Source organism: Panicum virgatum, chromosome 2N (genome assembly GCF_016808335.1).
Source record: "Panicum virgatum strain AP13 chromosome 2N, P.virgatum_v5, whole genome shotgun sequence".
NCBI classification, from domain to species: Eukaryota; Viridiplantae; Streptophyta; class Magnoliopsida; order Poales; family Poaceae; genus Panicum; species Panicum virgatum.
Genome location: NC_053146.1, coordinates 2811228 through 2881617, shown reverse-complemented (window position 1 = coordinate 2881617; position 70390 = coordinate 2811228). Strand labels below are relative to the sequence as shown.

The 70390-nt window shown below is 45.3% G+C and overlaps 5 protein-coding genes, 1 long non-coding RNA gene and 1 pseudogene across 10 annotated transcripts in view; 3 read left to right on the top strand and 4 right to left on the bottom strand.

Moving 5' to 3' along the window:
* LOC120659127 (BTB and MATH domain-containing protein 43-like) overlaps positions 1–119 on the bottom strand; it is a 690-nt gene extending 571 nt beyond the window's left edge. Inside the window, exon 1 of the mRNA XM_039937182.1 lies at positions 1–119. This exon is cut by the window's left edge and continues 571 nt beyond it. Coding sequence (XP_039793116.1) covers positions 1–119 — 119 coding nt within the window.
* Positions 120–2465: 2346 nt separating this feature from the next.
* Positions 2466–3609, top strand: LOC120659126 (BTB/POZ and MATH domain-containing protein 2-like). Its single transcript, XM_039937181.1, has 2 exons — positions 2466–2852; positions 3004–3609. Exons 1-2 carry the CDS (start codon positions 2466–2468, stop codon positions 3607–3609), a joined length of 993 nt encoding a protein of 330 aa, XP_039793115.1.
* Positions 3610–5465: 1856 nt separating this feature from the next.
* On the top strand, positions 5466–6940 carry LOC120659125 (BTB/POZ and MATH domain-containing protein 2-like). Its single transcript, XM_039937180.1, has 2 exons — positions 5466–5834; positions 6848–6940. Exons 1-2 carry the CDS (start codon positions 5466–5468, stop codon positions 6938–6940), a joined length of 462 nt encoding a protein of 153 aa, XP_039793114.1.
* A 929-nt stretch (positions 6941–7869) lies between these two features.
* LOC120663039 (60S ribosomal protein L5, mitochondrial-like) lies at positions 7870–9180 on the bottom strand. Of its 4 annotated transcripts, none has more exons than XM_039942066.1 (2): positions 8268–9180; positions 7870–8176 (listed from the first exon to the last, which is right to left on the bottom strand). In XM_039942066.1, exon 1 carries the CDS (start codon positions 8902–8904, stop codon positions 8269–8271), a length of 636 nt encoding a protein of 211 aa, XP_039798000.1. In that variant the 5' UTR covers positions 8905–9180; the 3' UTR covers positions 7870–8176; position 8268. The 4 variants fall into 4 exon arrangements, with proteins under 4 accessions (XP_039798000.1, XP_039798001.1, XP_039798002.1 ...); XM_039942067.1 differs by having other exon boundaries at positions 8064–8191; positions 8268–8859; XM_039942068.1 differs by having other exon boundaries at positions 8064–8191; positions 8273–8859.
* Positions 9181–32657: 23477 nt separating this feature from the next.
* On the top strand, positions 32658–33556 carry LOC120663038. Its single transcript, XM_039942064.1, has 3 exons — positions 32658–32935; positions 33021–33101; positions 33183–33556. The coding sequence occupies exons 1-3, from the start codon at positions 32866–32868 to the stop codon at positions 33500–33502; spliced, it is 471 nt and encodes a 156-aa protein (XP_039797998.1). The 5' UTR covers positions 32658–32865; the 3' UTR covers positions 33503–33556.
* A 6662-nt stretch (positions 33557–40218) lies between these two features.
* On the bottom strand, positions 40219–43745 carry LOC120663037. Of its 2 annotated transcripts, none has more exons than XR_005670271.1 (2): positions 40758–43745; positions 40219–40613 (listed from the first exon to the last, which is right to left on the bottom strand). It is a non-coding gene; the product is annotated as an uncharacterized LOC120663037 (long non-coding RNA). The 2 variants fall into 2 exon arrangements; XR_005670270.1 differs by having other exon boundaries at positions 40867–43745.
* A 2593-nt stretch (positions 43746–46338) lies between these two features.
* Positions 46339–56740, bottom strand: LOC120663020 (annotated as a pseudogene).
* Between the last annotated feature and the right edge of the window lie 13650 nt (positions 56741–70390).

Here is a 70390-nt window from a genome sequence, read left to right as displayed (position 1 = left end):
TGCCCGGTGCCGACCGCCCTCACGACGACGCTGGACACGGTCACCTCCTCCGGGAGCAACGTGCGGATCAGGTCGTCGTCCTCGGCACCGGCAGCTAGGGGCGCGTACAACGGGGACATCGCCGCCGAATAATCGTCGTCGTCAGTGGGAACTAGCTAAACTAGAGGTGATACTGGGCAAGTGCGAGTAGTATTAGAGGTGATAATGGATCATGACTCTATACTTTTATCGCAATCCAATTTGATCTTCATATATACTCTATTTTTAGCTCAAAATTCTATAAAACAAAATTTCGGCTCTTTTTAAGTTGTACCCTAGATTATATCTAGATTAAATTATTTTAGTCTCCTTACCACCTAAGTACTATACGACTACGACATGGCCTATCCCGACCACGTACGGAATTATAGCCTTATATATACCATGAAAAAACAAGCTTATACATACCAATATATAAATTATATCCTACAAGTATATATTAAATATTGTACGGAAACCGAAATGAACGCTTCGATATTTATCCCTCAAAAAACAGAAATAGGTAGGTGATGCGATGGGCATCGATCATGCGCGATAAAATCCTCGCGTCAATCTCGTGAACTCCTATCGTTCCTATCGCCGGCCCTAGGAAACTAAGCTTGCGCGCGCCCGCGTCTCTTTGCGCTCGATCTGCCATGCCAGCGTCGGCGGCCATGCCGCCTCCACCGTGCGACCAGGAGGTGCTCACGATGACCGTCTGCTCCTACTCGGAGGCCACGAAGCTGGCCAACGGCAGTTGCGTCAAGTCTGCCCTGGTCCACGTTGGCGGCCACTCCTGGCGCGTCGTCTTCTACTGAAAGCGATCGGGTGCTCTAGTCTAAGAGGGGGAGGGGGTGAATTTGGCACAATTAAAATCTTAACCTCTGGCTCCAACTAGTTTGCACAAAACTTAAACTAAAATAAGCTATCTAGATGTGCAACTATGGTTCACCTTAGTGTGAAACCCTCATCCCAAAAGAATTTTGCAACCTATAGCCAATCCTAGCAAGATACTACACTAAGAAAGTAAAGGCACACAAGTTGCAATATGAAATGCGGAAGCTTAAAGGGAGGGATGAGAGGAAGCGAACTCTCGACACGAGGATTTATCCCGTGGTTCGGTTTGCCACAAAGACGCTCCTACATCCACGTTGTTGAAGCACTCACTAAGAGTATCGCTTCCTGGCAATCAAGTCTCTTCCGTGAACACAATCACGGTCACCTTAATCCCGATCTTCACTAAGGGAGATTGCCCACGAAGGAGGGGTCTCCGTCCCCCGCACAATGTCGTCGACGCCGCTCCACACCAAGCCGGAGTATCGTTGACTTGCCGGCAAGCCACCAATTGCTTCAAGGGGCCGGCGCACCGTAATACAAGTGTGGTTCACTCTAAAACCAGCCACAAGGATCTCAACATTGCTTGTTCACTCACTCAAGAGCTAATCTAGCACTTACACTTTACAAAGCTAGTGCTAAAACCTAAGGATATGATCAATGAGCTCTTGTATGGCTTGGAGGTGTTATTGGGTGTGTATGAGATGTCTTGGGACTCCAGCATACTCAAAATGGCCGGGGTGAGGCGTATATATAGGCCACCAACTCAAGAGAGTCGTTACTAGCCGTTGGCCAGTATTCTGCGTAGGCATCGGAACTTCCGGTGCATAGGGCATCAGTTCTTCCGGTCACTCTGCGCTCTGAAGTTGCCGTTGGCCTCTCTGACACTGCTGCAGCAACTTCAGGGACCACCGGATGAACCGATACTATAGCGTCGGAACTTCCGGTGACATTTGATCTTCATATAGCCGTTACACCTTGCTGACGTCATTGCACCGACGCATTGCTCCGATGGCCATCGGTTCATCCGGTGCTGAAGGCTTGGCTGTTGCACGCTTGACATCGTCTCTGGAATATGGTACATCGATTGCACCGATGCCTCTGAATGGACCGTCGGTTCAACCGGTGCTGCACTCTTTCTTCAGTTGATCTTCCCTTGATTTCCAGAGGCGCTCAGACTTGCACCGATGACAGGGCGTCGGATCTTCCGACAACAATGGGATGCCCGATGCTCAGGCATCGGTTAAACCGGTGCCTCTGTTTTCTGCCAAACTAGTCCAATGCATCGCAGCGATCAATTGAATCCTTCAGATTTATTCTATCTTTGGATTTCCACTATGCTTTGACATCTCTACGGCGGATTAGACTTGTCATCTTGATGGTGGATTGGACTTGCATCTCGACGATAGATTGGACATTGCGTTTTGACGATGAATTAAACATGTTGACTCATATCCATGGGACCTAAAAACTCCTATAAGTATGATCTCACAAACTTATTAGTCTCATTGATTATGTTGTCACTCAATCACCAAAATCACAAACAATGACCTAAATGGGACCATATTCCTTACATCTACCCCAACGGGAGGCTCGCCGGCACCACCGGGTTCATGTCCCTCTACCTCCTAATGGACGAAGATGAAGGAGGCGGCGGGGCAGCCGCCGCCGCCGCAGCCGGGGACGACGTCCACGTGGTGTTCATTTTGATGATGTGCGACGTGGGAGGCGGGGCGCGGTATCTCACGTCCGGCAAGGTCGCCGCCGCCATCGGCCGGAAGGGGGACGCGTGCAGCTACGAGCGCTTCGTCTCGCGCGAGCACTTCGTGGAGTTTTTCAAGAGCGGCGATCGCTTCGCGATCCGATGCGAATGCGACCTCACCGTTTTTCCGGCGGGCAGTCGGCCAGAGCTCGGAGCTAGCCGCCGAGGTGTTGTCGTCATGCTCTCTAGCCACTCGAGTCCATCCGGCGAGAAGGCGCCGCCGCCAACGCCTGCCCCGGTGAATCCATCCGTCGGGAGGCTAGCACCACCGCCGTCATCTGATGGGCCAAGGGGACAGCCGCCGCTGGAACCGCCCGTCCTGAGGGCCAGGGCGCCGCCGCTGTCCGGGCTGCACGCGGATAGATCTAGGCCGCCTCCTGGCGACGAAGGAAGGGGCAGACGTGGAGTTCGAGGTCGGCGGCAAGATTTTCGCCGCGCACAAGTCCGTGCTCGCCGCCCGGTCGGCAGTTTTCAAGGAGGAGTTCTTCGGCCCGACAAAGGAGAAGGACACCAGCTACGTGCGCATCAGCGACATGCACCCGGAGTCGTTCGAGGCCCTCCTGCATTTCATGTACACCGACTCGTTGCCGGAGATGACCATGAATTCACTAAAAGATGGGCCCGTGCTCGCCGAGGATCTCCTCATCGCCGCCGGCCGGTACAACCTGAAGGATCTCAAGTCACTGACGGAGAACAAGCTGTGCAGCCATGTCGGCGTGAGCACGGTCCTGCTGATGCTGGCAATAGCGGAGCAATACCAGTGCTGCAAGCTTAAGAAGATGTGCCTAGGGTTCATCGGTTCTAGAGCCAATGCGTGGGCGATCATGGCGACGAACGACATTGAGAATCTGGCAAGAAGCAGTCCCTCCGCCGTGAAGGATGTGATCGTTGAGATTTTGAACACAAGGATGGCGAGGAGCAAGCGTCTCATCAAAGCTTTCATTTTTGCTTGCTGTTTCCAGATGCTCCTTTTGGTGTTTATTTGGTATTCTTAAAAAACATTAGAGATGCAGATTCTTCTAGAGAAACACTACGGCAAGCTTAACACTGGCTTGTATTGACGAAGTTATTTTAGTTTCAGCATACGTCGTAATCGTGTGGTACTTGGTCATTTTTCAAGAAATGTTGTGAGCTTTAGGTTTCCCTGTAGGAAAAAGTTTGGTTTAATATACACCCTTAAACTATCACAAAAGTCCAATTTTCAACCATCAACTATGAAATCGGATAACAGAGACCATCCAACTGTTGAAACTAGACAAATTTAGCCCCTTATTATAGGTGGTTTTCTATTTTATGAGAAATAAAAAATTCAAATTTCAACTAAGAATTCATAAGTAATTCATTTTAAGTTAAAAAATCATGAAATAAGGATCAAAATTTTTCTAAATATGTAACTATCTTTTGGCACAATACTTGTAAGTTATTTGGATCTAATTCTTTTTAATAACTAGGATTCAAATAGAGCAATAATAGATATGTTCATATTTTTAGAAAATTTTTAGTACTAATTTCATATTTTTCTAATTTAAAATGAATTAGTTTTGATTTTTTTAGATCTAACGAGAATTTTTTTAAAAATATAAAACTACATTCGAAACCACCCTAAGAGCCAATTTGTCCGGTTTCAATAGTTGAATGGCCTCTGTTGTCCGACTTTACAGTTGAAAGGTTTAAAATGGACTTTTACGATAGTTGGAGGCCATAAATCATACTTTTTTCTTTCCTATATGCGCGTCTTTTTGCGCATTTAGAGCATCACATTCACCTTAATTATGTGCTTTCTGTGATTTTGAAGAGGAGCATCCATTGTGCACCTGTACTGGAGCAGCTGTGCCATGGACGATAGTGGTGTTCTTCCGGAGTTCCAATGACCACTACCGGAAACCGCCTCTTTGCCGAGTGCCAAGTGGTTCGCCGAGTGCCAGAACACGGACACTCGGCAAAGAGGACGTTTGCTGAGTGCCGACGGTGCAGCACTCGGCAAACACACGGCACACGGTGACCATAGAGGGCCTCCAGGAAACCCTCTTTGCCGAGTGCTAAAGCCCAAGCACTCGGCAAAGATTTGAAGTTTGCCGAGTGTTAGAAGATGGGCACTCGGCAAATATTCAAACTTTGCCGAGTGCTAGAAGCCCGGTACTCGGCAAAGTTTCGAATCTTTGCCGAGTGCCGTACCGTTAGGCACTTGGCAAAGTCACGGTTTGGCTCTCGGCAAAATCTTTGCCGAGTGCTCGAAAAAAAGCACTCGGCAAAGTCCGTTTTGCTGTCACAGGGTTTGGTCTTTGCCGAGTGTTTACCTTGATCCGGTAGTGGACGATTCAAGATGCTTGGGATCATTGTGCTCTTGTACGCAGTAATTTACAAAAGTGATTTCTTGCCGCATAATTGGGCAAAAATTGATAACTAGTACAATCAGGGTGTGCATATAATCAACAACCAATAAATCTGGTAGTTCGTTTGGAAGATCACGCGAAGGCGTGATTTGCAGGTCTACAACTGACGACGTGATCGCCAGAGAGAGAACGGCCGCGCGCCTCTAGCGTTCTGCCATGCCGGCGCCAATACCAAAGCCGCCGCCGCAACCATCAGCCCAGCAGGCAGCGACGCCGGCGGGAGCATCAAGCAGAGCGCCTCCACCGGCCGTGAGGGCGCTGCGCTCCTCCATCTCCATGTCCAGCCTGCCCGCGGATCTCGGCCGCCTCCTCGAGACCAAGCAGGGGCGCGGACGTGGACTTCGAGGTGTGCGGCAAGGTGTTCGCCGCGCACAAGATCGTGCTCGCCGCCCGGTCGCCAGTCTTCATGGCGGATTTCTTCGGCCCGGCCAAGGAGAAGGCCACCGTCGCTGCATTACATGTACACCGACTCGCTGCCGGCGACGGTGAGGAACGCGAGGGAAGAGGCCGCCGTGATAGCCCAGGATCTGATCGTGGCGGCTGACCGGTACAATCTCAAGGACCTGAAGCCGGTCACTGAGAACAAGCTGTGCAAGCACAGCTTCAGCGCAAGCACGGTGCTGCCGATGCTGCTGGTAGCCGAGCACCACCAGTGCTGGAAGCTCAAGGACAAGTGCCTGGTGTTCATCGCTGCTGGGAGGAACACGAGAGCGATCATGGCGACGGATGACGTCGAGCATCTGGCGAGGCGTTGCCCCTCTGTTGTCAAGGAAGTGCTCACCAAGATTCTGGACTCAAGGGAGGCGACGCCAAGCAACCCTCTGATGGTCAGCGTAGATGCCTCCTTCTACATTTATGCCTTGATTTTCATGGTGCCCTTGGGCTTATGTGTTCTTCTTCATGTGTTATTCCGTTAAAATTGGTGATCTAGTTGTCGATCAAACTCGAATGGATCGGAGCTTGTGTGGCTGATCTTTACACATAATGCTCTTTTTTACACTCTTTTTCAAGAATCGGTTCAGTTCCATTTGAATAGATAATGAAAAGAAAAATCCAGTACGCATGCATTTTGGCAGTCTTATGTCCTTGTTTTTTGTCTGGTTCGTTCTAGCTTGCCTGCATGTGTATGTATATTCAAAGTTTATGAATTCTGTTGTGATTCAGAAGAAAGGGAAAAAGAATCTCTGAACTATGTGAGAACATCACTGCCGTGCCATGCCAACCTTATGTTATGAAGGGTGAATTTTAGTAAGGAGCCTGCGGGCAGTAGTAAATTTGGCGTTAACTAGCTGTTCACCAGTCACAAAAAGGTTATGAGTTCAGCATCTACGTTTGAAGCGGCACGATGCATTTTGAGTTTCACTTACGATGAGATAGAAGAAGGGGATGCAACAACAGCTTAGGAACATGCATGTTGTGTGGTGTATGTGACACTGTCTTTGCAAGTTTCTTGAGAATGTGCAAGTAAAATCCTATTCACACAGAGTACAGACCTACAGTGGCATGTAAAATCCTACCTACACGTACAACTCAAAATTTCAGCGACGGAACAAGATGGTCAGCTCGGCTCGGCTCAGCTAGTTGCCAATCTTGTGCAGCGTTGATCTCTCTTCCTGTAGCATATGCCTGGAAGAAGTACCAGTAAGCTTCTTGGTTTAAGAGATTGTGTGCCGTTCTGAAACTCAATCTTGGTCAACCATGATACGATTTTATTAACAGAAGAACATCTATCATCATTTATCAACATCTAGATCAATACACCTACTTCATCTAAGGTGCCGATGCTTGATTACACCATCGCTTACAAGAACCATTACGCTGTAGTGATTGTGTGGCGCAGCGGCCTGATTTAATCGTCCCCGCCGGCAAGGCTCGTCTCCTGAATCCTGATGCAATGCCATTGCTAGCCATCAGCACTAGACGTCTGCTTTAGCTGCGGTCTGAGCAGAAGCTCTCGGCTGCGTTCTTGCTACGTAGACATCCCTATTCAGAAAGAGAGATACGAGAGAAACAATACCATGGGTTAGTCCATGATCCTTGTTGCCAATGCCTTGGCCTAATACAAACTGAAACTTATCTGTAACTGCAAAGGTAGGTAACAAAGTTCTTCAGAGAAAAAAAATGCAAAGGTAGGGACTGAAGAGTATGTTGATTGGATTGGATGTCTCTGCTTTTGCACGAAGTTAATTCAGAATCAGGTAGCAATCAGGGAACAAATTGCAAGTTTCTTCATAATCAGGTGGCAGCAGCAGAAGAAGAAAAAACAAGGGAACAGAAGAACAGGAAGCAAGTCATCCCTTGCGTCAGAGTTACCCACTGCGTCAGGTAACAACCGTCTTATCTTTGCTAGATAAGTATATATCCTTTCTTGTTCTGCTCCTATGTTTGAAAGTTTCATCGTAATGCACGAGTGGCAGCCTTCTGCAGTTTCCACCAACAGACAAATTGTACACCGTACTGTTGAAAAAAAGGGAAATTGAATCGTTGGCTCGGAGCTGAACTGGATAGCTTTCTTTTTTTTTTTTTTTTTTTTTTGAAGCGGCAACTGGATAGAGAAGCTTATTTTATTTTTCATTTTTTTGGGGCATCAGACTGGGGCATAATCACTCCATTTCAAAAGTTAAATCAGCTCATCACCACTGTACTAAATATGGTTTGACCCTGCTGAATCAACTGTGCCCCCATTGTCATCCTTGGTCAGAACTCATAAGAACACCATTGTTGTATTGCTAGCAAGTGAAAAAAAAATGATCTGGAACACAAGGAAATATGCCCTCTTACAATGATTTGGGGAAACACGCAAACTTTCCATGTCAGTATAGGAGGAGAAAGAGACAGGCAAAATGGAATTCGTTGCGAAGATTTCATGTACTGAAGATGAGCTTCGTTGCGTTGCCCTCTCTTGCAATGGTTTTGACAAACAGCAACGAACATTCCATGCTACTACTACTACAGCATGACCCACAGAAATAAGCAAAAAGTTACCTATTGAAGCCTACATTATTAAGTCCATATAGTATCAAATGTAGCAATTAAACATGAGCTCCATACATCGCTACACATAACAATCATGCAAGCTTCATTCATTCAGTCTACAAAACTGATGGATGCTGCATTGTACTGAGCAATAACCACCACCCATTTTGAGAGAAGTGACCACCTTCAGCCCCTGCCAAACAGTCAACTGAAGGTTCAGTTCAAGGAGGGCAGCAAGTACAATGTCAGGGACATTAAGCGGAAATAAAGATAGGAACTATTACCTTACTTGGTTTCCCCCTCATCATTTAGCATGAAGCCACTCCACAGTAGCGAGGTCTCATCTTTTGTGTCGGCCGAAGTGACGATAGTCACGTTGAATCCTCGGATATGCTCGAAGATCTCAAAGTGATCTTCCAGTTCCGGGGAGAACTCACAGAACTCCGTCTCCATGAAGAACTTTATGGTGTTTTCCCGAATTTCGGCCCGAGAATGTAACATGGACATCACTGTCAACATTCTGACCAAGAAATTGTACGTTGCATGCCCTCGGAGAACACTCTGTCGTGCAAAGGCATTGCCACTGTCTTTGCCAGCCCCAATGAATGGATTGGTTCGAGCAGACTTTCTTGCTTTAGAAAAAGGGTCACTTTGTACCTCTTTGAATCTCTGGCCACTCAAAATCTCCATTGCCAATTTTCCAATTGGAACCCTCAAATCAGAACCTGCTTTTGGTGCTAATCTGATTCCATACAATCCAGGAACTTGCATGATATTGGCATGGTTCTGTTTCAGCAACAGATCCTGACGTAGTACATCTTTGTAATGGAAATGTAGTGGAAGCATCATGGCTGTTCCACTTTTCTTTGCAATACGTGATCGATTACGCTTTGGTTTGGGTGCATCCAATTCCAAGCTCATCTCTAAGTTCCCCACTGCTTCACTGGATGGTGCTGCATAATGACGAAGGCCATGTGTGGAAATTTGTAATTAGCTAAGTGAAAACATTGCCTTCATATAGATGCATAAAAAAATTAAAGAAAATGTTGAATTACATGTAGGGTGATGGAACCAAAACGAAACAGAAAAAGGAGATGGAGCAAGGACAATTCTTAACTTAATTTGTTTGTCTAATATGATAGTATTGGACCAAGGAAAAGTTATCTATGTCATTGGGCTGTGACCAGTAGGGGGGCATATATATTTCCCAAAAGCGTGCAGTGGCAGTCATAGTTTTATCATTAGTGATATTTGAAAATGTAAGATGACTGCATTTTTAATTGGCACACTTGTGAGATCACTTGTGTTATTCATTCAAGCAGCTACACACAAAACTGAATATGGTTCTGAGTTGTTGCCTTGTTGGAAATGTAGGCTGTCTGATTTGATCAAGATAGGTTTGTTTAAGCAGTAACAGAAATCATCAAAAAATGTGAGTGATAAAATTATTTTCGAAAGCCACAAGAAAGGATTTTGGGCAAGAATAAATTCTCCTGGGTCCCACACTACAGCAAGGTAAACTACCCATCAAGCCAATTAGCTAACATAAACATCAGTGATAAACTACTTTTTTGTTACACAGTGAGAAAATTTAGAAATGAAACTTTCATTGACTTCTAGTCGAGAGGAAAAAAGATGTGATTGAGAATGTGGAACAAAACAAACAGAGCATATATTCAGGGATCATGTTTCTGTGAGCATTGAGCCTTAAAAATTGCAACAATGCAAACAACCCCATAAGTTTGTTCTGTACCCTAAGTTCAACCAAGGTCATAAGGTGGTTCAGTTCCTTGCTTGCAATGGTTCTCACGCTCATCTAGAGTTAAGAAAAAAATGTGAGAGTATCAGTATTATTGGCGAAGTTCCAACATGCAGATGCAGTTGCCCATGTCAAATGTTTGAAGATATTCTACCATGGAGAAGCTGATCGATTGGTCATTGGTAAAATTCCATCACAGGTTTGAGGTCACTTTGCTAATGCTGAAGGAAATGCTACCATGGAGACTTTATGGTTTTATGTTTAGGCATGGAGACGGATAGTTTCACAGGCTGAAGTTGGTGCCGATGACCACGAAAATGAAAATCATAATCTTTTACACGAGACAGGAGGGTCAGTTCTTTGGATGCTACTTGTCTTGATGATTTACACAAGTGAGATGGAGAAAATAGAAATCAGTCAATCAGTCAACCAGTATGACTTGCATTTTCTTGCCTAAGTTTTTACCTCTATTTCTACAATTATACTAACACATAATGAAATTTGACATGCACATTTGTGAATGATGAAGGGAAAGTGATGGAGAGATTTCTTGGACTTCAACATGTTGAGAGTTGTACATCTATTGCATTGAAAGAAGCTTTGGTCCGTATGCTTTCAAGTCATAATTTGTCAATCTCTAATATCAACACATCTTATCGATTGATTTATCGTCTCTAACCTTGATACTACCAGTGGCAACAGCTCCAGTTGAGAGGATATTTTCAGTCATGTCCATTATAAAGACATATTTGCGTAGTAAAATGGGTGATGAATGGCTTAATAACTTAAAGATATGCTATAATGAGAAGGAGATATTTAGAAAGATTGGTAATGAAAAGATCAAAAGGAGGTTTGAAGAGAATTGAAAAAATGCCGTATGTTATCGACCAACTGCGCAGGTCGATGATTTGATGACAAGTAGTATCGACCGATCGATCAATCGATCCAGATGGAAGACGGGGAGGGAGTGCACGCGCACGCAACCTGATAGGAGCCGGAGGTGAGAGGTCGAGACGCGCCCGTCGGCGGCGACACGCAGGGGGGCGAAGCCCACCAGAGAGCGGGGATGCCGACCTTCCTGGCCAGGTAGCGCAGGGTCTGGTGGAGGACGACGGCGCAGGGTAGGAGACATGCGCGTGGCTAGGGTTTGGTTTCGCTCTTCTAGTGAGGGGAGGGAATTTTCCTCTTGTGCGGAGCGGGGGAATTTAGAGCCTGCTTGGTCTCGATCTCGGTGGTCTCGTACGTGACCAACGTGATTTCTGGGTCATCTAGTTTGAGGCCCCGCATTGAACATGTTTGCAGTTCATGCTCATGCATGCTCCTCCGATCCCTAGTGTATTTTAATTCCTTTTCTTCTGCTACTAGCAGTGCAACACAAGAATTTGTAAACGAGCCTTGAAAATTTGTCTGTTATATAGAGGAAAAGTGGTTCAACAGGTAAGATCAACTTTCCTACGGTGTGTATACGAGTCCGAGGCTAAAATGCAAATGCACCCACTCTGCAGTTGCAACCGAGAGATTACATCGATCCCGGGCCTGGCCCTGAATAAAAATCAGGACAAAAACTGTCCCCAGTGGATCCCAAAGTCCGTCGAGGGCCCGTGGGGATTATATGGCAGCAACAAATAGTCACACGTATATCTCAACACAAAGCACGTAAATCATCTCAATTTGCTCCGATCCAAGAGTTTATTAATCAAAAAACAATTGGGCGAATTGGGCCGCAGGTGGATCGTAGCCCTCAAATGTTGGATGTATCTTAGCAGGTTCTTGCCATGCATGACCATATTTGCAGTTCCAAGTGCCTCTGGTTCCTACATATATATATATATATATATATATATATATATATATATATATATATATATATATGTTCATTAACGGCTCGTCCATCAATTCCTTTTCTTCTACTCAGGTTACTAGTACGTGGAACAAAAGGAATACTGAAACGAGGCTTGGAAGGTTGGTCGTACTCCTAATTTTCTTAGGCTGTAAGAGTAGTGTAGGATAAAGATAAAGTTGGAGGAAGAGAGTGACTAGACATAAGTTTAATTTGGAAATGAAACGTTTGAGATGTCGTGCAAACACAGTAGGGCAATATGGTCTCTATTCAGGTGCCAAATACATGAAGAAATACTAGAAAACAGAGGAAATAAACACAATGGCAAGAAAACCAAGTGTCACATGTATGCTTGGAGGTCCATTTTTGCCAAGTTAATGTTAGGGGTGACAATGTGCCTGAACCTTGAATAGGAGCTTTGGATAGGAGCGCTTGGAGACTAGCTATCAATGTGCCTGAACCTTGAACTTATTTCTTTCGGGTTTCATTTCTAGCCTACCCCAAATTACTTGGGAAAAAAGGCTATGTTGTTGTTGTTGTTGTTGATGATGTTAGGGGTGACAAAACTGCGATTCTCTCTATAGGCTACCCAACAATGGCTGTCTGCCTCTTCTTTCCTCCCGATGCCTCCAACTAATAATATTTTTAGGTTGTAAAGAGTAGTGTAGCATAAAAGCTTAAAATAAAATTGGAGGAAGAGAGTGACTAGACATAAGTTTTGGAATCTACGTCCTGTGAATTGCTATCCAAGCATGCATAGTACTGTGGCAGCTTTCATGCTCCACTGCGGCCGTTCTGATTTTTATGTAGAGCTCAACCAACGCCTATGGGAGTATTCTGGCCATGTGCCACTATTTATGGCATTTCTTGTTTCAGCTTTATGGCATTTCTTGCTGTGCTGAAAAAAACAAGGTCCAAAAACTCAGATATTATTTCGTTTCAGAATCTCCTTGCCGCTGCTTCTGTGCTCTTCCTCTTCCTCCATAGACCCCTTATAAATTGATCCCTTCATGGGTTGATTTGCACTTCCAATTGCAATTGCTCACTCATACGAAGAGCACACATGGCAGACATGGGTGAGGAGGCGGGGGACTTGTGCAAGGTAAGCTAGAGATCTTCTGGGCGGCGGCATGGATGATTGGATGAACGGACGAGTAAGTTGGAGACGGGCCTCCCGAACGCCGCCATGCTAGCTCTATCCCAGCAGCTGGTCGCCGTGCAGCTCGGCGGACTGCGCTCGCCACCGCATGGCTCACCTCTTACGGCCCAGAGAAGAGAGGAAAAGCAGAGAAAGGAGGGGGTGAAGGACTGCAACAGCTCACCGCTCACAAAGAAGAGGTAACGCCACCCAAGAGTACAGCGAAACCAAACACAACAATATCAAACCAGGCTCCATAGATGCAAGCAACCAAACATGAGCAAATATACTAGTGAAGCCAGGCTTAGACTGACCTGGCTCCAAATCCTAACCAGGCTAGAATAAGCCAATGAACCAAACAGACCCTATGGTTTTACGTTTAGGCATGGAGACCGATAGTTTCACAGGCTGAAGTTGGTGCCGATGACCACGAAAATGAAAATCATCATCTTTTACACGAGACGGAAGGGTCAGTTCTTTGGATGCTACTTGTCTTGATGATTTACACAAGTGAGATGGAGAAAATAAGAATCAGTCAATCAGTGCATTCAATTTATGATCCCTCATAGCAGAGAGGTCTGCTCATTACTCTGTTTGCTTGTGTTCATAGATCGATGGAAAGCTGGATTGTCTTAAAGAATGGATCACCAGTTTTGAACGAAAAAAAAGAAACATTTGACAGTGCAACTGCAGGAAGTGAAAATCAATCTATGGCAATGACAACGAGAACCTGTAAAGTAGAACGCAGGGTACATTTCGAAATGCTCTCTCGCTTGACTCCATGAAGTAAAAAAATGAAAACCGATACCCCCAAACTCGCTCGCCTTGCCGCGCGAGTGAACTATGGGAACGCCGACGAGATCCTCGCCTCCCAGCTAGCCACTCACCGCGGTGCGGCAACGGGGCGTCACGCGCACGGAGCTAGGGTTAGCGCAGGAAGCTGAGCAAGGGGGGTCGGATGAGGAGCGGACAGACCTGAGTGGCGGGGACGGTGCCTCGGCTTCCAGGACCGGCAAACGCGCCGCAGGGGTCGGGGACGCGGTGGCCGCGCGCCGACCGGGCCGCAGTGGATGCCACATCGCGCAGGAGTCGCGCCGCCATGCCGCCGCTGCCGCTCTTCTTCTTCCCCCTTTGGTTGTTCCAGCAGAGGAGGCTCCTTGAGCGGCCTCACTGAGCCATGTTTGGGCTACAGCGGGCCGCCATCTGTGTGCGAAGGCCCATTTAAAATTCACTCAGAGGAGTTTTTTTATTTTTATATTTTTTTCGATTTATCAAAAAATATATGTCGTGATTTTTTTTCCAAAAATGACACCCAGCCGCCAGTTCATCAGGCGGAAGGTTGTTACCGCCGGATGAACCGGCGGTAGGATCGTACCGCCGTGGGTCGTGGTGGGCCGGACCTTACCGCCGGTTGAAACGGCGGTAGGTGGAACCTACCGCCGGATGATCCGGCGGTAAGCACCTACCGCCGTTTCAACCGGCGGTAAGTTCCTGCGTATTAAAACCGCACGCGCCCGCTCCCCCAGCGCCGCCGCCCGCCGCTCCTCCCACGCCGCTGCCCGCGCGCTGGCCCGCGCCGCCGCCCGCCCGCCCCGCCGGCCTCGCGCACGCCCGGCCCCCGCGCGCCGGGCTTTGCCGGCGGCGCGGCTCGCCGGCGCTCCCCCGGCCGCTGCACCGAAGCGGCGCTCGCCACTCGGATCGCAGGTACATTTTAAAATTGAATTTTAGTAATAATAGTTGGTAGATTAGAATTAGAAATATTAGTGATTTTGAATATAGTTTTATTTGTAGAAATAGTTTTACTAAATATTAGTGATTTGAAAATAAGTTATTTTGATACAAAATCGTAGAACATGTAATTGAAAATATTAGTTTACATACGAATATAATTGAAAATATTAATGAGTTCAAACAGACATATTTGTCTCATAAAAATATTATTAATTAATATTATATTACAAAAAAATAGAAATTGTTGTCGGTAATAAAAATTGTAGAGAAATAATTAAGATAGATGTAAAAATAGCAGAACTATTTTTTAGCATTGATTAAATTCTAAGGAAGAGTAATTATTGTCGTAAATATTGGCAGGCATGTCAGAAGATTTGTATTTTTTAAGTGTTCTATGGGTCAGGAGTAGTTAGATATGGTCCTGAAGGGGTAGATTTGTCAGAGTTTAGCTCGATCACAAAAAAAATACCCCGAGCTAGAGAGAGGACTTGGATTTCAATATCCAATTGGCTATTTAAAGCTTTCGGCCTTAGTCGAGATGAACATGAGATCTCTGTCATGGCAGTGGTCAGTCGAAGGGAACCAGTATTTTGGGAGCTATTGCCGCTTGAAGGGACGCAAAACTGGAGGAACTATGTCAATATAAGTAGTAGCCGAGGCTTACCGCTTGTGTTGTTTGTTCAAGCATTCGAGAAGATTAGTTTTAGAACTGAAGCGGGCGGGGATCATGAAGGCCAGGGAGATATAGTATCGGAAGAAACTGAGACGATGCATGAATGTCATGAAGAAGGTTGTGAACTCGAGATTTTAGAAGATGATAGACATGCTGCACACGAACCTCGTCAAGCAACTGGTCAGGCTGATGAAGGGAAAAACATTCCAGAGATAGTTGAAGAGTTTCAGAGGGAGGGTGAAGAACAGCACAATGCAATGAATGATGACTCCTCAGATGATGATGATGATGATGACAAAGATTATCATGTCCCACACAACTGGTCCGGTTATGATTTTTCAAAATTAAGTGTAAATGAAGGTGAAGCGGTGCCTTGGGAGTACAGGCAAAATGAGGTATGCATCGGTTCGGTGTATGCCAACAGTGACAACATGAAGGAAGCTATAAAACGTTGGTCGACTCTCTCTTTGCAAAGACAGTTCAAAGTTGTCAAGAGCAGTCCGAGAACATATGACGTGCGTTGTGTGAGAAGCGAATGTCCTTTCAGGGTGTATGCTTCTATGGGCAAGTGGCAGGATTTCTGGGAGGTCAAAAAAATTGTGGAGCACACATGCCTGCTTGAGCAATTAGAACCACAGCACCGCAACCTCAGTGCAGGTTTCATAGCTAACTACATGTACCCTTTGATCGTGGACAATCCTAGTTATGAACCTAAGTCAATCATTTGTGCTGTTGAGGAGGAGTTTAAATATAAAATTAGCTACAACAAAGCTTACAGAGCGAAACAGAAAGCGCTGCAGATGAGGTGGGGGACGTATGAAGCTTCGTATCACAATATGCCGGCATTGCTGCACACTATATGTCTTAGAAATCCTGGTAGCTACTACGACTTGAAAACGTATCCATGTGCCCAGAAGCCTGGAAAGCAGGTACTCCAATGGTCGTTCTTGGCCTTGGGCGCTTGCATTGAGGCATTTCCGTACTACCGACCAGTCATTTGTATAGATGGGACATTTTTGACAGGAAGGTATAAAGGCACAATCCTCACAGCTGTTGCAGCTGATGGTAACAGACAATTGTTGCCTTTGGCAATTGCCTTTGTGGAGAAAGAATCAGGGGATACTTGGTATTGGTTTTTGCAGAGGGTGAAGCAGATGATTGTCAAAGATGTAGAGAACGTGTGTTTGATTCATGATCGGCACAAGGGTATATTACAAGCAATCGATGACATATAGAATGATTCTACTGAGCGTAGTAGGACTGCACTTTGGCCGGACCTAAAGAGTAGGTGGTGCATGAGGCATATGGGGGCAAACTTTCATAGCCAGTTCAAGAACAAAATCCTTATGAAGCTATTCAAGAGGTTATGCAGCCAGAATCAGGAAAGGAAATTCAACTTCCTATGGGAAAAATTGGATGAGCTAACAAAAAAACAAACGGCGGAGCTAGCGAAGAGATCTGTCAATACAGAGGAGGACGACCAGGTCTCGCTTGAAGACGTGGGTTTGGACGGTCTGAATGTCAGGCGCAAAAGGAGAAGGGCAATTAAGACATTCTCTGAGTGGATTGAGCACGAACCAAAAGAGAAATGGGCTTTACTGTTTGATGAAGGAGGTGCTAGGTACGGTTTAATGACTACGAACCTAGCCGAGGTATACAATTGGGTGCTGCGTGGTGTAAGGTCATTGCCACTTGTTGGGATCATGGAGTTCTTCTTGTATCGCACTTGCGAGTACTTCAGGGACCGTTACGCTGTGGCACAGAAAGATATGGTCAATAATCGCAAAGTTTATGGATACAAGGTTACGGAGCATATGGAGGAAGCTTTCAAGAAGGCCCGTTTACATCGGGTGACTCCAATTGGCTCTATGGAACGTCGGTACGAGGTGATGTGTAGGGACAAAGGCCGAATGGGGGGCCGGCGTGAGAAGCATGTGCAGGAGTGTGTTCTCCGTCCTGATGCTTGTATTTGCTCATGTCATAAGCCAAAGCTGTTGCACCTGTCGTGCACACATGTCATTGCTGCCTGTTTTGAAGCTGGTGGACTACAGGCTCGTATGTATGTCTCAAATTACTTCATGAAGGAAACTATTTGGATGACTTGGAGGCACGAGATTTATGGGTTTCGCATCCTGAGAGACTTCATAACTGATCCTGGACACAATGCAACTTACATTCCGGATCCAGATCCAGAAATGTTTCAAGGGGTGGGCCGACGCAAGAAGAAACGCATTAGAAATAACATGGATCGATCAGAGGCTGGTCGAGATGTCCGCCTCTGCTCGAAGTGCCATGAGACGGGTCATACGTACAAGTATTGTACGGCATTGAGTTATGGTGGCCGCACAGATGGAGCGGGCCCTTCAGAAGCTGCTCCAAATCCGGCACCGCAGGCAACGGGTCGTCGTGGCCGCCGTCCTAACAACGATGGTGTAAGGATCGATGGACCAAGAGGGGGGTGAATTGGGCCTTTTTCAATTTCTAAAACAAAGTAAAGCAACCTTAACCTATGCAATGCTAGTAAGGCACCAATTCACCAACCGGATAACTAAGCTACCTACACAAGCTAAGAGAGATAAAAAGAGAAGTAAAGCCTAGCAAGGTAGAGCTAAGTTATGATCTCTAAGTCAAGCACATGAATAACTTGCATGAAAGAAAATGCTTGAATAAAGAGAGTGAACAAGAGACGACCGGATTTTTTCCCGTGGTATCGATGTGTTGGCACACACCCCTAATCCACGTTGTGACACTCACAAAGAGTCTTGTCACCTCCCAAGTCACCGAGACGAGGGCGCTCACTAAGAGTCTCCGTTCACCATCCCGGCGTGGTGGAGATCAAGCCACGTACAATCTTCTTCTCCGGGCTCCCACAATCCTTGGCAAGCTCCGCGAGAAACACCTCGATCACCAAGATCGCCTAGGTGATGCCAATCACCAAGAGTAACAAGCTAAGGCCTTCACTTGAGCAAGAACCGATCACCAAGAACGGATGCACACAAGCTTCTCTCTACTCAAGTCCTTAATCTTGCTTCTTGATTGATTGAATGAACAAGTATGTGAAATGATGAAGCTCAAGGTGGCTCTTGACTATAGTATGAGTGTTTGGATGTTGCCCTGGTGTCAAGAGTAGCAAAATGACCCATTGGAGGGGTATATATAGGCAGCTCACACGAATAGAGCCGTTGGAGAAAAGCTGCCAGAAAACTGCGTAGCGCCGGTTAATCCGACGTACCTCCAATAGTCATCGTCGGTTTAACCGATGAATGTAAACTGCCCCTTCTGGAAACTAGCCGTTACAACTTGGGCAGATTAACCGACGTATCATCGGTTTAACCGGTGAGTGTAGTTGTCCACTGATCAACTGAAAAATCAAGTCTCTGGACAACTGCACCGACGTTAACTCAAACCTATCGTCGGTTTAACTGGTGAGTACAACTTCTGAGATCCTTGGAAAAACCATCTCACTGGTCAATTGCACCGACGTCTTGATTCAAACATCGTCGGTTAATCCGGTGTATAGAACTTGAATTGCCCTGGAAAAACCAACTCTGGACTAATGCACCGACGTTAAATTCAAAAACGTCGGTTTAACCGGTGTATTGACTTGTCCAGACTCTGCTGACTGCGTTTAACCGACGTATAGAAAATTGGCAGCGTCGGTTAAACCGGTGTTAAAGACTTTTCTGATTTTGCCTTTTCTGATTTGAGTCTTGAATGAAATCCAAATATTCTTGAGATATAACTTGAGAACCACTTATTTGAACTTCTAGAAACCTGAGTGACCATAGTGTGCATCCATTTTCAAATGACCATGTCCATGCTCAAGTTACTTAGCCTTAACCCCTCTTAATAGTGCGATCACTACAAAACTATAAAACCTATACTAACCTAAGTGTCCTTCTCAACCTTATGACACTTAGGACTAGAAAGATCCTTAGTCTTGACATATATAAGAGTTGAATACCGAGATCGCCTTTTTGGATAACGAAATTAAGGGGCCTCTTTTGACATATGACCAAATGAGCGATAATGATCTATTAAGCTGCACAAACTCATTAGTCACAATAATGGTTGTCATTAATCACCGAAACATACCTTGAGGGCCTAGATGCTTACAATCTCCCCCTTTTTGGTGATTGATGACAACACAAACATAAAAAACGAGAGAGCGAGAAAGATAAAACAGGATAAACACAAGCAAACTCGAAAAAGGACCAAAGAGCTCAACGGCTCAAACGAAATCCATAGATATGTCTCAAAGCACGGCATACTCAAGCGACAAATGTACATATCCATGAACTAACACCAAATGTGATACAAAGAATCAAAGTCCTGATAACTACGAGCTCTCTCTAGCTCTACCCTCCCCCTAACTCTGTGGCTCCCCCTAACACCTCTCCCCCTTTGGCATCAAAGCACCAAAAGGCGAGCTACGGGTCGTGCTGTCGTGGTACGGCGAGGAAGCGGTCCGGGTCATCGTCGTCGTCGGACGGAGAACCCTCACCCTCGGTGACAGACGGAAGCTGCTGGTCTGGGTCTGAGCTCACTGGGGGAGTGACTGTCGTGGAGGCTCTCGTGCTGGCACTGCCTGGTAGAGGATCCGTAGAAGTCGTAACCGGGTCAGCAGAAGAAGTATCAACATCTGAAGAAGTGACCGCTGAGGCTGCCGGTTGCGTCGACTGTGGAAGCAGGGACTCCTCTACTGCTCCTCCCCCTGAAGGTGCTGCCTGAAGTGAGGTAGGGAGGGCGACCGACTGAACTGCTGACGGTGAGTCCTGAAAGAGTGTGGTCGCTGGCAGTGGTGAAAAGAGCGGACGACCGGCAGATCCAAAGAGTGCGGACATCGAGAATGTGGTCTCCGGTGTCGCTGTAGTAGCTGGAGCTGCAGTAGGGGCTGGAGGAGGAGGAGCTGGTGTGACTGCAAGCTGAGGTGCTCCAACACCCTGAAGTCCGGGCTGCTGCTGCTGTGGGGCGAGTCCGGTGTGAGAGTAAAGCTGGGAGATCATCCCGAACATCGCCATCATGCCCTGCTGCATCTGCTGGAACTGAGCATCTGTCCTCTGTGAAACTCTGTCAATGAGGCCGACAAAACGCTCCTCTATCGCTGCACGCTCTCGGGCTGCCTCTCTCTGAATAGCCGCAATCTGAGCCTCATGGGCTCTCCTGGCCTCCTCCTGAGCAAGTCGGTCCTCCCTCTGCTGAGTCACGAGCTGCTGTAGTAGTGCAGTGAGCTCGGACGGCTGAGTCACCTGGGACTCAGAGACTATAGCAGCTGCTGAAGTCGGAGGAGCTGGCTCTCCGGACCCTCCTGCCTCGTGGTCGTGACTGGCTGGGACAGCTGGAGGAAAGTACTCTACGTCCTCGGAGGAGTCTGACTCAAGCTCAGACCAGTGAATCTCATCATCTCCCCCGGGAAGCTGTGCCTCCGCTGCCAGGAGTGCCTCATCCTCCTCTGCCACTCGTGCCTGAACCTCCGGTGACAGTCGAGCCATCGCAGCTCTATCTGCGTGTCTGCCCCTCCTCCTGTCCTGTGGAGCTGTGGGTCGGTAGACAGGGAACCTGGGAGCCTCGTCGTGACGGTAAGAGGCGCTGATGGGTGACTCTGCTGGCACTATCATAGAGCATATGTAACTGATCCAGTGCGCATAAGGAAACTATCGCACCACACCCATCCCATCAGTGATCACATCCTCGATCTCAGCCAGAATAAAGTCAACTATATCAAATGGCTCGTGAGTGAGGATGTGTAGGAGCAAGAGCTGCTGCAAACCTGTGAACCCCTCTGGGTAGCCACTCCTCGTTAACAGAGTCCTCCGGAGTGCCATGTGAACAGCGTATGCCTCTGGAGTCAGCAAGCTCGGCACTCTGGCGTAAGAGGCTGGGAACGGCTGGCGGAAGCACTGAGAGATCGCCTCGTGAGAAGGAGCAATCCCGCCAACCATCGCCCTGCGGGGTGGATCTGAGTCCCCGTAAACCCTCGTGCAGCGAGACGTCGACCAGGTCAACTCCAAGTATACCAGCAATGGTCGCCCTTGACAATCCAAAGTCCTGCCCTCCAAACATGAAGTGCACAGCTCTGCGCTCGGGTGCTATCCAAGCTGTGGCGTAGAACACTCTGACCCATTCCTCGATATAACGGTTCTGCTCCATCTCTAGCAGCCTGGGCAGTCCTCTGAAGTGAACGAAGTGTGCTCTCACGTCTGCTCCCCCTGCGGCTGTCCTCAGTGAGACCCAGTCAAGAACCCTGTGCGGGAAGATCCGGTGGCCCCTCCGCTGGTAAGTCTCGTAGAAGCTGGCCCGTAGCAGAGTCCAGAACCTCCTGTTGACTCTGCTGTCTCGGGTCACTGGGAACCAGACCTCCTCCTCAACACTCCACCTGATCCTCTTGACCTTGGCCGCATTGGCTCGGGTCAAGTTCTGGAGCATCACACCTGGCTCCAGACGCACAACAGTGTCCATACGGAACACTGCGCGCTCGGCCTCTAGGGCCTCGGCTCTGCGAGCTGCTGCTGCTGCTGCTGCGGACCTGCGGGGCTCCTGTGGCTGGTGTCCTCCCCGAGTCCTCGGTCCAGTGCGACGCTCTGTCGCTGGCGGCGAACCTCCCTCAGACGACTGCTGTGGAGAACTCTGCCCCTCTGACTGTGCTGCCACTGAGTCAGAACCATCTGAATCTGTCGCTGCTGCTACTGCTTTCGCGGCTCTGGTGGCCCCGGCACCTCTGACTCTGCCCATACCCCTACCTCTGCCTCTGCCTCTGCCTCTGGGGTCCTCCCTGATTTGGAACAGACGAGCACGGCCTGATGCCTGCTCCTCGGCGGCCTTGGCCACCATCTCGGCCCTCTCGGCCTCCTTCTCTGCACGAGTCCGCTTGCGAGCGGGCTTCTCGACCACAACTTCCTTTCCCTTCCTCTTCTCGCGACCCATCTCTATCAGGCAAAAACTCGAACACCTGGTGAGCGCTTGGCGAGAAGACGCTGCGGCTGCGGCGTGGGGGTGAGTGAAGCAGCGTGGGATGGCTAGAGCTTTGCCTGGCGTGGAGCTAAGGTGGTGAGGATCTGCGGTGGCGGCGTGTTTTCACGACGGTTGGCGATCGTGGCGGCGAGCAGCGGTGCGGGCGGTGCAGGTGCGCACGGGCGGCGCTGGGCGAGCGCGAGGGCGCGCGGCGGCGGCGGCTTGGAACGGCGGCGCGTGGCAGCAGTGGTGTGGAACGGCGGCGGCGCGGTGTGAAGCGGGGGTGGCGATGGAGAGGCGGCGGCGGTGCGGATTGAGTCGGGATGAATCGGGGGAAACAGAGGAAGAAGGGAACCGGCGGCGGGCAAGAGAGATATATGACAGGTGGACCCCGCGGATTTCCTTAACGCCGGTCGATCCGACACCTAGGGTTTGAGCGCCGGTTGATTGCGTCGGTGCAGTTCACCCGAGACTCCTGCAGAACTGAAACTGAACGCCGGTTGAACCGATGATATGCAATTTGTACTCGTCGGTTGATTGCTGCTAACACCGGTTGATTGACAGGTCAAAACTGTGTTACGTTCACCGGTTTATCCGATGCTGTCACTTTTGTATACGCCGGTTGAACGCCTGAAACTTGACTGAGCTGAGACACAACTTAGTAACGCCGGTTAAACCGATGGGTATAGATCCATTGAACGTTGGTTTAACCGGTGAAGCCAAAAACTCCTCACTCAGCTCACTCTTTTATGCTTAGTCCAATAAACTTATAAAACTCAAATAAACTCAAGTTAATGGACTTGCATATGCGACTTTTCCCCTCAAAATAAATAGGATAGCACACTTGCTTAAATAAATTTCTTTTTAAACACAAGGAAAAGCCACAAGAGAGACAAAACGCCAAATAAAATGTATGAGCCATGTCATAGGAATATTGAAGATAGAAAGCTTCAAACTCATCATGACATTGCTCACTAGGCAATAACGCACCTAACATTTTGCTCTTTTCACTTTTCATGAATTAAGATCTTGTATATGAAACAAGTCTCATTTTCATCAAGTGATCTCCTTTGTGACCCTTACGCATGCAATGATAATGCAAACTACAACCACATGCGAAAGTAAAATAAACATGAAGTGCACATCTATATGACAAGAAATGCATAACAAGAAATTAAGATCTACTTGTCAAGTTTGAACCCACGGGAAGCTTCTTCATGATGAGCCTTTCTACAAGCCTAGAGGAAAACAAGTGGACCACCACCTCTAGCTAAACCCTCGCTCATCACTATCTTACCATGGTTAGACAAGTGTCCTATATGTATGCATTTTCCTATATGACATGGCAACTTACATGACGTTTGCCGCATCTAACACATTAAGCTCATTTCTTAGCCTAACAAAAGTACTCTCATCTAAAGGGTTTGTGAATATATCCGCCAATTGCTCCTCGGATCTCACACCTTGAAGAGATATGTCTCCTTTGGCTTCGTGATCACGCAAGAAGTGATGGCGAATATCAATGTGCTTTGTGCGAGAGTGTTGAACCGGATTCTTGGCAATTTTTACGGCACTTTCATTGTCACAAAGGAGTGGGATCCTATCTAGTTTCACACCAAAGTCCAAAAGGGTTTGCTTCATATATAGGATTTGGGCACAACATGCACTGGCCGCTATATATTCCGCTTCCGCAGTGGACAAGGCCACGGAATTTTGCTTCTTACTCGACCAAGAAACTAGAGAACGCCCAAGCAAGTGGCAACCCCCGGAGGTACTCTTGCGATCCACATGGCTTCCGGCAAAATCCAAATCCGAGTATCCCAAGAGATCTAAACTAGCGCTTTTGGGGTACTACAAGCCTATGCTAGGGGTGTGCTCGAGATACCAAAGGATCCTATTCACAGCCGAAAGGTGTGACTCCTTTGGGTTAGCTTGAAAGCGGGCACACAAGCACACACTAAACATTATATCGGGCCTAGATGCGGTAAGGTAAAGCAAAGACCCTATCATAGAATGATAGAGGGATTGATCAACCGGTTTACCGTCCACACCCAAGTCGAGATGCCCATTGGTTGCCATGGGTGTCTTGATTGGCTTGCACTCATCCATCTTGAACTTCTTCAAGATATCTTTAGTATACTTTTCTTGATGGATGAATGTCCCTTCCTTCATTTGTTTGACTTGAAAACCAAAGAAGAAGGTCGATTCGCCAATCATGGACATCTCGAATTCCCTAGACATCATGGTAGCAAACTCATGGCTTAGTAAATCATTAGTTGAGCCAAAGATAATATCGTCAACATAAATTTGACAAATGAAAAGATCCCCGTTGACGTCTTTTGTGAACAAAGTGGTGTCCACCCTCCCGATCTTGAAGCCTTGCATGATTAGGAAGTCACGAAGCCTCTCATACCAAGCCCTTGGAGCTTGTTTGAGCCCATAGAGTGCCTTGTGCAACCTATAAACATGGTTAGGATTCCTCGGATCTTCAAACCCGGGAGGTTGCTCAACATAGACAAGTTCGTTAATAACGCCATTTAAGAATGCACTTTTCACATCCATTTGATATAACTTAATGTTATGATGTGAAGAGTAAGCAAGAAGGATACGGATAGCTTCAAGTCTTGCGACCGGAGCAAAAGTTTCACCAAAATTCAACCCTTCGACTTGAGAAAACCCTTTTGCCACAAGTCTTGCTTTGTTGCGTATCACCACCCCATGTTCATCTTGCTAGTTTCGAAAGACCCACTTTGTGCCGATGATGTTCTTGTCTTTCGGAGGAGCTTCGAGGACCCAAACTTCATTGCGGGTGAAGTTATTCAATTCTTCTTGCATGGCCATCACCCAATTCGAGTCCTCAAGCGCTTCCTCTATGCTAGTGGGTTCAATACAAGAAACAAACGAGTGATGTTCGCAAAATGAAGCATGCTTAGAGCGAGTTCTTACTCCCTTTGAAGGACTACCAATGATTTGACCAATTGGATGATCCTTGGAGATGCGACCATGCTTCACTAGCGGTATTTGCGTGGATGCTTGTTGGGGTGGATCATGGGTGACTTGTGCTTGTGGTGGAACACTTTGCTCTTCTTGTTCTTGGACTTGGGGTGTTGGCGTTGGCACATTTTCTTGAGGTAGTGGATCATCTTTTTCTTGATCTTCATCCACTTGGGGTGCCGTGGAGGTGCTTGGTGTAGATGAGGAAGGTCCCCCCCCCTTGATCATTGCCTTCATGCACCTCTTCCGGCTTGATATCCCCAATGGACATATTTTTCAAAGCTTCATCAATCTCTTCATCACCTACATTTTCATAGCTAACAACCTCCTCTTGGGAGCCATTAGATTCATCAAACTCCACATCACATGTTTCTTCAACTAACCCGGAGGTTTGATTGAATACTCTATATGCTTTGGAGTTTGATGCATAACCAAGAAAGAAACCTTCATCACATCTACTCTCAAACTTACCGAGCCTTTTCTTCTTATAGATGAAACATTTGCAACCAAAGACTCGAAAGTAGGATATATTTGGTTTCTTTCCGGTGATGAGCTCATATGGAGTTTTCTTGAGGAGTCGGTGGGGATATACTCGGTTGGATGCATGACACGCCGTGTTGATTTCTTCCGCCCAAAACTTCTCGGACGTGCCATAATCATCCAACATTGCTCTTGCTAGGGTGATGAGTGTCTTGTTCTTTCTTTCCACCACTCCATTTTGTTGAGGCGTGTAGGTGGCGGAGAACTCATGCTTGATGCCCTCTTCATCGCACCATTCTTCAGTCTTCATATTTTTGAACTCGGTGCCGCTGTCACTCCGGATCTTCACAATTGGGGAGTTGTACTCCCTTTGAGCTCTTCTTGCAAATGTCTTGAAGATTTCCAGAGTTTCACCCTTATCGCCTAGAAACATAACCCAAGTGTAACGTGAAAAATCATCAACAATTACTAGGCAATAGAGGTTACCACCAATGCTTTTGTATGTAGTTGGACCAAAGAGATCCATGTGTAGAAGCTCGAGCGGCTTGGAGGTAGACAACATCGTCTTGATGGGATGATGTGTTGCTACTTGCTTCCCGGCTTGACATGCTTTGCATAATTTGTTCTTGTCAAATGTGACATCCTTCAAGCCGGTGATCATCCCTCTCTTGTGGGCTTTCTTGAGGTTGCTCATGCCAATATGAGCAATTCTTCTATGCCAAAGCCACCCAAGAGAAGACTTGGTGAAGAGGCATGTCATGGTGCTTGTTTGCTTTGAAGAGAAATCCACTAAATAGATGTTGCCATGCCTAAACCCCGTGAATACCAAAGACTTGTCTTTTTCATGAGTTACTACAACACCATTCTTGTCAAAGGTACACGTTAGTCCAAGATCACACAATTGAGCAATAGAAATGAGATTAAAACTAAGTGCTTCTACAAACAAAACATTAGAAATAGATAAATCTTTAGAGATTTCTATTCTACCCAAACCTAAAACTTTTCCTCTTGAGTTATCACCATAGGTGACATGTTCATGATCGCCGGGGTCTTCAAGAGAGGTGAACATTCTATCATTGCCGGTCATGTGTTGAGAGCAACCGCTATCAAGTACCCAATGTTTTCCACCGGCTTTGTAGTTCACCTACACACATGAGAATTCACTTTTGAGTTTTAGGAACCCAAACAAGCTTTGGGCCTTGCACATGTGTGACAAGAGCTTTTGGGACCCAAAGATGCTTGGGGAGCTTCTTCTTTGACTCCTTAGCAATTTTGCCAATGAACTTGGCCTTCACCTTGCCCTTCACTTTACTCAAGAGAAAATGGTTATTTTGAAACATTGATGAGTAATTCTTGGGTAAATTAGGAAGAGGACGTGATGGTAAAGTGCACTCCCTAGTGTGGTGCCCGGTGACTTGGCAATGTTGGCAATATGAACCAACTTCCTTGATAAAGCTAATCTTGATCTCCGGAGAAGGAGTAGTAGCTATGTTTGGCTCCGGAAATGAACCAAGACCTCTCTTGCCATAGTCACGGGCATTGTTGAAGAGAATCTCCTTGTGGATGTATTCTCCTCTTGAGAGCTTCTCCACACTACTCTTGAGGCTTGCCACTTGATCCATCAATTCCTTTTTCCTAGAAGGTACAAGCTCGGGCAAAGCATTAGTAGCATTTGCATTAATGAGTAGGTCATCACATGAAGTAGAAGCATTGACCTTCTCAATAGTTTCATGAGCAAAGTTCTCAAGACTTGGGTCAATTGCTTCATAGGCAAATTCAAGTTCTTGATACTTGTGAGCCAACTCCCTATGCTCTTGTTTAAGCTTTTTGTGGCTCTCTTCAACTTGCTTAGCAAGTACAAGTGACTCATTGTGCTTTTTGAGCAAGTCATTGTACTTGCCAAGCAAATCGGAGTGGGCAAGCTCTAACTTGGCATGAGTGCTCTTAAGAACCTTGACTTTGCCCTTTTCCCTCTTGATAACGGATGTATACTCATTAATGAGGTTAGCAAACTCATTAGGGTCAAGCTCATCATCACTATCATCTTCACTCTCACATACCTTAGAGTTACCCTTGGCCATGAGGCACATTGGAGGTGGAGGTAGCGATGGTTCTTCATTTGTGAGGGCGATGGTGACTATGTCTTCTTCATCACTATCATCTTCGCTTGATGAGACATCAGTCACCCATTCTTGTTTTTCTACCAAGAAGCTTCTCTTGGTGTTGTCCTTTTTCTTTGGGAAGAGCTTGGTCTTCTTGTCATGGCTCTTCTTCTTCCCAAATTTCTTGTTTTTGTTCTTACTTTCTTCTTCTTCATCATCGCTTGAATCATGGCGATGCTTGCTCTTGTTATCCTTGTTTCTTTTGTCCGGCTTGGGGCAATTTGGACGGATGTGACCTTTTTCTCCACAATTGTAGCAAATTTTGTTCTTGACATCCATTGGCCGGAACATTCCCTTTTTAGAGTCAAAGTTGAAACCCTTCTTGTTGATCTTGTCGTTCAAGTGTGTGAACTTTCTCATCATGAGAGCAAGCTCTCCATCATCTTCAACATCGGATGAGCTTTCATGATGATCATCTTCTTCATTGCTTGAGCTTGAATCTTGCTTGATCATCTTGAGCTTGCGGGCTTTGTTTGCCTTGGTCTTTAGAGCAATTGATTTGCTTGAAGTTGGCTCTTCGGACATACCAAGGATACTCATTTCATGAGCGCGAATTTCACCCACAAGTTCTCCTACTTCCATTGTGTCAAGATTCTCCTTTTGAAGCATAGCATTGATGATGTTATACTTGGGCTTCGGGAGGAGCATGAGAATCTTGCGATTGATGGAGGCACTGTCAATTTTGGATATTTCAAGTGCATTAATGTCCTTGACAATGACATTCAAGCGAGAGTACATATCATTGCAATTTTCATGAGCTAGCATTTTAAAAGAATCATACTTAGCTCTAAACAAGTGATATTTTTGCTCACGGATTTTTGTGGAGCCTTCATGAATTTCAATTAGCTCTTTCCATATATCACTTGCTAAGTCCATGCCATTTACTCTAGCAAAGACTTCCTCACTAATGGCTTCGAAAATTGCATTTCTAGCCTTAGCATTCCACTTTAGTTGTTCGGTGGTGGGAGTTCCGGTGAACCCGGTCTTAGTTGCCAACCACACTTCGGGGGCAATCGCATCAAGGTATACGGCCATGCGAACTTTCCAATAAGCAAAGTTCTTGCCCTCGAAGTGAGGCGGCGAACCACCCATCTTGGCCATAGCTCTAGGCGGTGAAGCCTAATGATCCAAATGAGCAACGAGGCTCTGATACCAATTGTAAGGATCGATGGACCAAGAGGGGGGGGTGAATTGGGCCTTTTTCAATTTCTAAAACAAAGTAAAGCAACCTTAACCTATGCAATGCTAGTAAGGCACCAATTCACCAACCGGATAACTAAGCTACCTACACAAGCTAAGAGAGATAAAAAGAGAAGTAAAACCTAGCAAGGTAGAGCTAAGTTATGATCTCTAAGTCAAGCACATGAATAACTTGCATGAAAGAAATTGCTTGAATAAAGAGAGTGAACAAGAGACGACCGGATTTTTTCCCGTGGTATCGATGTGTTGGCACACACCCCTAATCCACGTTGTGACACTCACAAAGAGTCTTGTCACCTCCCAAGTCACCGAGACGAGGGCGCTCACTAAGAGTCTCCATTCACCATCCCGGCGTGGTGGAGATCAAGCCACGTACAATCTTCTTCTCCGGGCTCCCACAATCCTTGGCAAGCTCCGCGAGAAACACCTCGATCACCAAGATCGCCTAGGTGATGCCAATCACCAAGAGTAACAAGCTAAGGCCTTCACTTGAGCAAGAACCGATCACCAAGAACGGATGCACACAAGCTTCTCTCTACTCAAGTCCTTAATCTTGCTTCTTGATTGATTGAATGAACAAGTATGTGAAATGATGAAGCTCAAGGTGGCTCTTGACTATAGTATGAGTGTTTGGATGTTGTCCTGGTGTCAAGAGTAGCAAAATGACCCATTGGAGGGGTATATATAGGCAGCTCACATGAATAGAGCCGTTGGAGAAAAGCTGCCAGAAAACTGCGTAGCGCCGGTTAATCCGACGTACCTCCAATAGTCATCGTCGGTTTAACCGATGAATGTAAACTGCCCCTTCTGGAAACTAGCCGTTACAACTTGGGCAGATTAACCGACGTATCATCGGTTTAACCGGTGAGTGTAGTTGTCCACTGATCAACTGAAAAACCAAGTCTTTGGACAACTGCACCGACGTTAACTCAAACCTATCGTCGGTTTAACCGGTGAGTACAACTTCTGAGATCCTTGGAAAAACCATCTCACTGGTCAATTGCACCGACGTCTTGATTCAAACATCGTCGGTTAATCCGGTGTATAGAACTTGAATTGCCCTGGAAAAACCAACTCTGGACTAATGCACCGACGTTAAATTCAAAAACGTCGGTTTAACCGGTGTATTGACTTGTCCAGACTCTGCTGACTGCGTTTAACCGACGTATAGAAAATTGGCAGCGTCGGTTAAACCGGTGTTAAAGACTTTTCTGATTTTGCCTTTTCTGATTTGAGTCTTGAATGAAATCCAAATATTCTTGAGATATAACTTGAGAACCACTTATTTGAACTTCTAGAAACCTGAGTGACCATAGTGTGCATCCATTTTCAAATGACCATGTCCATGCTCAAGTTACTTAGCCTTAACCCCTCTTAATAGTGCGATCACTACAAAACTATAAAACCTATACTAACCTAAGTTTCCTTCTCAACCTTATGACACTTAGGACTAGAAAGATCCTTAGTCTTGACATATATAAGAGTTGAATACCGAGATCGCCTTTTTGGATAACGAAATTAAGGGGCCTCTTTTGACATATGACCAAATGAGCGATAATGATCTATTAAGCTGCACAAACTCATAAGTCACAATAATGGTTGTCATTAATCACCGAAACATACCTTGAGGGCCTAGATGCTTACAGATGGCCTTATGTGATCGATGACGATTGTCATTTGTGTCATTCACTATTGAATCATGTTCGATGTTAAATTATGTAATATTAAGAACTAATATGTCGTAAACTGATTTCGTCTTGGCGTACGAATATTTGTTGTAATATGTGGCGCAAATGTATGTTCAACTTTGTTGCTGTAATTGGAAATTGAAGTTATATGATATGTAATTTGTTGTGCATCATTTATAAGTTTATTACGTTATGTTTTATTTAGTATTTTATTAAAAATTTGTTGTATTACTTAATTTATGTTCTGAAATTATATTTAGTATTTTATTATGTTAATGTTATTATGCTTAATATTGTTATTTATGTTCTGAAATTATTTGTAATAAATCTTATTATACAGGTATGGCGCACGAGGAAGGAGCCACCCCTGAGTTGCTAGATGCTCTCGTCGACAAGCGCCACCGGTCGTACATGTCTGCGGTCCGTGGCATCAGCTTAGGGACGTTTCGGGCTCGTGTGCCCATGTCGACGATGCCGATACACCGTCGCTGGGTTCCTAGGTACGGGTTACATTTGTCACATATTTTAATTGTTTCGTTAACCATTTGTTCTAACTTGATTTTCATTTTCGCGATGCAGGTTACGCGCTTTAGGTCTTCTCCCGATTGCGCGACTTGTGGAGGGAGATATGGCCGACCCTGCACGTCGACCTAGGGACAGGGCTCCACGGTTCCAGTTCGACATGTCCCTCCTCGCGGCACTTCTCGACCGTTGGCGTCCGGAGACGCACACGTTTCACCTCCCGGTCGGTGAGATGACCCCTACTCTTCAGGACGTGGCGATGCTTCTAGGCTTGCTGTGTGCTGGACGAGCTGTGGGTGCAGAGGACGTGGGACTCTCGTGGCACGACGACCTTTTGGCTCAGTTTGCCGGGGTTCAGGGCAACGAGCTAGCGTTGCCGTACCGGCCCTTGCCTGCGAACCACGCACACAGACCGACAAAGAGGTGGCTCCTACAGTTCAATGTGAGTACATAAATGTTGATTCTTTCCGTACTTATATTGATACGTATTTGCATTGACGACTCGTACCATTTTGAAGGCGGACTACATGAGGGCAGACGCAGACGACTTTACGGTTGCTAGGCACTTCGAGGCCTACTTACTGTGGCTGTCCGGCTGGGTCATGTTCTGCAGCTCGCAGGGTGACTCGTGCCCCAAACAGCTCATTCCTTTGGCGAGGTCGATTGCTGATGCTCCACTTCACGAGATGCCACAGTTCAGTTGGGGTTCTGCCGTTCTGGCTGCGAGTTACAGGGGTCTTTGCACGGGCATGACGAAGGTCTCAGCAGAGGAGCCCATTTTTGTTGGGTGTCCTCTACTGTTACAGCTCTGGTCTTACGAGCGCTTTTCCGTCGGTAGGCCAGAGATGGACTTCGAGCCGTACGTCCAGCTGTCTGCAGACCACGAAGACATTGACAGACCTACGATGGGTTCGTTGTGGTGCCTCAGGAGGGTATGTTACATCGTTTGTTTTACTTATTGTTACACGTCGAGGAGTACCACGTTCACCGGGTTATGAGGCAGTTCGGTCTCTACCAACAGACCCCGGTCCCGATTGTGCACTCAGTGGAGGCCCACGTCCACAGGTACCGAATAAATAGTTCTGTTAATAATTCATCATTTTTTATAACCTACCATTTAGCATTGAATCGCTCAACCTTTCTATTATAGGTGGACACGTCAGGGTCAGCCACCAGGCTCGCGGTGGGCCGACAAGGTCCGTCCTTACGTCGACTCTTGGGCCGCGGCCCTCGACGACGTCATTTTTGAGGATCAGCCACACAGCGACGAGGCGTTCGCGGACTACCTACGGTGGTACCTGCCGAGGACGCGCACACGTGTCGTGCACGTTCCACCAGTGGCTCCGATCGAGGCTGCAAGGGTGTCGGAGACGTACCCCGTAGTTCGAGACCAGAACTTCGCCATAGCGGTACGTTTCTCTGATTGATTTTGCAGTATAAAAAACTGATTGCATATGATGTTACTCCTTTCTCGGTACAGTACGATGTCATACGAGCGATTGAGTCCGAGGCTTCGTCGAGTATGGGCCAGTACCATGACATGATGCCCGCCCAGCACCAGAGCACGCTACAGAAGATCGTCGATATGTGCAAGCGATTCTGACGAGCCGTGACCTGTCGTGAGGACGACACCTTCCTCCCACCTCGCAGTTCGGGGCCGGTTCCTGTGACCGGTCCATCGTCACGACGGTCTGCACCCGCGGCACAGTCAGGTCCACCGCCACCGCCACCGCCACCTGACACGATGGCGACACCTTCGGGTTCTGCAGTTCGGCCCACGTACGTGCCGCGACCGGCACATTTGTACTCGGTAGGTAAATCGTACTCTAACCTCGTGTCACTTACAATACCGTATCATGTAAAACTTTATTCATTAACTTGTACTTCTTATTCGTGTAGCGCCCGGCTCGTCGCTGTTTCCGTCGATAGATCCCTACGGCGCCGGATCTTCGTCTCTTCGTCGTCCAATACACGATTTAGGTACGTCTAAGACCAGTTGTTAATTTGCGGTAACAAGTACATTTTTAATTGAATATTGATGGATGGAAGTTTGTGAATCAGAGTACCGGCAGGTGGGAGGGACAGACGACGATGAGGAGATTCAGGAGGTGGACGACCTCGCGCAGATGGAGTGGGTGAACACGTTCTTCTCTTCTACACCGACGCAGGAGGTCGTCGGCACTTCACAGCTGGGGGGTGCCCCACTCGCGACGCAGGACTACAGTCAGGTGGAGCAGACGCCTGTTCCTGAGCAGGGTCGTCGGTCCACTCGCCAGACCATCCCGCCGGAGCCACTGACGTACTCGCAGCACCACACTAGGGCGGGCCAGGCTGCAGAGCGACGTGGCAGGAGGAGAGGGGGCAAGCGCGGACGCATCTAGTTTACAGGTTGTAGCTTGTTAATTACTTTGTTCCGTCATACTATGTTATGTATGCATGTGCAAACTATAATTCGATGTGTCCATTACGTACCATTATGATGAGTAGGCCGGTGAGCGCTGTGGAGCGTGCAAGTGCTGAAGTCATGAGCAGTGAGACGTCGTGTCGTTGTTTAAAGTGGGAGGAGTGAGCGGTGTTGAGCGTGCGAGGGTACAAATCAAGAGCAACGAGAGGTCGTGTCCGTGTTTAAAGTGGGAGGAGTGAGCGGTGTTGAGCGTGCGAATACTGTAGGCTTTTCATGTGCATTTACACTCCACACTCTGGGTATCAGACCTTTGTGCGCCTATAAATACTCACAAGCTTGTGAACTCCCAGCACCACTCAAACACCAAAGCTCATTGTATACCCAATGTCTGGAGGTGGATCTAGCGGGAAGAATTACTACGGTTTTGGGAAAGGAAAAGGGGGAAGAAAGGGAGACCCCATAATATGGGAGGGGCCTCTTGGACCTGATTCCTTTCTGGAACCAGTGTTTGAGTTTCCGCCACAGCACAAGAGTGAATTTACCAATGAAACTCCTCTTCGACAATACGATAACTGTAGAGAAACGTGGCCAAAATGCAGACATGGTGAGGACTGCTTAGTGCAGATGTGCACCGACGGGATGGATGACAGTCGGCGTTTCTTCAAATGCCCACACGCATGGGTAATGCTCGGTTGTTTTATTTCTTTATCTTCATTGAGACACCTTACATGAAATTTGTTTTGCAGTCTTCAGATGCTCCAGAAAACTGTGGGTTTACCAGGTGGGTCGATCCTGCACCAATTGGTTCAGTTCAGGAGTTCATCGAGTACCTCCAGATAAAGATCTTTGATCTGGAGTGCAAGGTGAACCATTACGAGGAAGTGAGCGAGGGTAACAAAGACGACGAAGATGATGATACCAGCAATGCTGCCGCTTCACAAGATGAACCATGCACTATTCCTTACTGCAACTGCCCTTGTCACAAGAACAAGGGCCCTGCCCCTCCGGCACCACTGCCTGCGCAACCTGCAAATGGGTGGATACTGCGGAGAAGGCTCAACGCAGTTTGCTACGTGGGGGTACGGCTATTAGGACTACCTAGTCCTAGTGACATGCTGTATCGTTGTATTTGTTGGGTTTTTTTAAATTATCTAAGGCATGTTAGCTTAGATCAGAATCTGTTTACTGTAGTTACAACGGGTTCTGCCATGCCACTGCATTTCTGCTGTGTGTTTCATTAACATTGTATTATGATGTAATTCCTATGGTTTACATTGTGACGATTACGCCGGTATCGTGTAGTGTTCCGGGCGATGGGTTGTGTCAGGGCAGTGCAATAATCACGAGTAATTCGATGCAGTGACAGTACGACGAGTTTAAAGTGGGCGATGCGATGAGTAGGCCGATGCAATAATCCGTGTTTAAAGTGCTAGCAGTGAGCGCTGTGGAGCGTGTGAGTACTGATGGTACGAGCAGTGAGAGGTCCTGTTGTTGTTTAAAGTGGAATGAGTGCGCACTGTGGAGTGTGCGAGTGCAGAACCGTGGACGACTGTGGAGCAGTGAGAGGTAATATCTGTGTTCACAGTGCTTGGACATGCAAGCAGCCCTGCGTGTATAAAAGAGCACCTTGTGGTTCCTGAGAGCACAGACTTGCAATTCAGTTTCCACTTTGTTTAATTAGCCCAAACAAACAGCTATGAGCTCCTCATTCTCCCGGGCAGCTTTCCGTCGGGAAATGGAGGCTAATTTAGGACCCTCTCCTAACGATCCCAATAGATGTATTACAGATTGCAAGGTATGGCCGAAAGGTGTAGAGCCACCCGATTGCTATTGCCAAATGCGTTGTGTTTCGAACATATCTCGTGATTACGAGACTTTTGGCCAGAGGTATTGGTGTTGAAAGAATATCGAGGAAGTCCAAAAAAGAGGTGCAACATCACAGGTATAGATTAATTTGTAAATATGCTTTTATTATTTTTATTAATTTTGAATCGTTTCTTGTTTGCAAAAGTACGCTGGTGATGACACGCATACTCATTGGTGTCATTTCCATGAGTGGATTGACACGTGGATCACTCATCGTGATCAACAATATATGGAGTGGTTGAAGATGGTAAATGAAGATTTACGCAAAGGCGAGCGTGCAAAACCAGACATCGCGGGACGTGATAAGGGTACTGCCCGTGAATGATTGATGTTGTACCGCTCCGTCTGAATAAATAATGTAACATTTGTTCGAATTACCTAAGGCATGTTAGGTTTAGTATTGGACCTCATTACCGTAGCTTGCAACAGGTCCTGACATGCCATGTCATGTGTTCTGTTCGTTGAATTGTGTGGACCACTATTTAATTTGTGTTCAATGTTTGAACGGTGATTGTTTTCATTGTTTTTATTGTGTGTACTGGCCGATATATGCCCATAGAGTTGTCATCGTGTCGGTCTGAAAAGTTTATTTATAGGGCAATGCTTCTGAAAAATCTAGTTGTAGCTAGTACAAATTACACAATGCAGATTAATTTGACATTGAAATTACAATAACAATTGCACTGACATGTACATAGAACACGCTAACGTCTTGTTCCGTCTAGACCTAACATGCCTTAGGAAATATGAAATTCGAACATTACATGATAGTCATCTACTGAGTGCACCGAGGATACTTCCCCTTCCTAATAGCCTCGGGTCCCGCCTCATTCGCACGGCGGGCCCTCTCTCGCTTCCTCTCCCTATCAGCTTCACGCTCCTCCGCCTGCCGACGTTCCACATCTGCGAACCTCTTCTGGATCTCTTCTTTATCTTTCTTGCGCTTCTCCTTCATTTTTTCCTCTTGCAGCATTCGCTGCCACCTTTCCGCAGCCCACCTTGCTTCGCGCTCAACGTGTTCCTTAGCTTCGGTCGATTGCTCCGTGTCCAGCCACTGTATGAAATCACAAAGAGGTGGTGGACTCTATTTCCAAGCCGAGTTAGAATTAACATACTGAACTCCGAAGGCGCAAACTAGATAGTGCGAGGTGATACCTTCGCTTTGTCCTTGCCGTAGCGCTTTGGCGGATCGTACTCGTAATTCTCACACATGAAGAACCTCCTGCCGAAGTCATCGCCCAAAACTTTGGACTCCATCAGCTTGCACAACGAACCGCAGAAGCACATTGGAACCTGCACTTCTTGAGGCACAGGTTCTCTAATCTTGTTCCATGGAATGTAGATAGAACCAGAGAAAGACATGGTGGTCGTGCGGGGATGGCTAAAGACTTCGTATGAGATGGCTACTGACTTCATATGAGATGGGGCGATGTTCTATTTATAGATGGAGCTATTTAGTCTATAGGCATGGTTCACGCATGTCTATCGCCGTTTGAAACGGCGGTAGGTACTCCCACATTTTTAATTATAGTTGGGGTGCAGAAGAATCTAATGCAATGTGACAGGACATCAAAATTGTAATTGAAACTCATGAATATCTCATAAAAATATATATATTCACAGACTATTAGAGTTAAATCTAATTTGTATAAATTTTTTAAAAAATATTTCCCTAACCTCCGCTATCTCTATTATTTTTTGAAATATCTCTAAACATAAAGAAAATAATTACAGTTCAGACCGTCTTTAAAATAATTATACAATTAATTACAACAGTGAGAGCATATAAAATAATTTTAAAAAATTGTGGGAATACCTACCGCCGTTTCAAACGGCGGTAGTGCGCTGGCCGTCTACAGGGCAGCTACAGCCGGCTATAGCCGCACTGTAGCCCGGCGGTAGCACTTACCGCCGGTTCGTTTGGCAGTAAGGAGCTACCACCGGATCAAACGGCGGTAAGTTCCATGGGCCGTGGGCCAAGGATCTTACCGCCGGTTCATCCGGCGGTAACTCCTTACCGCCAAACGAACCGGCGGCAGGGTGACATTTTTGCAAAAAAAATATAGCGACATATATTTTTGATAAATCGAATAAAAAATAATATAAAAATAAAAAAATTCCACTCAGAGAAAGGAAATCGTGCATTGATTTGGGTTGGGCCAGGCCGGACAGGGCAGGCAGCCATCTGTGCACCCGCGGCAGCCCATTTTGCAAATCCTAATTTCGTTTTCAACCGCCAATTGCACGCACGCTAGAAAGAGGAGAAACGCATCCTCAAAAAAGTTCAAAAATACTGTTAAGAAAAACAAGTTCAAAAATCACCCAAAAATATTTGAAACATGCTCTCTATGCACTTTTTTTTGTCACGTTGGAACACCGTACCAGAGGAACGCATCAGACAACAACAAATTATACACAAAACCGATGTGACGATATCACGTGAGAAAAAAAAAAGAATCAGGAATGCCTGTAAAAAGGAACCAAGAAATGGGGGGCGCCCACAGACACGCTAACGCTACACAACGACGGCGTCCTCGACGAGCGCCGCCACCAGCTCCGGCGCGACCTCCGTCGCCGCCGCGGCCCTCTTGAACGAGAACGAGAAGGACCCCTCCCCTCCGCCCCCGCTCCCGTGCGACAGCGCCGAGTGCCGCCGGTCCAGGCTGTGCGCCCAGTGGTGGTGGTTGTTCCCCTGGAACACGGACTATTTATGACATTTCTTGTTTCAGCTTTATGGCATTTCTTGCTATGCTGAAAAAAAACAAGGTCCAAAAACTCAGATATTATTTCGTTTCAGAATCTTTATCAATCTTCATTCTAGTACAGGTGAAGGTACCATCGATCATTACACAATTACAAGTCGGCTGCTCGTAGGCAAACAAGAACGAACTGTATGAACCTTCCGGTAGCATTTGCTTGCACTTGCACCCGTACGCGCGCGGTTTCAGGACCAGCCGGGCTGTCACATTTGGGTTTGTTACCTGATGCTGCAGGATTGGTCAGCTTTTTGATTAGTTATTTGAGTAGGTAATTTCGGTGAGGCATGCAACAATATAATGTCACTACTATATATGCCACTATCTTTTTTATTTTACGATCTAAGATAGATATATGCAACAGATGATCATCGTATCACAGGCACATTTTTCCAAGAATGATGCGATCAGCACTTGAGCCGTGTGTGCAAGGACCCATTGAGATGAAGCTATGGCGACCCAGAAGATGGATGGCAGCTTCAGCCCGTTGAACGATGCAAGGGATGGGTGGTTTCTCCAGGCATTTCGCTGCTACCCTTGGGAATGTTTTGCATTCCTGGCACCTCCCACTCCTACAAGCTTACTTGACGTTACCATAACACAAATCACCTCCCCTCCACTCTTGAGATTTCAGCTCCTCCATTGAATCTGGGCTCAGTTTCATCGATCTTCAGATGCAACTCACTCCTAAAAATTGGAACCCAAGGAAAATAATTAGAGTAACCAAAGCGCTCTGGTATGCGTGGGTTCAAGCTGTTTCGCAAAAATAAATTAAAAGCGATGTATCACTCTCAAGTCTGAACTACTCATAGGCAGAGTCAGCATAGCACTCTGAACTTTAGTAGCATCTGTGGTCAGAGCATCCAATGCTTTTTGTCCTCAACATCTGGCCATGGTCATGGAATGAGTAGAAGCTTATCTCGCAGCATTTTCCCCTTGCCTTGATCTGCACAAGATTGACTAGAGATGAACTGGAGGTCAGGGCTCTGAAGAACTCTACACCAGCAACATGCCAATTGCCAACAATCATCTGTCCTACGATTATAATCCTGCAAGGAAACCACCCTACCACCACCATTGACGACATGCGAGCTCTAGATACTGCTACTTGTATCACCAGAGTCGCCGAGGGGTTCGCCGGCGACCGGTTCGAGCCGAGGGCGAGGCCGAGCGCGCGAGGAAGAAGAAAAGAAAAGGTCCAAGGATCCTCGCTTCCCACCCTACCCTACGCCGCAAATCGTAGCCGCATATATCCGATCCGACGGCGCGGATTCCCTGACTTCACCACGGCAAAGTCAGGGCTGACTTTACTTTGTCCAGATGCCATTCGTTCTTCATCATGCAGCTGCTATCAGTCTCTTCTTTATGCACACATCATTCTGTCTAGTTGTAAGGCCTAGCCCAACTGTATGAACCTTCCGGTAGCCCCAGATCTGTTACACACACATCACATTTGCTTGCACTTGCACCCGTACGCGCGCGGTTTCAGGACCAGCCGGGCTGTCACATTTAGGTTTGTTACCTGATGCTGCAGGATTGGTCAGCTTTTTGATTAGTTATTTGAGTAGGTAATTTCGGTGAGGCATGCAACAATATAATGTCACTACTATATATGCCACTATCTTTTTTATTTTACGATCTAAGATAGATATATGCAACAGATGATCATCGTATCACAGGCACATTTTTCCAAGAATGATGCGATCAGCACTTGAGCCGTGTATGCATGGACCCATCGAGATGAAGCTATGGCGACCCAGAAGATGGATGGCAGCTTGAGCCCGTTGAACGATGCAAGGGATGGGTGGTTTCTCCAGGCATTTCGCTGCTACCCTTGGGAATGTTTTGCATTCCTGGCACCTCCCACTCCTACAAGCTTACTTGACGTTACCATAACACAAATCACCTCCCCTCCACTCTTGAGATTTCAGCTCCTCCATTGAATCTGGTCTCAGTTTCAGGAATTTGCCTTTGATTCGGATGGACATGTACATATTTATATACTAGAACATTCGGCGCGCGATGCGCGCCCTACCATTTCAACAATCAAATCCAGCAATACAATAAAATCAAATAAAATTCAAGACAACAAATTCTTCACCCTTTATTGTCAGAAGGTAATAGGCTCTATTGTTATCAGCATTGGACGAACAAACATCTCTGGACAGTAGTGAAGTACACCAATACTCAAAAAGAAGGTACAATCCCAAGCTAAGGTTCATCTCATTCAAGCACAAATGAATACCAAATGGAAATAGATTTCATGTCCTTTTTGTCCTAAGGTAATTTCTGAAGCTTTCATTGATGCGAATTGATCCAAAATTCATGTAAGCACTTTTGCAGTCTTGGAAGAATGCTTTGGATCATCTAATGCACCCATATAAGCAGTTATCAAAAGGAGTTAATTTAGTTTATCTTAAGGCCCATTGTTCATCTTCATCCAGGAGCACCTCCAGAGAGCAACTTCTGTAGGTTACAATAATAATTATTTAGAAAAGATGATGATCATAAATTGGAATTTTGCATTGTAAAAAGGGTAGGCAAGGTAGCAATTATCTGTATGAATTACTTTCAGTTTGTTACATAGCAAGTTTTAAGGTCATCATTTACCAAAAGATGATCAAATAGATCTGGTGAATTGGACCGATCGAGTTCATTCATTGATCTTGCTTCTATCATCTAGGCACACAAATCTAGAGCATAGCAAGAGAAACAGCACCTCCAGCACCTGATCTCTAAGGTTGCGCATATCAGCGACACATCTTCGCTTACTGCTGGAACCTCTGCATGGTGAAAATTGAGACACCTTATTTTTATTTCCAACTATACGCAGAGCAGAACTCTATAAATGCACACACAAATCTGTCTGGAAGTTCCAGGCTGCCATTAAGAATCTGTCCTTCGCTTCCATTCTTCCAAATAGATATCGCGTAGGACATATAGATGGTGGCCACAACACATGGTCTTTTCTAGTTATATCTGAAAAGTGATTGTAAAAGTTTAACTGTATCAAGTACTCTCGATGGAAAATATAACTATGTCCTAAATCTGAATAATAATTTGTCTGAATCCAAATACTTAGTTGAACTACAAACATTAGCAGCAGAAAGGCCCAAAATGAGGCAATCTGCTTTGAGTAAGCACAGTCCAGTTACTACTTTCCAACCCACATGTTTATAAGCAAAAGCTCTTAAAAAACAGATAATATGTGTTTGTAAAACAATAGGGATTCTTTCAAGTACCCAATATCACCAGTATGCAACCACCCTTGCTTGATTGTAAATTCAGTAGCTTGCACATTGTTGAAATTCCCTAAAAACAATACATTCAATAAGTAGGAAAATGTTTTGGCTACAGTATCCCTCCAGGACAGAATACTATGGAGGACTTTTGGATCTATTGTCAGTCTGCAACTAAAAACAATACTACCAGTTACTACAACCCAGTATAATATTTTTGACTGGCCTTGCTACTATTTAATAGTTGATGATATGGAGAAAGAACTAAAACACAATATATACAGTCAACTATCAAAATTTTACCTTACATTATTTTTGGTCCTTGAACACAAATTTCTCCTAGTTAATTTGGTGGCAGATATTTCAATGTTTCTATATCTACAATTTTTGCTTCAACTCCTGAGACAAGTAATCCAGTTGACCCAAATTGATGACCTTGTCCTTTTTCTGGGTATTCTAAACATATGATCTCACAAGATTCAGTCATTCCATAGCCATGCACTTGGAGCGCCATACATCATGAAACTTAGGCATGACAAAGTCGTTCAATTTACAGCTACCAAGACTCATGGATGAAAGGAATGCCAAAAGAAGTGCACATTTTTTCAACAGTTTCAGCAACATAGTGAGTACATGTATAATCTGATCAAATGAATTCACAAATGCTACATGTTCCCGTATATTTAAGATAGTTACTTCATCAAGTCACTGCATTATTGCTAAGACATTTCTTACAGCAAAATACAACTAATTATAGATCAATTCAGCTGTCGAAAATTTCAATCGGAGGGCACTAAGGTGCTCAGTAGGAGTAGGAGTACAACAGCTATGTTATGAAAATGACCTCAGCTCATCAGTCATCACTGTGATTTGAAGACAAAACGCCAACACTTTTATAATTTATTTATCACAGCAGGGATTTCCCCTGCTGTATTTTCCTAAAATATACAAATCCATTCCTGCAGACCAGACATCTATTGTGGTTGTAGGTGCTAATAATTAGAACACGCCTGTCTAATAAGAACAGACTTGTATATCAATTATCCTGCACTGCAAAAGCCATGAATATGTTTGACGAATTGAGACACTACAAAGTGGGACTAACCATCCAAATTATTTTTGGAGTTTAGATATATTGAACAAACAAAATGCAGTCTATTAAGCTTTATCCTTCTCTAACTGGTTCAGTACATCGAGACAACGAAAGTAAGCAAGGCTAAGATGCCATTGACTTATTTAGCTACGATTGCAAATAAGAAAGGAACTACCTCACTCAGCCTGCAGGGGGTCCGGTTCAATCCTTTTGTGAACTCGCTTCGCTCCTCAGATTAAGTAGCGGATCGGAGCGGATCGATCCTGAATGAAAGAGGTGCAATTGGGTTCGTGACCCATCGACCCTGTGGTGGACCCGAACCTCTCACTGTTCCCGTCGACATCAATTCCACCACCCAGCCAATACAGCTGCTTGCCGTTGCCCAGCAATTTCAATTCGCTACCCCTCCGATCTGAATTCTCTTTTGCCTTCCCCAAACCTGACAGCATGCAGCAGCTTACGAGCGGTGGGCATCATCATTTGCTCAAAGCTTATTTGACGTGGCTAGGCAGCAGCTAGCTAACGACGAGCCGTGCAGCTGTGCAAGTGGGTTGCCCCCCGGCTACCCGCGGGTTTGACGGGGCAGCTGCACCTACGGAGCGGTTCGACCCCTGAACCTCCTTGTACACTGGAGGAGCAGAGGGTCACGCTCAGGTGCGCTCCGAGCCGCACCGTTTGCAGGCTGATACCTCACCTCTATTACTAAAATTGTAGTTTCCAGTAGCTACATGAGACAGATATACTCACAGTTGGATAAGGCATATAGAAAATAGCAGAGTCGGAACACCAATGAAGAAAGCCACAAACAGAGAAGAGGAGCGGGAACAACCGAGCGGGAAGGGATGGAGGCCGCACCGTGCTTCCGTGTCCGACGGACCGGAGCGCGAGGGCGGAGGCGAGGGCGTCGAGCTGGTCCAGCAGCGGCGTGCCGGAGGCGGGTCAAGAAGCCCGATGTCCTACAGTAAGCCGTTAGCCAACACGGCCACGAGAGCCACGCCCGCGGACAGGCGATGCGCAGCCGGCTGCCGCCCTCGCCGCCAACGGCGACGCGGCCGGCTACCAGTTCGAGCGTGCCTAGGCCGGCCCGCGCCCGCTCCCATGCCCCTCTCCCTCCGAGCTGCTCCCCGCGCCGGATCTGGATCCCCCGGGAGAGCGAGCGGCGACGGCGCAGAGCAGGAGGAGCGGAGGCGGGGAGGGGCGACGGAGGCAGGCGGAGAGGGTGAAGGGAAGGGGAGGCAGTGGCCGGGAGCACGAGAGGGCGGCGGCAGGGAGTGCGGGAGAGGGAGGGAGTGGGCGGCGGGGAGTGAGGGAGGAGAGAGAGAAGGTTAGGTTTTGGGATGCGGGAGGGGGTTATTGCAAAAGTGGCTTGCGGGGGGGTTTTGTGAAGACGGCGGCATTATCGAATTTTTTCTTCTTCATGTTGAAATAAATATTAGTACAAGGTTCTAAGTGAAAAATATATGAATGTGGTTGGTGTACTGTCTGGATGAGATGGGTTTACTTGTTATTTCTGCAAAAATGGAGGGCTTTTTTGCAAAGTAGTCAAAGCAACGGCTGAACGCCACGCGTCCGCTTTTTGGCGGGGAGCGCGGAGGAGGCAGCAAACGGGGGCAGGTTTTAATCAACCGGATAAGGAATGGATGGAGCAATCAACAAAATAGCTAATGCCAAGACTAAATGCACTACAGAGTTCTCAACTACCATTGTAATGCATATATTTCCAAAGTTGGCTGGCACAAGCAAAGGGACCAATCATTCTGAATCTAATTCATGGCTTTGATTTTTCAGTTCCTGCTTTAGCAATCACAGTCACAGCGATGGTTGGTACCGGCCATGGACAAGTATGAAACCTTTTCAAAACTGATGGTAAATGAGGCCTGCTCGATCTTCAGATGCAACTCACTCCTAAAAATTGGAACCCAAGGAAAATAATTAGAGTAACCAAAGCGCTCTGGTATGCGTGGGTTCAAGCTGTTTCGCAAAAATAAATTAAAAGCGATGTATCACTCTCAAGTCTGAACTACTCATAGGCAGAGTCAGCATAGCACTCTGAACTTTAGTAGCATCTGTGGTCAGAGCATCCAATGCTTTTTGTCCTCAACATCTGGACATGGTCATGGAATGAGTAGAAGCTTATCTCGCAGCATTTTCCCCTTGCCTTGATCTGCACAAGATTGACGGAGCTACAGACTAGAGATGAACTGGAGGTCAGGGCTCTGAACAACTCTACACCAGCAACATGCCAATTGCCAACAATCATCTGTCCTACAAATATAATCCTGCAAGGAAACCACCCTACCACCACCATTGACGACATGCGAGCTCTAGATATTGCTACTTGTATCACCAGAGTCGCCGAGGGGTTCGCCGGCGACCGGTCGAGCCGAGGGCGAGGCCGAGCGCGCGAGGAAGAAGAAAAGAAAAGGTCCAAGGATCCTCGCTTCCCACCCTACCCTACGCCGCAAATCGTAGAGGCATATATCCGATCCAACGGCTACCATACCATCCAGGGTGGACGGTATTTGATTTACCGTCCACCCCGGACTGTATTACCGTCCGCCCCCTGCCCCTCGCCGCCGGCCGCCGACTGACATGGTCAGCGCAGCCGCGTCCTTCCTTCTGCCCTCCACCTCGAGCTCCCCGATCCTTCGGCGAACGTGCTGTTGGATGAGCGCTCGTGGCGCGCGGTCGTCGGCTTGCTGTGCGTCGGAGCTTGGGCGTCTCTCGCCACCGCCGCCGACCGCACCATGCCGGCTGGCGTGTGCCCAGCCACCATCACACCTAGGCGAGAGCTTGTGCCAGATCAACAGGGACTGAGCCAAACGCCATCACGCGTCTCCAGTCATGAGCCATGAGAGCTCATGTGCAAGTGAAGGCCTTCTGCGTATGAATCAATCTGCTTGAGCTCCGTGACGAGCAAGCGCTCTGTGATGCGCTGCAAATCGTTCTCTGAATCTCTGTCCAGATAGAACCTGCCTCTGGGAGCGGGTGGTGCCGACATGCCGGTATGTAGGGCAAAACTGAAAACGGGAGATCGATGCGTATGAATCTGATTGCTGAAAAATATTCAGATGATCGATGCTGTTTTAGCTTTTGGGTGGTTATTTTTTTTAGATAAAGAAGTAAAATGTTCTGACCCCTACACTCACGAATGTTTGGGTGTAAGTGATGCCGCTCTTGTTTCTTTTTTGTTTTGCCACCTGGCAACCTGTATTTCACGGTTTGCAGCTGCTCTCTGTTCCTTTTCCTTTTTTTCCCCCTTACAGCATTTGCATTGTTTCCATTCCATTTCGAATCAGCATGTGAGATTGTGAGTATTAACATTTGCTTGTTTCCGGATGTCTGCCCACCGTGCCACAGATCCCTGCAGCAACCGCGGTCGCCGTGCAACCGATGCCGGCGGTGACCGTGCCAACGGTGCCCGCAGTGCCAGCCATGCTGGGCGCCGCGCTTCCACCGGTTCCTGCCGTCGTCATGCCTGCCGTGCCCAAGGTGACGTTGCCGCCGATGCCGGCAGTCCCTGGCATCCCGAAGGTGACGCTGCCGCCGATGCCGTCCATGTCCATCCCCGGCGTGCCAACAATCCCCTTCCTCGCGCCACCTCCCAAGGCCTAAGCAAGCCATGTAAATCATGGACGTATGCAGACATCTTGCTCTTCAGTTCGGCACACAGACCAGCCAGATGGTTGTCATCAGTTGTGAATTGGTGTTCCCTTTTTGTGATGGTTTCATCCATATTCTTGTGTAAAGTTTGAATGTTAATTTTGTAATTCTGTATGTATGCACATATTTGTGTATATGGTATATGTATGATTTTACCTTTTTTAACCAATATGATTTTATTTTGACCTCTGAGAGAATATCTATAATTTTATCTTTGTTAACTCCTCATGGATTACAAGCATAGTAGTTTTACATTCTGGTCTATAGTAAAAAGACCTAAAATACCTGTAATTCTTTCCCCTTCAGAACATGAACATGGCAAGGAGGCATGATTTGCTCGGATTTTTGCAGAAATACTACATATACATCATCTATCTAATCTACCTCTACGCTGTTTTGGTATGCTGCTGCTGTTTTAGTTTCTTCTTCCTTGGATGTCTCTGCAGCATCTGAAAATGTCTCCAGAGCACCTTTTCCAGCTTCGAATCTCGCTCTCCTCTCAACGGCCTCTCGCACCCTCTGTGCAAATTCTTCATCAGATCCTGTCAGCATGTATCGCAGCTTCATGTTGATCCTGTTGGCCACTAATGCTTGGTGCCGAGGCTCTATCCTGTCCTCCAGGGAGTAACTGAAGAACCTGAAAACCATCCAATGGAGAGGTACAAGGGTGAAGGCCACAACAAAGGCAAAGCATCAGTTAGGTATTGATACCTTTGTTTTAGATGCAAACAACGAATTCCAACTCACCGCGGAAATTCGATGAGGTCTTTCAGTGGCCGCACCATTACACGCCTCAAGTACTGGTATTTTGGCTTTAGGATGTCCACGTTGTATCTGAGAAGTGCTGGAAAGTCGGCAACCATCTGACCGAGCACAAAGTGGTAGATACCCAGTGACCGGAAGTACTTGACGCTAACTTCTAGCTTGCAATACTACAGCCCAAGAGCTGTGGATCCAGAGCAATAACCTTTCCAATGTCATCCTGTTTTACTCCACCTTTTGTCAACAGGAATATAACCTTTGGTTTGCACACGTGTAAGACATATGGAATAGTATAAGGAATATGTAAAAAATCTGGAAACAAACACACCATTTATACCTAACACATTTAACTGAAAATATGTTGCCAAAGTCTTTTTTAAGGAACAGGAGGGACACCATTTATACCTAACACCATTAATTAATGTATGAAATATGAAAAACAAAATTTATGTACAGAGGAAAAGAAAAGGAGAAAGAGAAATTTTTGTACACAATTTTCTACTAAAAACCAAGTATTGTAAAATCAAAACAAATTGAAGCAATAGTTGCAGAAACCAAAACGAATAATAACAAGATATGAGAACACACCACTGGCCGTATTTTCTTGTACAGGCTATAAGTTAATACAGGAGGGAACTTCACAAGCACATTGCCGATTGCATCACTCCGAACACCAATATCTTGTAGAAATTGTACCTGAAACAGATGTTTGCATAGAGGTAGAGGAGTCAAACTACAAGACTTCAGACCATTAAGATCTATAAACCCCAGTAGCACACTGTGCAGAAATAATTAAACACTTAGTCCTATTGGAGATTTAAAGAGGAAGTCTCACAAATCAAACAATTTTCAAGGAGAAGCTTAGATAATCATAATAGTTTTCTGTGAATACCAGAAGTTGAAAAGCGCATAACAGCTAAAAGATGCAAATATATTTCAAAGCAAGTATGAAGTTACCATTGGTGCTATCACTGTCTCCAAATCAAGACAGAATATTATAGGTTGGACCAGCAGCATTCGCTTCATGCCATCCCGTGAAACATTCAGGTGATACAGATACTTCACAAGAGGCTTCCACCTTTCTTCAATGCTACAGGCCATGAGTTGTGGCTTTAAAGCCAGTAGCCTCCCAAGTTCTTCGTTGCTCAAACCAAACTTCTTTGAGATATTGAACCTGTGACCCAGAATGATATTTCGTTAGCAACTAGAAAAATAGAAGTCAAGGAACTGAATGTAATATCTAAACTAACTCAGTAGTTATCAGAGACCTTCCAAAAGTAACAAGGAGGGCTAGTAAATGAGTTCCTTACTTCTTTATCAATTCACACTTCAAAGTAGATAAATTATTTCATATGGAACTCTCAACACATAAGACCACATATTGCTCATCAGCACATTGATGCATAATATTAGTAGGGGAAAGACATACTGCGAGTCAGTTGTATTCACCCTTTTTTTCCTAGAGTACAAAAATAAATAGAGCTTCAACCATTCTGAAGATCAACTCTTCTTTTCGTAGCAATGAACAAAAAATGAACTGCATAAAACAAAAGAGGCTAACAATCCTGCCAATGTACTGTGTGCAACAAAAATAGCACAGAACTTAAACTAAATGTAAAGCAAACACCTTACTGTTCCTCTCTTCCAAACTTAAAAATCCAAGAACTCTTGGATAGTCATAGACCAAAGTGCCAAAATCCTTCTCATCCATTCCCATATCCGTATAAAACCTCACTCTTGTCTCCAACTCATCCATGGACAGATTCAGCAGCTGTGGACATCTACTGACCCACATAACCAATCCAGTCTCTCCTCACACCACAGCTTTCCAGATAGTCAATAATCTCTTCCAATTCTTCAAAGCTTCTGTTCAAAAAGGATCCACCATTGGCAAGGACACGTCCCAAAAAATCTCCTTTTACATAAATTGACCTCAGCCACTTTATGATCATCCTTACTTTCCCCAAATCACCAGAACACGCACAAATTACTTTGGCAATTTGGGGATATGTCTGCTTGAACCACCTAAAGTATGCAATGTAATCATCTCAATAATGGAGAATTGCACGTGTATAAAATATAAAAATTGCATTTTTATGATTGGCAATGCATCTGGTAGTGGAATTATCACAGTTCTTGTGCAGACAGAACAGAAATAAACCGAGGAAACAGATGAAGGAATGCAAAGCTGGGATCTTTACTTGACTAGCTCGACAAGACCGGATTCCTGGATGTACACCTTTGCCCGCGCGTTGAAGGACATATGCGGGAGTTTCAGTAAAACTCCTCTTCAAGCTACGAATGAAGGAGTGGCCGGGAGAGAATGGAGTAACGAGGTACGCATCTGATCTCTCTTCTGCCCCTCATGGATCCTCGTCTAAACCTGCAACCGGGTTTAGATTGTCAAGCTTTGGTTTGGAGAAGGTTTGGAAAACCAATCAATGTCAGCACGGGGTTCAGTCGTGATAGTTTCGTTCTAGTGGTCTCATTTGGACGTTGCAAGCTTGCTCTGACAGTTCTTATGTGGAGGCAGTCAAAGAAGGACCACCTCTTTCTGGAGAAAATTGTGTACCAATTGGTGTGAAGAAATCTGTTTTTTCCAGGGTGGTTTTCCCCAGAATCTCTGCTTTTGAGCGGTTGAATTTTGTGGAATCTTCAAAGCCTTCTAGTTCTTCACATGATTCTGCAGGTGTTCTGAAGAGCAGAGTTCTTGCGAAGAACACGGGTTTTCAAATTCGAAAACCAGGAGTTAATGCTTCTCACAGTAATGGGCCACTAGACAGTCAAGGTAATAATTTCGTTAATTGCTCTAGATGCCTTTCCTCGTTACATGGAAGGCGTGATTGTCGCAATAGCATTCGGTGTCTCTCCTGCAAAAGTTGGGGTCATATTGCTATTAATTGTTGGGCTAAAAAGAAGGAACAGGGTCATTTTTGGAAGGCAAAAATTCCGCCTTCTTTAGAAAGGAATGATGTCTCGAATGTTTTACCGGGTCACACTAAACAAGGAAATTCTGCTCAGTTGAAAAATATTGTTTTTAATGGGTTGGAAATTCTTTTAGATAATACAGCAGAAATGCCTTCAGATGTTTCTCTGATGGGTGGGGCAAGTTCTCAAGGTCCACCTGTGTTTGATTCGTTTACTAATATGCACCAAGCTCTTTATGGCAAGTCTAGCAACATTGCTGACCCTTCCTCTTCCTCGTATCTGCCGATACAAGAAATCCCTAATCAACAGCAGGGTAGCTCACGTTCTGCTTCCCCAGAGACAAACACCTTTTCGTCAATGGCGTTCCAGCGTGCAGACCCTGCTCCATACTTGCCGAGAGGAATGCATTGGCAGCCAGTTGAGAACAGGACACCGGCAGTGCGTGCTGTGGTTGGACGTCCTCGTCGTCGCAATGAGGAACTGGCAATTGTAACCATTGATCCGTTTCCGGGTAATCTCGTCTCCTTCCATAACATCAGAGAAGTAGTTCATGAGTTCTTGGTTGATCATTTGAGAATAGAGATTGTGGATATTCAGCCCTGCCATCTTGGCCAAGCTTACGTTCGTTTCAGCTTTATTCATGATTGTGACAATCTGATCTTGAATAGCCCACATGCTTTTGGTGATGTGAACTTGAGTTTTGTCAAGCATAATCGTGGTCGTAACTGGAGATCAGTTCAGTTCAATAGAGAGTGCTGGCTTATGCTCTTGGGTTTCCCTGTTGACTACTGGGAGCAGGAATATCTTGATAATGCAGTTTGTTCTTTTGGGAGAGTGGTTTCTTGGGAGAAAGATTTCTCTAAATTGGCTAGGTTGATTGTTAAGGCTCGGGTACTTGATCTTGAATCAGTACCACAGTTTCTCATTCTTTCTGACGCGGAGGGTTTTCATGGTGAATCTTGGACAGTGCAATGTGAAATAATTCAGAATGACCTACTGGGTGGAATGCCACCAGATGAAGATCCCTTACCTGATGATCAACCTGATCCAAATGCTCCTTTTGATTTTTTTGGTCATGGTCAAGTCGGCCCAGGGCCAGTAGAAGATGTACAAGATGGCATTGGAGAAGGGGAAAACAATCAAGGTGCAGGTTGGGAGCCATGGCCAGAAAATGGGATAGAACAACCAAATCTGGTTCTAGGCTTGGAAGCTCCTTTAGCCAACCCTGAGTTAGACTTAAATGATTTGCCTTTGGAGGATGCTGATCAACCAATTAATGCAGGCGAAATCTTAAATCCTGCAGCAGGGGAGGTGGGTGAGGAAATTATTATGGAAGAAGCTTTCATTGAGGCAAATGTTTTGGTGCCCAATGTCATTGAAGAGGAGTTTGATTTAAATGTTGAAATTGAACAAATTGAAGATTTCCCAAATGCTGTAGAGCTGCCAGTGGTACCACTTGAAAATTTCTTAGTAGAAGAATTCCCAGAAAATATGTTAATGGGTGATGCAGAGATGGAAGAAGGTGATGCACAGGAGCAAGATGTGGAAATTCTTAATAATCAGGGAAATATTCAGTTGGGGTTTGTGGAAATAGCTGATAGCTTTTCTATGGACCCAGGTCTAGCAAACTACTGGGCTTCAAATTCTAAATCTTTCTTTCCAAGGCAGAATGCTGAAGCTGTAAGATTATGGGCTCAACACTTTAAAGATGGAAATGTCGATAAGTCGTCAGTAAATATTCCTGCTGAATGGAGTAATTTCTTCACAACTGCTTTGTTATCTCCTACCCATTTCAGCTGGGCAAAGAACTTTCTGTGCTCCAAAGCGTGGGACTTCTTCAACTCAGGGACAGGAAACATCATCTTTCATATTCCCCAAAATTGTCCAGCAGATTCTGTTCTTGGGTGCTCCACAATTTCACTTCCTACAGCTGTTGATAAGAAAGGCAAAGCAGTAATTGAAGACATAACACCAGTTACAAGCCCCACACAGTCAGAATGTGAGGGTTTTACAACCAACAAAAAAAAGAAGCAGAGAAAAGAGGAAATTCTGGTGGACTCTTCTGTGAGAAGAAGCCTAAGAATCAAAAAAGCTTACAATGGTTTTAAAGTGAATACTTGTGCAGACAAGAATTGTCTAGCTTGTGATAGTGCACCACCAATCCTTTCTCCATCCATTATCAGGAATTTGGGTGAGACCTTTTGCAAGTTAGATGCAGATAAGATTTCAGAAGCAGCTCTCAGGAAGAAGAGAACCAATGTCAAAGAAGCTATTGGTGTCAAAAGCAAGAAAGAGTCAGTCCAAGCCTCTAGTTCTGATAATGTAGGCCTGGGTAAAGCTAAAAGTAAGAAGAAAAATACTGAAGATGCTGTAGCTGCCCGTAGTGGAGCTAAACAAGTGAAACCTAAGAACAAGAAAAATGATCAGGTTTCAGAAGCACAGAAGAAGGCTAAGAAGTAACTGTTTTTTAGCAGTTATTGCGAAAAGGAGGGTCTTTTGTCACTATGTCTTTTTAATGTTGCACAAACCTTTGTATCGGATCTATCTAGTTTGTTATCTTGTGAACTTATTGGTTGATAAGTGGCTGTGGCTTTTATGTCTCTTTTGTTTATTGATCTTGCTTGGGCTGAGGAAGAGTAATTTTTTACTCCTTCATTTTACTCCTCTTAGTTTGGGCTTTCATGAATCAGACGCATAACAGAGCTTGGAAAATTCTAAGTTGGAATGTTAGAGGGGTTAATTCTAATTTGAAGTGGGATTCAGTAAGAAACAAAGTGGTTGAAAGTGGCTGTGACATTCTTTGCCTCCAAGAAACCAAGAAAGCCTCTTTTGATTTACAGTTCTTGAAGAACATTTGCCCTACATCTTTTGATAACTTTGTATGTTTACCATCTGTTGGTGCCTCGGGAGGAATGTTAGTAGCCTGGAAAGGAGTTTTCTTTGAAGGCACCCTGGTGTTTCAGAATGATTTTGCAATGTCTTTAGAATTCAAATCTTTGCATAATGGAAACTATTGGCTTTTAACAAATATCTATGCTCCTTGTACTCCTGATGGCAAGAGAGACTTTTGTGAGTGGTTCAAAAATATTCAAATGCCTGATGAACAAGATTGGATTATAGTGGGAGACTTTAACTTGATAAGGTCACTTGACAATAGGAATCGACCAGGGGGAGATGTCACAGCGATGTTGCTTTTTAATGAAACAATCAATTCTTTGGGTATTGTTGAATTACCTTTGCAAGGGAAGCGTTTCACTTGGTCGAATAAACAGCACCCTCCTTTGTTGGAACGTTTAGACTGGTTTTTTACCTCTATAACTTGGACTTTGACTTATCCTAATACAACGGTGTCAACACTAGTCTCAGAAATCTCTGATCATACTCCTTGTCTTGTTCAAGTTGAAACTGCAATCCCAAAAGGAAACATTTTTCGCTTTGAAAATTATTGGATGGAACATGAGCACTTTCTACTAGTGGTGAGTCATGGTTGGTCTTTACCAACTAACCAAACTGATTCGGCAAAAGTGTTAACTGCTAAATTTAAGAATCTGAGAAGAGTTCTAAAGGCTTGGCAAAAACACATTTCGAGTCTTTCAGATAATATTGCAAACATCAAATTGGTTTTCTCTCTCATGGAAATTCTGGAGGAATATAGAGATCTAACTCTGGAAGAATGGAATTTCAAAGAATTGCTGGGTGAAAAATTAACAGCTTTGTTACATCAACAAAAAATTTATTGGAAGCAAAGAGGCACGGTCAAATGGGTTAAATTTGGAGATGCTAGTACTCGGTTCTTCCATTCAACTGCTACGATCAGGCACAGAAAGAAAATGATTACGCTTCTAAAAACTGAAGATGGAACAGAGGTTTTTAACCATAATAGCAAAGCTGAAATCTTGTGGGAAGTTTATAAAGAAAGATTGGGCACTTCCAACCCAGTTTCGATGCCTCATAATCTTGATCAGCTCTTACAATCAGCCCAGAATTTAGAACGGTTGGAAACACCTTTTACACATGAAGAAATAGACCTTGTGGTAAAAAGTTTGGCTACTGATAAGACTCCTGGACCAGATGGTTTTAATAATGACTTCTTGAAAAAATGTTGGCATATCATAGCACCAGATTTCTACAAGTTGTGTGAGGACTTTCAAAAGGGTGACATTTGTCTCCAAAGTATAAATGGTTCATACATTACTTTATTACCGAAAATGGATAACCCATGTATAGCTAGTGACTTTAGACCCATCTCTCTTCTCAATTGTTCCATGAAGTTAATCACAAAGCTTTTGGCTAACAGATTACAAAGAGTAATAACTGATTTAGTACACAAAAATCAGTATGGTTTTATCAAGACAAGGACAATTCAAGATTGCCTAGCATGGTCCTTTGAATATCTACACCTTTGTCATCAAAGTAAGAAGGAAATTATTATTCTGAAATTGGATTTTGAAAAGGCTTTTGACAGAATGGAGCATACAGCAATGTTAAACCTGATGCAGGCAAAAGGTTTTGGGGGTACTTGGCTTTCATGGATGCATTCTATATTTAGTTCTGGCACTTCCTCGGTTTTGCTAAATGGAGTACCTGGAAAAACTTTTCATTGTAAAAGAGGGGTTCGGCAAGGTGATCCACTCTCACCTTTGTTGTTTGTTCTAGCAGCTGATTTTCTTCAAACTCTCATCAATGCAGCTCTGGAACAAGGTTTACTTCGCCTGCCAGTCCTGTGCACTTCAGATAATACTTTTCCAGTGATACAATATGCAGATGACACACTCATCATTATGGAGGGGTGTGTGAGACAGTTACAGACTTTGAATGACATTTTGAACACCTTCACTTTGGCTACTGGCTTGACAGTTAACTTTAACAAATCTATGATGGTCCCCATAAATCTAGATGATGAAAAGTTAGATTTGCTCTCTACAAGTTTCAATTGTTCAAAAGGGTTTCTTCCTTTCACCTACCTAGGTTTGCCACTTGGAATTTCGAAACCAACGGTTAATGATTTCCTACCTCTGATCTCCAAATGTGAAAGAAGACTGCAAGCCACATCTCAATTCTTGACACAAGCAGGAAGGTTACAAATGGCCAATTCTGTTTTTACTGCCTTACCAATGTTTCAAATGGGGACCTTCCTCCTACCAAAACCTGTTATCAAACAAATTGATAAGTTCAGAAAACATTGTTTGTGGAGAGGAGCCAATGTAAATGCAAAAACACCTCCCAAGGCAGCGTGGAATATGGTATGTCTACCAAAGGAAGAAGGGGGATTAGGAGTGCTCAATCTTAGAACACAAAATGAAGCCCTTTTGCTCAAGAATTTGCATAAATTCTTTAACAAACAAGACATTCCTTGGGTTCAGCTTGTCTGGGAAAAGCATTATCAAAATGGAAAACTGCCCAGTCACATAAAAAAGGGCTCTTTTTGGTGGCGTGACAATTTAAAGTTGTTACAAAGTTTTAAAGGAATGGCTTCAGTATGTCTACAAGATGGTTCATCATGCTATTTCTGGACAGACCTTTGGGATGGTCATGTGCATAGCCAAATTTTTCCAGAACTCTTTTCTTTTGTAAAAAATAAGAGAGTGACTTTCAATAAAGCATTTCATACAGAACCTCTACACACATTGTTCCTTTTACCTCTCTCAGTGGAAGCCTACAATCAATTCTTGCTCCTGGAGATTAAGTTAGACAATTTTCAGCTCTCGGTTGAGAAAGATTGGTGGACTTATATTTGGGGCACGCCACACTTCTCCTCACAAAAGCATATCGCCATCTTCTTGGTCATGCAGACGCTCATCCAGTTTTCAAGTGGCTATGGAAATCTTGCTGTCAAAACAAGCACAAGGTCTTCTTCTGGCTTCTAATTGTGGACAGATTAAGTACTCGAAATATTCTCAGAAGGAAGAATATGGTTCTACCATCATATGATTGTGCTATCTGTAATAACGGCATTGAGGAAACCTCGCAACATCTGTTCTTCCAATGCCCGCTAGCTTTAACTTGCTGGAATATGTTGCAAATAACTCCGGTGGATTCAGATTCATTTTTTGGAAACATAGAAAGCATCAAGGCTAAAATCAGCTCACCCATGTTCATGAGTTTAATCATCTTGTTATGTTGGACCATATGGACAGCAAGAAATGAACTGATATTTCAAGGAATTCAACCGTCATTGGGGCAGTGCCGGGCTACTTTCAAAAAAGAACTCGCGTTGCTTATGCATCGAGTCAAGGCGAAACACAAACCACAGTTAGAAGAATGGATAAGTTCCTTTGGTTGAGCCTAGTTTTAGTTTTGATTTTTTTTTTCTTTCTTTGTTTCCTGAAGTTCGCGTTGTAAAGACTTTTTCCCTTTGTTTTAATATATATATTCAGTAGGAGTCTTGAACTCCTCCTGTTGCTTCAAAAAAAAAAGGACATATGCGGAGGTCCGGCCGGTCCCGCCGCATTGCGGCGGCCTCGACGACGACGCGGTCCACGAACGGCCCCATCAGTGCCGTGAGGTTATTGATGTATGTCAGTCCGCCCACCTTCCCGCCGCTGAGCACGGCCACGAGCGCCTCGGCGGCCACCGCGCGACGCACCTCCAGGGAGCGCGCAGGACGGCATCCTCCGCCTCGGCGAGCCCACCGACGGCGGCGGAGCTTGTTGGGGCGGAGACGGAGCCCGGGAATCGATGCTCCCAGCGCGGCGCGAGGGAGGCCCCCTCGGCGGCGAGTTGGGCGGCGGAGGGGGCTGGTGCCGGGGGCGGGAGGACCGGGTGGGTCGCGGTGGTGGGGTTCTGGAGGCGCGAGGAGGCGACGAGGGAGGGGAGGCGAAGGCGATGGCGGCGGCGGGAGGAGGGGATGGGGGTGCAGAGCGGGAGGTGGAGGCGGAGATGGGAGTGCGGGAGAGTGGCGGCCATTGGAGTGGAGTGCGGGAGGAGGGGGTGGGGGTCCGCGGGAACGATTTTCCCAAAAACGAATTATTGCATGTAAAAAGTTTAACATTTCAAACAGACTATGTAAAAGAATTAGTGTTGGCATATCTAGGAACACCCAGATATTTTAAGGAGTTATGTCTTTATTCAGTATTTTTTTTCTTCCTACCTTCTCCTATCCTTTTTCAACTTCATCGAGGTTTCCCGACTATTATCCTACAACTTTTATTATATTTTCTATAAACTTAGTTAGAATAGTTTGGCCTAGAACAAACTTACTTATATTTTAGGATGCACGAAGTAATAAGTGAAATAAATCCACTTCATTCTCTCATATAAAATAAGGTATAAAGAAAAGTACGGCAGAGGTTTCAAAAAAAAAGTATAGCGGAATAATGCTGCAGCAAGAGACCTCTGGATTTAGAGCCAAATCGAGAGTCCCTCCCATTACAACAACGTAAAGTATCAACCGAGATACAAAAAGTAACAAATCAAAGGAAGTAGCTCGGTGGGAGGTGGGTGGAACAGTCGGCGGGGGTTGTGGGCGAAGCGGCCAGTGGTGGGTCGCCGCCGAGCGCGGTGGCAGTGGTTCGGGGTTGAGGAGTTTCCATGGCCGGTGGCTTTAGAGAAATGGTCGTGGGCAGCAACCGGCCCGGCGGAGGAGGTGGGCATGAGCGGCAAGGCCAGCACCGTCGGCACCACCGGCAGGGTGGTGGAGGACCCCCGGTGGGTAGGGTTAGCGGCGGCGGGGGCGAGCGGTGGAGGGACGGGGTTGGAGTGAAAGGGAGGGGAGGGGAGGGGAGGGAGAGAATTGGAGCAGCGGTCCTTGCGGGCATCGGAGGTGATGCCAGCGAGTGTGAGGTCTGTGGCGGGGTGGGAAGGAGGTGGACAGCGGCGAGGACGAGCGGTTGAGGCCGATGGGGTTGGAGGGGATGGGGAGGGGTTGGAGCGGTGGTCCTCGCCGGCATCGGAGGTGACGCTGGCGAGGGGGAGGTCTGCGGCGGGGGTGGATGGAGGGGGTGGAGGGGCGGGAAGAGAAGATGATAGGGGGGCTCTCCCTCGGTGTCTAAATCGTGAGCCCTCTCGATGTAGTCGAGTCCTTCCTTGTTTTGCTGTTATGTGCATACAAATGTCAATAATAATCAAAGTGTGTAGATCATTTTTGAAACTTCAAATTTGTTCTTCTCTTAAACTTAGGCCCGCTTTTACATATGTTTCAACTTTGTGTTACATGCAACAAAATAAGATCCATCATGGATAGTTTCTTATTTTTCTAAATATTGGAAAACTTTCTTGTGAAGCTAGAACATTTTTTATTTGATCGTGAAGCATTTGTTCTAAACATCAGTAATTTTTTTAGGATAGAATAGTTTTTACTTTGAACATGAGATATTTGTTCCACTGAATAAAAAAAGGATTTAGAAAGAGTATCATCCAAACACAAGTGTGGTTTTACCATCAAGATCTTGTTGTAAAGAAACAATAGTGCTTTGAACACTATAATCTATAAAACCTATATAGAAGCTCCCCACTAAACATCATTAACTTTGATTTCTCTCAACTCACATTGCGCCACATCATCAACAAAACTGTGTCCATTCGATCTTCAGCCCAAGTTTAATCATGATAGTTGATTCATCATTCTAGTTTATGTCTCACTACTACAAAAACTGATTAACAGCGACTTTTTTTAGAAGCTCTAAGGCGGGCACAAAAAATAACCACCTCTGTTAATGCACAGCACTAACAGAGGTGATCATTTCTTATTAACCTCAGAAAATCGATTAACAGAGGCGGTCAACTTTAACGTGACCGCCTCTGTTAATCGTCATATTTTCAGAGGCAGTCCATTTACAACAGCACACCTCAGTTAATGGGCCGAGCCCATTAAAAACCCCGTACCCCAGCGAAACCCTAACCAATCTCTCTCCCTCACTCTCTCTCTCCCCCCTCTCTTTCTCCCGCAATGGCCAGTGCGGTGGCGGATCCGGCCCGCGCAACCTTCAGTGCGGCGGCCGGCGGGCGGAGCCAGCGCGGTCTCTTTCTCCCCTTCCTCCTTCTCTTTATCTCTCCCTCCCTCCCTCTTTCTCTCTACCTCCCCGCGCCGCTCAAGGCCGGCCTCTCTCTACCTCCCTCTCTCACGCGCGAGCGGCTACTCAAGGACGGGGCGGCGCGAGCGGCATTTTAGTTGGTCAAATTTTATTAGCAAGCACCTAATTACTAGATGTAAGTTTATACCAACCCACTTAAGCATATAAACATAAAGGATCCAACATTCTAAAGCTATAGCACCACATATTAAATTATTCTTCAAGTTCGATTATCATGTGAGGGTCCAGGCCGCTCTTAATTATGAGCATGGCTGATATATCAGTTTTATAGTTTGCAGAGGTTGTACACTTTCACCAAAAGTCGCGTAAAAGTTCAAAAGAAATTTGGACCCAACCACACTGTGCTGATCAGGCACAATACCACATTTCCGAGGTGTGATTGCATAGGGATGCGACAAGTCTTTTACAAAGATTCCCTAGTAAGAAGTAGTCCGCTATGGTTTCCGGAGCAGTAGCAGAGCATAAACCTACCTAATGGGCATAGTGTCTTAGCAAAGCCCACTTCCCAAGAGGACCAAGTTATCCCTGTCAACCGCCGCCCCTCTTGCCCTTTCCGTAAGACCGCTTCAAACTAGAGTCTCTAATTAAGCAGCCAAGACCAGAGCCATGTGGTTCTTGTGGTTCTACTATTTTCCTGGGTGGTTCTCCATGTTCCAATTAAAGTTATATAATCTTGTAATTAACCACAATATAATAGCATGAATAAAGCATGATTAACATTTCTCAAAATATTATGATATCACAATTCCCAATGTTAAGAACATAAGCATTTCTACCCAACAGATACATTAAATCAGGTGTTCAAGGTTTTGGGGTAAAAGACTCGGTAAAGTCCTTAATAGGTGTCCCATCAAATTTATGCAACTCAGCAATAAAGTAAAGTGAATTATCATGCTACTATTGTGATAAAATGGAATATACAGGGGGATAAGTCCACTTGCCTTCCTTGACAAACTGTTGTTTCTCTTCTTCGAACTACTGCTCTTGATTTCCCTCGAACGGCATGTCATCTACACGATCACACAAGCAAAACATGCACAAAATAAGGAACAATACATAAAACAGTAAAAATAGAGAAGGAATGGTGATAAAGCTGTTGTACGCCTTGCGAGGATTGCGTGAGCGCAAGGATCGCTGAAATCGGAGTTAAAACGAGAAAGATATGGCTAAAGCAAGGTTCCAGGGGCTTTTTTTAGAAGAAACGGAACTTCCAGGGGCTAGATCTAAAGAAGCCAGGGGCTAGTATGAAATTAAACCTAAACATTAGGGATATGAATTGAGATATGAAGAATTTATTCGTATATACAAATAAAGCTTGTTGATATATGTAGTACTCAAAGTGGCAAGTCAAGGTATTGTGAATGAGACAAAGGTGTATGCTTAGGCATAGTCTCATATTTGGAGAAACTTGTCACAAGAAATACATGTGATAGTTGATGATCAAGCAAGCATGAAAGAAATGATGTTCATTATAATGGCAAAATCAATGTGAGTTCAAGAGGGCTCTTGAGAATAAATGGATGAGATCGAAAGGCGTGTTTCTAGAGGCTCTGTAAGCAAAGGCTTGGCATGAGCAAAGAAACCGATAATGATCTAGTCCAAGATTTCTAAGAGGCATAGAGAATTTTATATTGACAAGTGTCATTCATTAGAGAAGAAAAATTGCTTGTGAATCAAAATGGATTTCATTGTGAGTTAAATGTGATACAAGCCTATGTGAAGCTATATATGATGCAAGGATGAAGAGTTGGAATTCGAGAATGGGTTTCTAGGAACTAAGCTTGGAGAAGAACAATTGTGGTTGTGCCGAGGAACCGATGCTAGGGTGACGAAATGTTATTTGGGTTCAACTTGAAGAATCTTGATCATGTGTGGTGTTCATGTTGGCAAGTATCAATCTTTCTAGAATCTTATTGTGAAGACGATGACTTGAACTAGAAGTGGATTTCATTCAAAGAATAAAGTTCAAGGTCACTAGCTCAAGGAAGACGTGCTCAAAGTAAAGAAGCCAAGTTGGATGCAATCCTCAAATTGTGATTGATCAAGGCATGGCATAAGATGAAAATGAGATGCTCAAGAAGTTGAAATATAATTTATCTTTGATCTTGAGTTTAGGTATGCCGTACTATCAAGAGGGATGCATCACAATGGTCTTTGGTTTAGTCTCAGTGCTCAAATAGCCCTAGTGAGTTGTAAGAGACACAAAAGCCTCACGTGCATAGTTTAGCTTTGCTGCCAGGGCAAATCCGGAAGCTCCGGATTTGGAATCCGGAAGTTTCGGATTTGGCACCTATGGCACTAACGGCTAGTTAGTTTGAAAACCCGAAGGTTCCGGGTTATAGGATCCGGAAGTTCCGGGTTCTAACTGTCACATAATGGCTAGTTTTGTTGGGACTAGCTATTTATACCCCTTAGCCCCCTCATTGGTGGGCTGCTGTTCCAGGCTTTATTCTGTTCATTGCTGGTCGTCCCAAGAAGTTTGGTAGTCATAGTTGAGCTCTCCCCAACCTCTCTTTGTGAGATAGTGTGATTAGAGTATATCCTTGAGTTGGGTTGAGAGAGTGAATGCTTGAGAGCACTAAAGAGCACAGCAAACCTTGAGCACTTGAGCTTAGCCGTGATTTGTGTGGTTCGCATTCGTTACTCTTGGAGGTGAAGCCTCCTAGATGGCTAGGTGTCGCCGGCTAGCTCCCAAAGATTGTGGTGAGCAGCGGCAAGTTTGTTGCAACACCGATCTTGTGCCACAAGGGCGTATGATCACATAGTGGAAGGAGGAAATAGCTTGACCTTAGGGTCGATATAAGCTTCCTCAACGGAGACTAGAATTTGAGGAGCTTTCCATTAGACACTTGTGTCTTGGAGAGATTGTTGCTTTGTGCATGCTGGATCTGTGTGAACCTGCTTAAGAAACTTCACTGAGCAGACTCTACAATTGGGGTTTGAATTTATATTCATTTACTAGCACTACTTTTATTGTGTTCACTCTGTTCTGAGTGAACTCGAAAGTTTCGGATTGACAAACTCGAAAGTTCCGAGTTCACCTACTGTCTAGCCCAAATCCGGAAGTTCCGGATTTGAAACCTGGAAGTTCCGAGTTTGGCAGATAGTCAATTTAATCCGCTGTGTTTGAGTGAAAATCTGTAGGTGCGCCTATTCACCCCCCTCTAGGCGACATCAAAGTCCTCTCACGTACGCGGCGAGCGGCGCGGCGGCGGATGGTCGGAATCGGCCGTCTGGACTTGGTTGTCGGGGAGGCGCTGCGGTGGCCGGAGTGGAGCTCACGGCGGTGAGGGGCGGACGGTGTGCTCCGGCAAGGAATTGCTGTGGCGCTGGTGCGGGAGAAAGAGGGGAAAAGGGACTGGGGGCATCCTCACCACGGCGCGCAGCTCCAGAGGTGGCTAAAAGTTGACGGGACACGACAGAGCAGGAGATCGACGACGACGGCACTCCGGATGCGGCGTGCGGCGGTGCCATGGGGTAGAGAAAGGGGACGCAAGGTCCGGGAGCAGGGAAAGGAGCGAGGCAAGAGCCCGGGTGTGCCATTTATAGGGCGAGGGAGGGAGCAGGAAGGCCGAGAAAGAGAAGGGGCAATGGAGCTCGATGGCTGGTCTTGATGGCCATAATGGCGGCAACGGTTATGACTGAGGGAGGGGAGGAGGCGAGGGGATGGTGGCGGCACTGATGGCGGCATCAAGGCGGGCTCAGGTGGAGTTGGAGGCGAGCCGGTGCGGGCACTCGGGCGGGCGGCAGTGCGCGCGACGGTGGGGAGCTGGGCAGCCGAAGGAAGAAGAGGGGTCCGACATGCGGGCCCCACCTGGTGGTGAGAGAGAGCAGGAGGGAGGCGAGTTGGGCCAGGGAGGCGAGTTGGGCCAGGTGGGCTGTGCGGGAGAAAAAGGGAGGGAGGGGAAAAGAGGGTTTGGGCTGGGCTGGAAAAGAAAGAGGGAGAGAGATATGTTTGTTTTTTTAACACAAGCAAAAGATACATTTTTGAATTTGTAAGGTTCTATTTTAATTAAGGAAATAGTTTATTATATAAACAAACTTGTATACCATTGGTACATACAGTCAAGATGAAGATAAGTTGTGTAGTAACAACAAAAAATATGAGTTCTGATGTGCATACCTCAGCCTGACCCAATGGAGCTTAATTGAATATTTGGTAATCTACACCATAATATGTATGAGTTAGTACTAATTATTCTGGAGTAGTAGCTCATGATAGTTTAAAGTAATCACTCAGCAAATATCCTTTGCCCTGCAACTGAAAAGACAACATAAGCAAAGTTACCATGCTTGGGTTATTCAGGGTAGGTAGAGGCGGATGCTGCCGGAACGATGAAAATGTATCAGATTAGTCTGAATTTTCAACATTGTGAGCATGCGGTGTTCATGAAAAGATAATGTTTTTATTAGAACCAAGAAAGACAAATGAATGATAAACAGTGAAAAGTGCTGGTCATTTGATCCAACGTGCTTACCTTTGATGCTTTGACTGTATCTGTTGCAACTCCCTGCTCATGGCTTTTGGAGTTGTGAATATTGAACTTATTTATGCTGCAATAATTAGCATAGCTGGCTAGGGCCCAACGCACAACTTCCTGTGCGAGCAGAGATGCTTCAGGGGGCTGCATGACGTGCACGCGCGTTTAGTCGTTGATCGATGCCTTTGAAGCTTAAAAATTGCAACACCTCCTTGACCCGATCCTGTGCTAGCCACTTGCGCTCACGGTTATTTGTTGCGTTATCCTAATAATCCTCCCTCCATCCTCACCCCCCCCCCGCCTCTCTCTCTCATGATCTCATCCCTGGAGCAATCTTGATTGATGTTGGAGAAGCTAGCTGCCGGCAGTGATCTAGTACAGGTTTCCAGCTATTTGCTGAAACTCTGCTTCTGCGTTGTTTGTTGCACGGAACCTAATTAGATATCACCTTGCAGTTCTTCATCCTCTAGAGAGACCTAGAGTTCCATCATCGGCTATTTGTCATCACGCTAGCTTCTCCGGAGCTTGTTCGCATCCGGTGGCTACTTCGTCAGCTTCCCGGAGTCCTTGAGGGTGATGGTTTGCTCCTCTTAAGCCTGAGCTGGCTGCCTGGTACAACTTCTGCAGCTGCAAATTTGATATGATGCGATCACCGGACTCACTGATAATGGCGATGGCGTCTCTCTGCATGACCAGTGGGAACACGGCCTTGGAAGCTCTTCCTGCTGTTATGATCTGCTTGCTTTGCATCACGATTCATGATTACCTAGTGTTTGATAGATTCTATTCCAACATGGTAAAGTAATCATTTATTTCCATATTTGACATTTTGTTATATCTCCTGGAGTCCTCGTGGTCAATTCAAATACACGACATGATCTATCTCGCTATATCTAATACATAGGATATTCTATTTTGATCCATTCATATATATAGTTTCTCCTGGAGTCCTAGTGAACTCAAACACGTACATGATCTATCTCCATAGGATATTCCATCATGACTCTGTTAAAATATACATGATAATCTATGTTGCCATCATATCACAAATCAATCTCAAACATACCCATAAAAACCAATGGTTGTTATTTTTTCTAATTTCTATGATTAACATGGTAATTTCTAGGTCTTGAGAGAGATCATGGAGACTCCTTTTGTTGGGTAAATACTAAGATCTTGCTTGATTAAGTTTTACTACTATATTCTTCATATAAATATTTTTATTTTCCTTCTAGCCTGATTGAATAATTGTTTATTATTTAATTTTCTAATTAATACTATGTTTCTAATTTGCACATAGATGAATGATATTTTAGATTAATTTTTCATAATGGCCCTTGGATTTATTTTTAGTTAGGTGTAAGATATTTTACATTAATATTTATCATAATGGTAGTGTGGTAATTTCTATTTTTTCGATTAATGTGAGTAATTTATAAGCTCTGAGAGTGAAAGTGGAGATCATCTGCATGACTATTTTGATATTGTTGCTTGCCCCACTCCACCAAACTATTGTTCTCGCGATGTCTTTGGACATGTAGGCCAGCATGTCACACTTGGTGTAATGGTGTGTGGAATATAGATTGAGTCCACGACCCACCAACATGGTGTTGCTCCGTTGATGCCGATGAACTCAGCACTCAGACTTTAGAAGTATACTCATCTCCATGTCAAGATGGCAATGGGTACCCGAAACCCGATTACCCGATGTGTTTTACCCGATAAGAAGGTGGGTATGGAATAAATTTTCTACCTGTGGGTACGTTATTGAACAAAATTCCTTACCCATCGGGTAAGCAGGTACGGGTACGGATGCATACTACCCATACCCGCCTACCCGCGGGTAAAAAATACCCGCAATAAGAAACTAAACCAGCCCAATCTCTAACACATTTTAGCCCAATATGGCCCATAAATTTAGCCCAATCCAAATAAACCAGACTAGTATATATATGGTGAACCCTTCTAAAACCCTAACCCTATTCCCCTCCCTCACCCCACTCTTTCCCAGCCGCCGCCGCACCGCATCCTGCGGAGGCGACCGCGACCGCAAGACCGCGACGCGCCTTCGGCCCTCGCGAGTTCACGACGCCTCGCGTCCTCGCCCCTCCGCTTTCGCGGTTCCGCCTGAAGCCTGTCGCCCTTCTCCTCTCCCAGATCCGGCACCCCCTCGGCCCCTCCCCTCCCAATCTTTGGCACTGCCAAGCTCAAGGCGCCAGGCATGCAGCAAGTCGCGGCCTCGCCCCTCGCCTGCAGCTGCAGCTCCAGCTCCCGGCAGCGCACGGATCGGGTCGAAGCCATGGTGGAGAACTCCGGAATCGGACAAGACGACAGCAGGTGATGCTCTTCCTCAGCCCTAACCTAGTAATCCATTATTGCAGTTGCAGCTCTTCTTGTTCTTCACCTAGTCCATTTGCGTTCTGACCCCACGCCGTCCCGAAGGTACGCCGTCCTGCGAGAGCCGGATCTGGAAGGGACGAGGAAAAATGGCGCATCGCCTACACCGACACCCGCCCCCCTCCTTCTGCCGGCTCCTGTGCGAGCCAGTGCACCTGTCGCTGCTGCTAAGCCGAAGGGCTTCCCTGTTGGTGCGACGGTCAAGAAGGTAGCGGCCAAGAAGCCAGCAGCTAAGGGTGGTCGGCCTCCTCTGTCTCCGACGAGTACAGCTGCAGCTGCAGCCGCTCAGAAAGTGCGAAAGCAGCACCTGAAACGCTCCCTGGGGTAAGCAAAGATGACGACTTCTCACGTTTCTGGTTCACGTATGTTGGTTTATGTGGCTGTGCTTAGTTGTAAGATATATGCAGGATGCAAGATTGTGTGTTCTGAGATATATGGCATATGTCTAGTTGTGATCTGTTCTTAGAAATAAAAATTTTCTATAGTGTTGCTAGATTATTTTGTTTGGTCTGTTGATGTATATGTTGATTGGTCGAATTTGCTCAATTATAAATAAATACTTGTCATGTTAGTTTTGATCTGTTGCAACTTATTTTCTATAGTGTTGCTAGATTATTTTGTCATTCATAAATTAATATTCAGATTTGGTCTAGTTTTGATCTACTAGCTTATTTTTTATTTAGCTAATTTCTTAATGTGCTTCTACAGACTGAACAAGATGTCTACATCTAGTGGTAGTGATGGGAGCAGCAACCCGCAATGCGGCTCAGAAGCATCACAAGTGCAATCAGATTCCGTTCCAATCTCCGGATCACCTCAACTTGAATCGGCCAATGATTCATTGCCAATTGAGATAGATGATGATGAAGAAGAGGAAGAAATCAAGGCTGGTTCTAAGAGAAAGCTCAAATCACCGGTTTGGAATGAGTTCACGAAAGTGAAAGATGGAAACAATGAATATGCAAAATGTAACTACTTCTCGAAGAAGCTTTCTGGGTTGTCAAAGAATGGTACTAACCATTTGAAGTGCCATTTGAAGACTTGTGTGCTGAAGAAGATCAAGCTTAATGGGCAAACAATGGTGCAATCTGGTTTGAGATTTAACAAGACAGATGCAGGCACAGTCTCAGTGGAGAACTACACCTTTGACCAAGATATAGCTAGGGCAGAACTTAGTGACATGATAGTTCTTCATGAATACCCTTTAAGCATGGTTGATCATGTTGGCTTCCGAAGATTTGTCAGCGCACTTCAACCCTTATTCAAAATGGGAACAAGGAACACAATAAGGTATAAGATCTATGTGTCCATATCCTTTCTACAATTTTGTATGAGCCAATCAATTTTCTAATAAATTTCTATTTAATTTCAGATCTAATATTATGGGACAATATGAGCTGGAGAAGAAAAAAGCCATTGAATATATGGCTGGAATTCAGTCAAGAGTGGCCATCACTACTGATATGTGGACATCTGACAACCAAAAGAGAGGTTACATGGCCATCACTGCACATTTTATTGATGAATCTTGGAATCTTAGAAATATTCTCATGAGGTACTAACTTATTACTTAGATCTGGTTCCATATTATGTTCAACTCTGGTTGCATATCTTGTTTCTTATTTTGTTTGTAACTATTGAATGACAGATTCATTTATGTCCCTGCTCCTCACACTGCTGAAATTATTGGTGAAGAATTGTATGACAGCTTGGTTCAGTGGAATCTTGATGAGAAGATATCAGCAATTACTCTTGACAATTGCACTACCAATGATGCAGTAATCCCTTTGCTTGTTAGGAATATTGGAAGACATAAGCTCTTGAATGATGGTAAGCTGTTGCATATGCGCTGTTCTGCTCATATTCTCAATCTAATAGTGAAGGATGGGTTAGAGGAGTTGAAAGATGCAATAGAAAACATTCGTGATAGTGTAGCATATTGGACAGCTACACCAAAAAGGGCTGAAAAGTTTGAGGAGATAGCTAAGTTTGTTAAAGTGGAAGCCACAACAAAGATAATTCTTGACTGTAAGACTAGGTGGAACTCAACTTTTACCATGCTTAGTCATGCATTGCCATACAAGTCTGCTTTCATTAGGGCAAGCCGTGTAGATAGGCTGTACACTTGATTGCCATCTGAGGATGAGTGGAATTTTGCTGAGGATGTTGTAGGGAGGCTCAAATTGTTCAATGACATCAGTAAACTGTTTTCTGGGACAGATTATGTAACAGCTAACATATATTTCACTAAAATTGCTGAGGTTAAAAAGGAGATTAGGGAGTGGTCAACTTGTGGAAACCCTTTAGTGCAAGCCATGTTAGCCAATATGGTAGCCAAATTTGACAAATATTGGACAGATATTCAAGGGTTCATGGGCATCGCAACTATTCTTGATCCTAGATTTAAAACCACAGTGTTGCTGATTTGTTTTGAGGATTTGCTTGGGACAACTGGTAGAGAGTGCGAGGATAGGGTTCTCGAGGTTAAGAATTTGTTGGCTGATTTGATGCTTGAGTACCATGGGGAAGATGATGTGGGAAACAATATTCCAGCAGCACCTGCAACAGGACCCAGTGATGATTACTTATCTTCCATGATGGCTCGTGTTGCTAGTAGAAGGCCAACAACAATGGGATTCAAGACTGAGTTAGATCGCTACTTGGATGAAGAGCTATTGGACATGAATACTAAGAATTTTAAAGTTTTAGATTGGTGGAAGGTGGCTGGAACTCGGTTTCCAACTTTGAGAAAGATTGCTAGAGATATATTTGCTATTCCTGTTACAACAGTTGCTTCAGAATCAGCATTTAGCACTGGTGGTAGGGTTTTAAGTGAGCATCGCAGCAGGCTTACTTACAAGATGTTGGAGGCCCTAATGTGCTCTCAAGATTGGCTGAGAAACAAGTACAAAGGTATATTTAACCCTGCTCCTATGTCCTTGCTGTTAATTTCTGCAATACAAACCAACGCATTTGCTCATTTATAGCTTTCTGTTAATTTTTGTAATGCAAACAACTCATTTGTTCACTTATGTTGTGTAGTTGATGAGAAAAATAAACAGCCTACAACCTTTTGGTCATGTCTTCAGGACATACAAGAGGGGCTTCAGGTGATTTGCCATTCTTGAAATGTGTTCATTTTCAGCTACTTTGTGAAGTCTGATGATAGATAACTAAGTTGACATGTTTATTCTAATGTAGGAACTTACAATCTGAGGACACATGGAGTGGTTGTTAGATGGCCTCATGGCGCCCTTTTGGTCACAGCGTCCTTTTGGTCACAGGAACAAGTCAAATGATGCAAGAATTGGATGAAGCGCACGTGCTTCCTTTTGATGCCTTATCTGTTAATTGCATTTGTGAACTTGTAACTTGTTTGATCTCTTTTTAATTATTGGTGGACCAATGAAACCATGTGAACTTGTAATATTTTGTTGTGGGCTGGTGGCACGTGAACTTGTAATGGACTACGTGCTTAGGAAGTTAGGAGGTTGCACCTGGAACTTATTTGCTGCATGCCTGCATGTTACATGCTGATGCAGTGATGCTACTGTTGAATTTAAGATTGCTAGAATGAGCCAATGAGCCATCTGCCTTACTTCTGTTAGCCAATGATTTATTCTATATGTTTATGTAATTCTCAAGTATGCTTGCGGGTGTGGGTTACCCGTCGGGTACAAATTACCCGGCGGGTGCGGGTATGGAAATATTTTCCTACCCGTGTGCGGGTACGGGTAACCCGACGGGTAAAATTTACCCCTTGCGGGTGCGGGTATGGGTGGCCATTACCCGTCGGGTTTGTACCCGTTGCCATCTTGATCTCCATGGCAGCAGGTTCTCAATCTGTTAATGCTCCTTAAGTCCATTTGAGACAATAGGTGCATTGACATATACAACAGTGCTGTGGTTGAAGGTTGAGACTTTTGAGGCTGTGCTTCTACTGCACGTCTATGTGCTTGGTATTTAGATAATGAACTCATGATTCTTGCCGAGGTTGGAGAATCATCGTCATCACAATGGATGCCCATGGCAGTGGCTTTAGGCTGTGTTTAGATCCCAAAATTTTACACCCAAAAACGTCACTTTTGAATGTTTGGACACATGCATATAGTATTAAATAAAATCTATTTACAATTTTTTTTTGCACGGATAGGTTGTAAATCGTGAGATGAATCTAATGAACCTACTTAATCCATGATTTACAACAGTAATGCTATAGTAACCATCTGCTAATTATGGATTAATCATGGATTAATTAGGCTCATTAGATTCGTCTCGCGATTTACAACCCATCCGTGCAAAAAAAATTGTAAATAGATTTTATTTAATACTCTAAATTTGCAAGATTCCCTTTCAAATTTTTTTGGCAAAGTGATATAAACATAACCTTAATTTCATGAGAATTTCATTGCTGTAGCAAGATTCCCTTTCAAATTTTTTTGGCAAAGTGATCTAAACACACCCTTAATTTCATTGCTACTCCTCATCATCCTTCGGTGTCGTCTCATGAATCAACATATTCCTCCTTGACATGGGCGTTGGAGCTCTCATGGGCTCATGGCATTCCCTGTGGAAGTTTTTTCTCTTTTAAGACGCTACAACACTAAATATATCGCATCATTCTGTTCTTATCTCTTCCTCTCTATTT

What these genes read in the sequence shown, in the direction of transcription:
- LOC120659126 (XM_039937181.1), top strand. Translation starts at nt 2,466, where the DNA reads ATGTCCCTCTACCTCCTAATGGACGAAGATGAAGGAGGCGGCGGGGCA. An exon ending in CGCCGCCAACGCCTGCCCCG is followed by an intron (nt 2,853 to 3,003) that starts GTGAATCCATCC and finishes CTGGCGACGAAG; the next exon opens with GAAGGGGCAGACGTGGAGTT.
- LOC120659125 (XM_039937180.1), top strand. Translation starts at nt 5,466, where the DNA reads ATGTACACCGACTCGCTGCCGGCGACGGTGAGGAACGCGAGGGAAGAG. An exon ending in CGCCAAGCAACCCTCTGATG is followed by an intron (nt 5,835 to 6,847) that starts GTCAGCGTAGAT and finishes TGTGTGGCGCAG; the next exon opens with CGGCCTGATTTAATCGTCCC.
- LOC120663039 (XM_039942066.1), bottom strand. Translation starts at nt 8,904, where the DNA reads ATGAGCTTGGAATTGGATGCACCCAAACCAAAGCGTAATCGATCACGT.
- LOC120663038 (XM_039942064.1), top strand. Translation starts at nt 32,866, where the DNA reads ATGGCGACACCTTCGGGTTCTGCAGTTCGGCCCACGTACGTGCCGCGA. An exon ending in GGCACATTTGTACTCGGTAG is followed by an intron (nt 32,936 to 33,020) that starts GTAAATCGTACT and finishes TTATTCGTGTAG; the next exon opens with CGCCCGGCTCGTCGCTGTTT. An exon ending in TCGTCCAATACACGATTTAG is followed by an intron (nt 33,102 to 33,182) that starts GTACGTCTAAGA and finishes TTTGTGAATCAG; the next exon opens with AGTACCGGCAGGTGGGAGGG.